This window comes from Hyperoodon ampullatus (assembly GCF_949752795.1).
Source record: "Hyperoodon ampullatus genome assembly, chromosome: 1".
In the NCBI taxonomy this organism is placed as follows: domain Eukaryota; kingdom Metazoa; phylum Chordata; class Mammalia; order Artiodactyla; family Ziphiidae; genus Hyperoodon; species Hyperoodon ampullatus.
The window spans coordinates 42,953,919-43,026,007 of NC_136914.1; the positions used below are offsets into that span (position 1 = coordinate 42,953,919).

Below are 72,089 nucleotides of genomic sequence, written 5' to 3' on the forward strand. Positions count from 1 at the left end.
GAAGGTCCCTTAAATGCAGGTGTCTCCCCCGTAAGATGAAGTTAGATGTGCACAGAGCTGAGGATGTGGCCAGAATAGTCTTCAACTCTCTGTGGCCCTTGGCCGAGAGGAGAATTTGGTCATGAAGTCTTAGCTAAGATAAGCTCCTGACTTTGATTGTGGTACAAAAAAATAATTCTCAGACACTGGTGCTATATGACTCAAAAGAACATGAATACAGCTTATTTATAATCTGCTGCAAACAAATAATGAAAATGATTCTGAGAAAGAAGTTTGTGTTGATGAAGTCTTTTCAGGGGCCCAGTGTTTCAAGCTCAATCCAGGTAGTTGGGTTTGCTGCCTTTGACAGAGAAATGCTGAGTGCTTGCAGAGACAGGAAGGAAGATACAATAGAATCACTGGAAACATCCCAGGTGCACCAGGCATCCATCTGGGCTTGTGGAACCAGATTGAAAGACTTAGCATAGCTTCTGGTGCTGAAAGAGGTCATTTATGTAGTCTGGGCATCTTCCAAATCTACCAAGATACAATGATCAGTTTGATTTCTAGACTGTCAATATTTGAAGGAAGCAACCTCATCAGACAGCCAGTTGTCTAGTGTAGACCTCGGAGAAAGCCCACACCTTGGGATATCATTGTCTTGCTTCCATCTACTTCCAGCAGACTCACTCACAGTTATTTTTTAAGCCCCTAGCTGGAGGCTGAGCACTGGGCCAGGAGCTGGGTATACTGTGAGTAAAACAAAAGGTCTCTGCCCTCTGGAACTTTAATTTAGAGGAGGTGGAGACACAGATATAAACAGATATTGAGGAATGCTGAGTGCCCTAAGGGAGAAAGGGTGCTGAGACAGAATAACAGGAGAGGACCCTGTTAAGTCAGGCTCAAGTGGCCTGGGGCAGACCTGTCAGAGAAGATGGCCCTTAATCAGAAGACTGAAGGTAGGAAAACATTCCAGCTAGAGGGAACAGCACAAAGGCATGAAGATGAGAAAGAGATCACAGTAGATCAGCTGGAGTTTTGGAGAGCTGAAGTGGGAATGGGAAAAGGGAGAGTTGGCTCCAGGTGAGGGTGACAGGGAAGGTTGGGCCAGATGTTGCAGAGCTGCGTGGACAGGGCAAGGAGTTTGGACTTTATTGAATATCCAATGGGAGGTCAGAGAAGGGTGTCCAGTAGGAGAATGCCATGACCTGACTTAGATCTTTCACAGATCTCTGGGCTGCTAGAAAATGTGGGAAATGGCTAGAGGTAGGCATAGAAGGAAGCAGGAAGGGAGACTAGGGAAGACGTCCATGCCCAGGGGAGCAATGATGGTGACTTGGATGACAGGAGTGCCAAAGAAGGTGGGGAGAAGTGCACAGGAGATTCTTTGTTTTGAAGTAGTCTCATCAGGTCTTGCAGATGATTGCATTTGGATGGAAAGAGAAGGAATTGAAGGAGACCCCCAGGTTTCTGGTGGTGGGTGGTGCCATTTAAAGGGATTGAAGAAGAAGAGCAAACTGGGGACGAGCACAGACAGTGGAGCCAGATTGCCTGGGTTCAAATCCTGGCTGTGCCACAGGTAAGTTATGTGACTATCAGCAAGTCTTTTAACTCTCAGTGCCTCAGTCTTCTCCCCTGTAAGATGGGATCATAATAGGATGGGTTCTGAGGGTTAAATGAGCAAATATGTATAAAGTACAAGTAACTACCATACATGGTAGAAGAAATCATTTTGAAAGGAAATAATGAGTTGATACATGAGATATAACCAGTGTTCAAAATAGAAGTCTGGGCTGGGAATACAGCTGTGGGAGTTGTCTGCATATAGAAGGGGAAGTGGCAGAAATAATCCACAGCAGGAGTAGAGGGAAAGAAAAGAGAAAGAGACTTTCCATTTTAGAACCTACTTTATAGATGTCAGCCAAAGGGGAGGAGCCAACAAAGGAGAGGCCCAGGAGGCAGAAGAAGGCAGGGGTCTGGCTGGGTTAACCCTGAGTGACACATGCTTCTAAGGAATCTGGGTTTCTCTTTATTATAATCTGTGTTTCATAGAAACACAACATAAATCGCTTGTTTGTCCCCATCTTCCCTAATTTCTGAGTCATATTCATCTTTCTACTCCAGCTCAACACTGGAATGTTATCACATTCCAGTACTCTGGCTCTGGGACTCCCCTGATGAAATCAGAACAAGAAAAGCTGGCAAGTGTGGGTATTTTCTCCTTTGAGTGAGCACAGGAAGAAATGCAGCCATCTCCCTTGAACCTCTTAGATGCATGCAGACAAAGCCATAATGGCGTTCTTGCTCCTGTCGGGCATCCCTGAGGCTGCCAGTCCACGCTTTCCCCATGCCCTGCTTCTCTTTACTGGCCCCAGGTGGAGAGCGAGCCTGCAGTGGTGATGGGAGTCTTCTGTCTGCAGTGATCACTGCCAGCCTGAGGGAAAAGAAAACGACGCTACCTGATGCTACCCTTTGCCCTGCAGGACCTGAGTGGTTACCAAGCCTTTTCTCTGGCTTCTTCCCTGCTGTATGGTTTCCTGGGGCTGCTGTAACAAAGTACCCCAAACTGGGTGGTTTAAAACAAGAGAAATTTATTGTCTCACTGTTCTGGATGCTAGAAACCTGAAATCAAGGTGTTGGCAGGCCATGTTCCCTCTGAAACCTGTAGGGGGTCCTTGCTCACCCCTTCCAGCTTCTGATTCTCTGGCAATCTTTGGTGCTTCTTTGCTTGAGGCTGCACAACTCCAATCTTTGCTTTTACCTTCCCTTCACAATTTCCCTGTATGTCTCTGTCTTCACATTGCTGTCTACTAAGGACACCAATCATATTGGATTAGGGGCCCATCCTTAGTTAAGACCTCATCTTAACTAATTATATTTGCCAAAACCTTATAACCAAATAGGTCATTTTCTGAAGTACTATGGGTTAGGACTTCAACATTTCTCGAGGGGGAGGGGTGGGCACAATTCAACCCATGCCACCTGCCTCACTTGACCATATTTCATTTCAGGGCCTTTTATAGTAGACTTTCTTTGGTTTTGAAAACCACTTTTTCCTGGAAAATTGAATAAGTTTTATATTTTCCAAGTTTTGATCCTTTTATTTATTTATTTATTTTAGTCTACTCCATTTTTCCTTTTATCCTAAATCCTCATGACCCAGCAGACTGTTTTGACACTGAGCAGAGAGTGATCATTTCTCCCTGGCTCTTAGAGAGTTCCTAAGTCCTGAAGGTTTATATGAGGCTCTGATTTGAAAGCTTAATTTTGGGACATGGCCTTTCCAGGGCTTTAGGAAGTGATGCGGGATTTGGCTTTGCCTCACCTTCAAAATGTACCTGCAGCAGCTGCTATTCTTGCTCTGGAGTGTTTGGCTTTAAATATGTTCCTTGTCAGCAGGATTGGCACCCTGTGTTTTTCTCTTTCATCCATTCTTCTGAATATAAATGTTTGACTTCTTGCAAACGCAGTGCGCTTTCATAAAGAAATAGAGATGACTGACTTTCCCGAGTCAAGGACAGACTGGTGTCTCTCAGGGGTAGTGGCAGACAGCTCCCCAGGCGTGGCTTGGCCACACCAGTGGCTTCAAGGTGTCATGGGCTATGACTGACATCTGAAGGATAGTTCTAGAGGGTCAGGGAAAATTAAATAGGCATGAAGAAGAAAGATGCATCCTAGCCTAGTCATTAGGAGCAAAGACTGACCAATTGCCGCCTGTGAGAACTTGGGCGACAGTCATCATCTGCAAATAGGATTTATTATATCTGCTTTATCAGTTTACTGTGAGGACTGAATGAGCTAATGCAGGAAATGTGCTTAGCAAATAGTGAGTAGCAGCAATTGTTATTAATATAAAGAGCTCCTGTTGTTTCCCCCCTTTATTTGGACATTCCTTGCGGTAAATTTATTTTCCAACTGGTTTCAGGATCATGTTCCCTTTAGGGGCATCTGAAGGTCAAGTTTGAGAAAAGAAAAGCAACTAAATGTGTTTAAGGGATGTGGATGGAAATCTGATCAAGCATGATTAAAAATAAAAAGACTTTGCCAAGTATTGGGCTTCCCTGGTGGCGCAGTGGTTGAGAGTCCGCCTGCTGATGCAGGCGACACGGGTTCGTGCCCCGGTCTGGAAAGATCCCACATGCCGCGGAGCAGCTGGGCCCGTGAGCCATGGCCGCTGGGCCTGCACGTCCGGAGCCTGTGCTCCGCAACGGGAGAGGCCACAGCAGTGAGAGGCCCGCGTACCGCAAAAAAAAGAAAAAAAGACTTTGCCAAGTATTCATATGATGTCCTGCACTAGCGCTGACACTTTATTAGGGTAGTAGGGTTCATAGAAATAAACTAAGTCAAGTATTGATTAGTAATTTAAATGTCAAAGAATTAAGCCTGCAATGGAGCAGGCGATGCAAGCAGTTTGGTTTGGCTGTAAAAATGCCAACATTCCTGAAACAATGAGCTCATCATCAAATTCTTATTCCACGCCCACAAAAGAATCTATGACTTGTTTGCTCGATCTTGTTTTGGTTTTCTGGGCAGCTAAGAACGAAATAGGGCACTGATTCTCAAACATGTTAGTGCATTGGAATCCTCTGGAGGGCTTGTGAAAACCCGCATCCTGAATCTTAGCCCCAGAGTTGTTGATGCAGTAAGACTGTGGTGGGGCCTGAGAATTTGCTCTCTAATAAGTTCCCCGGCAATGCTGATGCTGCTGATCCAGGAACCACACTTTGAGAGCCACTAATATGGAATTTCCTGAGGTCTTATGATGTGGTGGAGACCTCAAGGCATTTTAGTTGCAAGGAAGTGGGTTCAAATTCTGGGGCTGTACTTAGTAGCAGAGTTATGTCAAGCAAATAATCTCTCTGAGATCCAGTTTCTTCCTTTTTTTTTTTTTCTTTGCGGTACGCGGGCCTCTCACTGCTGTGGCCTCTCCCGTTGCGGAGCACAGGCTCCGGACGTGCAGGCCCAGCGGCCATGGCTCACGGGCCCAGCTGCTCCGCAGCATGTGGGATCTTCCCGGACCGGGTCACGAACCCGCATCCCCTGCATCGGCAGGCGGACTCTCAACCACTGTGCCACCAGGGAAGCCCGTCTTCCATTTTTAAATGGAAATAATAAAATCCCCTTCTTTAAGGTCATGGTAAGAGTTGAATAAGATGTCTGTGAAGCACCTTGTTCACTGCCTGACATGTATTACTTTAAAAGATTCCATTAATTTCTTTTACTGTAAGATTTTTTTTCATAAGTCATATATTTATTTCTGAATGTTTTGGGCAATGAAGTCTATCAAATGAATATACTGCTCATTTAAATGACTGAAGCACTTTGAAAGATTTCACTAAGATTCCATTTCAGAAGTCCTGTGCCATTTTTCACACAGGTGTGTGTGTGTATGTGTGTAGTTTTTTTCCTTTTAATCAAACGAGTAGTTCCTCCCCATTAAATTCTTACTAGGTAGTAAGTTGCATGATGGATTGGGAATATCATCCTTCTCTAGTTTTGTGCATTGGAATTTCAGCATATTTTGATGTATAGATAGCAGAGGGCAGTGAAAAGGTCACAGCTAGAATGGAAACCCTGAGTTTTCATAATTCATGGATAATTAGAGTCTGACTACAGTTTTGTCTTTTGTATTCAAAAGCAGCCATGTGAATATCTGCATGGCACAGAAGCACCAGGGAAGCTTCTAAAACATGTGCAGTCTAACACCTCATTTCTAAAGACCATGGTTCCATATGTCTAGGGCAGGGCCTGGTCATATGCATTTTAATCAACAAATCAATCAACTGATCTAAGAAAGAAATGGAAAATTTTATTCGAACCCAACTGAGGATTATGACCCAGGAATAGCCTCTCAGAAAGCTCTGAGAACTGTTCCACCCTCTAGAAGTCAAAGCACAGTTGTATAAGTTTTTTGAGACACAGGGCTGTCCATTAAATGACGTATTATTGACAGTTCACACAATCCAGATCTGCAAGTACAAAGTGGTAGGTCATGATCAAGAAGGAATGTTATCTTTTAAGGAGTTGTCTTGTTGGTGCTGGGAGAATGTTGCTCTTTATGGCTGAGCAGGTATTCCTGCCGATGGGGGAGGTTTGGTCGATGCATAATGCAGATACACAGTGCACAGTAGAGGGGAGAGAGGAGGCCAAAGGGCAGCAAAAAATGTTTATGTTTAAATTCTTCTTGTCTTGCCATAAAATATGAATTTTATTTCACAAAAGAGTCAGCCCAGGTGGTACCAAGACTACGTTTTAAGACAGACTAGGAATGGGCTGCAATGTTCAGAATTGCTTTTAAATTCTACTCCTTAACTAGCTATGTGGACTTGAGCAAATTCTCCAATCTCCTTAAATCTTGGTGTCTTATACGTGACATGGGTCATTCTTACTCATTCATCGGTGCTGTTGTGCAGCTTATAGTTAATGTATAAAAGGTGCCACAGTGCTGGGCACGAAGCACTCAAATGCTCCAATATTGTGATGGTTCTTCTAAAATGCCAGACAGGGAAGGTGGACAGATAAGATAAACACGAAAGTTCATAAATGAATAGAACTGAAATGAAGCCATTTGGCTGTGTGAATCCATAAAATATTTATTAAGCCTTGAAAAAAGAGAATTCTCCAAAAATTATGTTGAATTGACTGATTTCTTACAGGTGGTTTAGATCAGGCACATTTACAATTAGTTTCTAACTTGTTATAATTACTTTTTTAGAATCAAAACTTTATTTTGGGTACTTTAAGATGAAACAATGTTGGATTGTATTGAAATAAATTGTTCAATCCAATCTATTGAATCAACAGACTATCATTTTTTACTGTGCCAGAACATTAATTTTCCATTCACTTTAATGTGACAAGATAATGTCCTTTCATGGAAATATTAAACACTTCAGGGGAGCCTAAATGAAGCCATATTAACACAAGACAACAGAGCCAATATCACTCAGTAATAGGATAGAAACATCAGTTAGAAAGAAAACACTGTCACTGTAGAGACAGACTTTTTTTTTTTTTGCGGTACGCGGGCCTCTCACTGTTGTGGCCTCTCCCGTTGCGGAGCATAGGCTCCGGACGCACAGGCTCAGCGGCCATGGCTCACGGGCCCAGCCGCTCCGCGGCACGTGGGATCTTCCCGGACCGGGGCACGAACCCGTGACCCCTGCATCAGCAGGTGGACTCTCAACCACTGCGCCACCAGGGAAGCCCTAGACAGACTTTTATTCAGAGTTAGGAAGTACCATATAAGTACATGTTTACTTGGATTTTTCTCAATTTCTCTTAAGCAGTTTTAAGATATTTTATTCCTTCTGTAGGATGGTCTTTCTCAGCTTACTGACAAGTTTCTAGTTTATGTGCTTAAAATTAGTATCATGGCATTTTTTACTTCATGCTATTCTTGAAGACCTATGTCAGTGGAGCTTTCAGAAGGGAATTTATCTGCCACAATTGTACATCCATTAAACAAAGCTTAAGAACAGACAGTCCTAGTGGGGTTTTCATTTATGGATCCTTTGGTGTAGGTTTTCAGAAGGACGGTGGTCAACATTAATTAAAACATCTTGAAGTCTATAAACTGCAGTTACTTCTAGGTGAGATACAGTGAAGAGCTTTGAAGTATCACTTGAAAAAAGAAGATGTAGGAAATTTCCACTTTCTCACTGCTTTCATGAAGATATCACTTTAAAGCAAATATTCTTCAGAATCACCATGATTAACACAATTCACTGCTCTAGAGAATGAATGTTTTATATTTTCAATTTGTTACACAAGAGAAGAAAAAGAGAGGTCTTATTATAAATGTGGTAGCTGTCATATTGCCTGCATATCTAGGGTGGGGAGACTCTCTTGAACCACTCCTGAAGTGATAAGAAGGTGTGCAAATTATGGGTTTGTTGTGTGTTTCCAGTAGGCATATGGGAATATGCGTATGTAACATAAATAAAGATGTCACTTTGGACTAGTGGGACTGTCAGATATTTTCTTCTAGGTTGGACACCAAGGGACAATGAGCGATTATCCCGGCTTTAGCGCATCAGTGGATGCTGAAGCGATTCATAAGGCAATCAGAGGAATTGGTGAGTGATGCTTTACAATTCCTTTTTTAATGTTGAAGCACATCAGGAAGTTAAAGCTAAAAATGCATGGATTCAGGTTGCCAAGTTGCCTTACTCAATTAGAGAAATTATAAGGTACTTTAAAAAATTATGAAATAATGCGGCAAAGTATAGGGAACCCAGCTTTATTATGTCTTAATATTTGCCATGTTTACTTAATACTAAACACTACCGTGACCATCACTGCTACCAACAATCATCATCATCATCATCATCATCACCATAAATCATTATAGATACAGTCCCTGATGATTCTGCCTGGATCTCATTCCCACCTCATTCCCTAGAGATAAACAGCATTCTAAATTAGAATTTATTCCCATGAAACTTTTAATTCTGTACTCCATATGTATGTACCTATTGTTGTGCATGGGCTCAAACAGTATACATTGAAATCCTACCGTATGTTTTCTTCTGCAACTTGTTTTTTTGTCCCTTAACATTATGTTTTTGAGATTTATCCATGTTGATATGTTTAGCTCTAGTTCATTAATTTTTAACTGCAGAATAGTTTATTGAATTATTACATCGTAAGATGGGAATAGTGAGGGAACACTTAAATTGCCTACAATTCTTTTTTATTACAATATAAAAATATTGCATTGAATAGTCATGCTTATGTCTTGTTGTGCACATTTGCTAGCACCTCTCTAGAATATAGCGGTTGAAATGTCTGGGTTGAAGGTAATGTTCATCTCCAGATTAACTAGAAATTTTGCCACACTGCTCTCTCAAATAAATATGCAAATTAGTATTCCTGCCAGCAATATATGAGACTTCCTCTTTCTCCGTATTCTTATTAGTACTTGCAGCAGTCATCCTATTCAGTTTTTCCAATTGAGTGGATCTAAAATTGTACCTCATTCTGTATCTCTGTCCTTCCTCCTCTCCATCCCCCATTATTGATACAGTTAAGTATCCTTTCTTGTTTTATTTTCTTCTTTTTCCATGAATTACACCTCCATATCTTTTATCCATTTTTCAGTTGGGTTGTCTTCTTTGTTCTTGGCAAGAAAAAATTTTTACTTTTTAATTTAAAATTTATTTTTTAAAATAATTCTGGATACAAAACTTTTTTTTTTTTTTTTTTTTTTTTTGCGGTATGTGGGCCTCTCACCGTTGTGGCCTCTCCTGTTGCAGAGCACAGGCTCCAGACGCGCAGACTCAGCGGCCATGGCTCACGGTCCCAGCCACTTCACGGCATGTGGGATCTTCCCGGACAGGGGCACGAACCCGTGTCCCCTGCATCGGCAGGTGGACTCTCAACCACTGCACCACCAGGGAAGCCCTGATACAAAAGTTTTTTTTTTAATTACAAGCTATGAAAATACCTTCTCCAAGAATGTAATTTTCTTTTTCTTTTTTTTTTTGTGGTATGCGGGCCTCTCACTGTCGTGGCTTCTCCCGTTGCGGAGCACAGGCTCCGGACGCGCAGGCTCAGCGGCCATGGCTCACGGGTCCAGCCCCTCCGCGGCATGTGGGATCTTCCCGGACCAGGGCACGAACCCTATCCCCTGTATTGGCAGGCGGGCTCTCAACCACTGCGCCACCAGGGAAGCCCTGTAATTTTCTTTTAATATTGGCTACAGTAACTTTTATCGCATAGAAGTTTTAAATTTTAGTGAAATTAAGTTTACCAATATTTTTTGTAATGATTTGTACTTATTGTGTCTTTTCTATGATGAGCTCATAAAGATATCCTCCTATATTTTCTCCCCAAACTTTTACAATCTTATTTTTCACACTGAGATCTTTAATCTGCCTGGAATTAATGTTTGTGAATGGCATTTAAATTTAATTTTTTTTCTCAAGTGGCTATGTAATTGTCCCAGTGCAATCAATTGAAGAGTTCATCCTTGCCACAGTGATTTGTAATGCCACTGCTGTCCTATAAGTTTTGCTATTTTTCTGCTCTCTGTTACATTCCACTGGTCTGTTCGCCTCTCACTGTCTCAATATAACATTGTCCTAATTACTATTATGACTATTACATAATTATTATTATTTTATAATGACACTTAGTGTCTAGTAAGGCAAGAGATTTTCCTGGCTTTGCCCTGTCCTATGAATTTGAGTGTCAGTTTGTAAAGTTCCATGAATTATACTATTAAGGTTCATAATAGTAATTATACTATAACTATCAGTGTAATATTATTGTATTTCTACCTGTTTAGGTTTTTTTATTGCTATTTTTAAATGAAACTTATTTCTTTATCTATCTCTTTGATTGCCTATTTAAACACAGGGTTGAATAGACGTTTCCATGAAGTTAATGTCAATTTGAATGAATTAATGGTCTTTAAATTCTATCGCTTGTCTTTCTTCCTTAACATTATGTTTCTTCACTAATTTACACATTTTGGTTTGCAGGCCCTCTTTGAGAAGGAGGTTTTTGTTTGTAAGCACTACTCCCAACACCAAAACCAGGCGTCATGGCGGCATTTGCCTTAGGGACATGTCAGATCCAGCCTCTGAACCATGAGACATCTTGGTTTACTTTCTGGTCTTGAGCATGTAGCACGTGCAGAAATAAGAGAGGAGAAATTGCCTGGCGTACAACCTACATGTAACTGTGGGTAGTTAGTTATGTCTGGAGTCTAGTGGCAAAGGGTATAGAGATGCAGAGAAGGGGGTAGGAGATTAGAATATGAGGTGGGAGCTAGGTCCTAATTAACTGGTGCACAAGCTAAGGGGCTTAAACTTCATCCCGAAGGTTACAGAGAATCATTAGAATTTCAACCAAGGGACTGACATGATCTGATGCATTAAAAAAATTTACTTAGAAAAAAGTTTTACTTAGGCAGTAATATACAGTACAAATTATAAGGGGGTCAAGTTAGGAGGCTATTGAAGTTTCTAGGTAAAATATGATGAGTGCACAGTGGCAGAGAAGAGGACAAATCCAAGAGTTGCAGGTGATTGTTACAATGTAGAGAGTAAGGAAAAGAAAGGAGTATAGGATGACCCCCGGGATCTTTGGTTGTATGACTGCATCTATAGTGGTGTCCTTGGTGAGGGAACATAGGATGAAAGACAAGTTAGAGAAGAAATAGAATGAATCCAACCTGGAGCAGCTGAGTTTGAGATACTTGTAGTTGGAGGTGTCTAGTCGTGCACCAACTCAGATACCTTTATAGGTCCAAGTTGATAATCAGACTCACAGGGCACAATGAGGGTTAATCTAACTCTGTTTACTTAACTATGCAGAAGAATACAAGACCAAAGACCCAGTGGGGCAACTTCTGTCACTAGGAGTCCCAGCAGCTAATCAAGTACACCGTTTCTTTTGCCCCGTCATTCATGTAGAGTGTGTACCACTGGCATGGGTGTATGGAGCCAAGGTGTGTGTGGGCCACCTCAACACAGGGAAGTTGAGCCTTGAATTCCAATGGATCTTTTATACCATTCTAGTCATGCAGGCCCAAGACAGAAGCCAACTCACAGCCCCCAACCCAGGGGCAGTCCTCTACCACAAAGGAGCAGACACAACTCCTCACATTATCTTAACACTATAATTACCAAAAAAATAGTGACCTGGAGGTTATTTTCAGGCAGGCCAACATCAGCCCTTTACTTGTACTTACAACAGGTGGTTAAGTATATGGGTCTGAAATGCCTGAAAGAGGTATGGACCACTGATAGAAATAAATGTTTTGGATTAAGAGATTTGGGTTCAGATTCTTGCTGTGCCACTTAAAAGCTGCCTGACTTTGGCAAGTGAGGTAAGTTTTCTAAATGTTAGTGTCTTTATCTTTAGAACAGCTTAATCATACCTACTGCCCAGGGCCCTGTGAATATTAACTATGACAATGAATAAAAGTGCCTAGTGTGTGGTAGGTTCTTGATAAATGTCAGTTCCTTTTTTTCTAGAGAAAAAAAATGACTTTTATATCAAATATGGAGATAGAAAGATATAAAGTGATAAGACAGTAACTGAACCTCAGAAGGATGAAGAAACCTACTTCAAAAGCAGTATGTTCTTTGTGCTACTTCCTCTGTCTGACATACGGATAGGAATATTTGGGCAATGATGGGTTTCTTCCCCCTAAACTATCCAAATAAAGTCAATTTTCTTTTCCAAAAGCCAGGCAATCAAAGAAATAAAGATGCCAACCTGGTAAGACCTGGAAATTAAAAATTAAAATGCCTTCCTCTCTGCATTTGTTTCAGACCATTAGTCATTTTTCTTTTGTTCACAACAGATATTAAGCATATTTGAGTTGATGGTGAATACAATTATTTTCGTTTCATTTAGGAACCGATGAGAAAACGCTCATTAGCATTCTGACTGAGAGGTCGAATGCACAGCGGCAGCTGATTGCTAAGGAATATCAAGCAGCATATGGAAAGGTAAGATTTCATTAACATAACAGGCAGTAAAGGGCTAATCACTAATGGATCAAGGCTGCTCCCATATGATTATGCCCACGGATCTTTTGTTTCAGGCCAAGTGTAACAGAAAGTACCCTATGTATCCAGTCAACAGCCTGGAATAGGAGTCCTGGTCTTTTCCCTTAACTGTCTGAGTGGCCTTGGACATGTTATTTGCTCTTTCTGGGCCTCAGTTATCTTCACCTGTTGAATAAGGAGAGTTGCCTCGGATCAGTGGCTATAAACCGGGAAGGATTTTGCTTCCCAGGGGACATTTGACAATGTCTCCAGACATTTTGATTGTCACAACTGGTGGGAGAGTTGGGGATGTTTCTGGTATCTCGTGGGCAGAGGTCAGGGATGCTGCTAAACATCCTACAGTGCACAACACAGTCCCCCACAATAAAGAATTATCTGATCAATTATCTGATAAATCCTGTCTTAGATGATCTTTAATTTCTCTTCCAACTTTAATATGTTTAGGTAATTATAGACTTATTTTTTTAAATTTGTTCAGCAGATGAATATTTCTTCAGTACCAGAAACTATACAAGAACTATTCAAGAACATTTTGTGTGTTTTTTCCAAGCAGTTTATTTGTTCAATAATAAATTACTGTGTGTCAGGAGTGGGGTACTACTCTATGTCAGGAGATATTCTAGACATTGGAGATTCACTGGAATAAAAAGCAGAGCCTCGGGCTTCCCTGGTGGCGCAGTGGTTGGGAGTCCACCTGCCGATGCAGGGGATATGGGTTCATGCCCCGGTCCGGGAAGATCCCACATGCTGGGCCCGTGAGCCATGGCCGCTGAGCCTGCGCGTCCGGAGCCTGTGCTCCGCAACAGGAGAGGCCACAACAGTGAGAGGCCCGCGTACTGCAAAAAAAAAAAAAAAAAGCAGAGTCTCCTCTCTTTAATGGACCTAACATTCTATTAGAAAAATAATAAATATACAAATAAAACAAATTCAGATATTGGTAGGTGCTATGAAAGTATTAAAATGGATGATATGAAAAAAAAAGGTGATATGCTAGAGAATGACTGGTGAATGGCTCCTTTAGATCATGTGGTGAAGAAACGTCAGTGACAGGTTGTTACCTTACTCTCAATGAAGACTAGACAATACTCAGGCTTCTGCTCTGCTTGATCTGGGGAAGAGCATTTCAGACAGAATGTCCAGCAAATGCAAAAGCCCTGAGGCAAAAACAAGCTGGGAGTACTTAAGAAACAGGAAGAGTTCTAATATGGCAGGAGTATAGACAGTAAAGGGTGACAGAGGGAAGAGATGAGGTTGAAGAGAGGCTTAGAACATACTGGACCTTGGGGTCTTGGTGCAGAGTTTAGATTTTACTCTAAGAACAATAGGGAACAATTGGAGGTTTGTAAGAAAGGAAATACTATAACCTAATTTATATTTTTTGAAGATTATTTTAGCTTCTGTGGCTAATGAACTGTGTAGGGGAAAGGGTGGAAACACAAACCAGTCAGGTATTGGGTCCAGAATTGAGAGTGTGTAGTGACCATCCAAGGCAGCTGAGGCATCACCTGACAGTGTTCTCTGAGCCCCTGGGCTCCATTAAGACACCCTTCTCTGGGTTCCCTTTATTAGATACTTAACATATTATATTGAAACTTAACTTTGACTATTTCTGTTTTTCTCATTAGGGAGTGATTTCCTAGGGGTAAGGATTGTGTAACTCACCAATTAAGTGCCTAACACAGAGCAGGTGCCCCGTAAACTTTTGTCAACTTAACTGAATTGCCAAGCTTCTGGGCAAGGCAGCATACTCATGTACAGGGATTGTGAGTGATCCATTGGCCTTTCAGGATTTCCAAAATATGGAGGAAGGATGGAGCTGAAGGGTGACACCCATGTCTCACAGTGGGACGGAATGAGAGCATGTGAAGTAAGATTCAGTTGGAAAGTCTTGGGTTGAGGACAGATAGGGGTGGAATTTAGCATTTGGAGAGGAAACACCCCATGATGACTACAGTGGCTCCATCCCATTTGTTTTGGCAGGAGCATGCCCCTGCTGGGCCCCCAAGTGTCATGGAAGATGTTGGTCTGTACCCACATTGTCATAGCAGTCTGGGAGGCTTCCAGCCTCTGTTTCAGAGCTGAAAATAATCAAGAGCAGGAAATATAATTATTCAATAACACTCCTTTGGATATCAAAAACAGAAACCATGTTACCTGCCTTCAAGCAGGGGAGATGGACCGTACTTATGTAATGTAAAAACACTCCTGAAGGAGAGCATCAATAAGTAAGGTCCCCCTATTACTACATTTCGGGTTTCCCCTATTGTTGCCAGAAAACTGCTTTTGATGCTTCCTAGTTCCATGCTCTTACCAGAGGCAAATGACCAAGCACTGTCTTCCCTCCCCTTTTCCCTTCAAAACTCTTTGGCAGTTACTGAGAAGCAAGGCAGGATTAGAGCACCTCCCAGTGAAGCTGGGTGTGAATTACGGGGCTTCTCCTCCCCTTCCTCTTCCCTCACCCCAACCCAAGCATTGAGAGCATCAGGGGCCTGGGAAATGCATTTTAATACACAGTTCCTATCTGGCCCTCAGAGAACCTTCTTCACTGGCTTCCCTTCAGAAAACTATCTATAAAACAGAATATTTTGGAAGTGATCATAAAATGCAGACTAATATCCATAGAAATATTTTCACCATTTCTGTTTATCTCCTGTGGATGGGCATGTTTTTGTCTGAATTCATACATTCGTGTTTGTCTTTCACTAGGTGACTTTGGAGGAAGAGAAAGGAGAAGTATTTCATACTTTTCTCTTTGGGTTTTTAATTTTAGAAACTGAAGGATGACTTGAAGGGTGATCTCTCTGGCCACCTGAAGTGTCTCATGGTGGCCCTCGTGACCCCACCGGCAGTGTTTGATGCGAAACAGCTGAAGAAATCCATGAAGGTACGAGACCTGCACAAGCTGTTTCTGCCCAGCACTTGATTATCAGAAAGAGTGACTTTCTTCTGGTGCACACTTGAGATATGGGTGTAAATGTGATGGATTTGGAGATTCTGTGCTCTCCAATTAGTAGAATAACCCTGAAATGGGAAGCAGTCGTGGGACCTTAAGCCCACATGTTCCAGGCCTGAAAGGATATGGTCAGAGCCTAATTTTGTTTGTTTTTTTGACCTGAGGTGTCACATTCTTAATTTTGTTGTTATTGAGTCAACGGCACCATCATTAACCCCATTGTTTAGGTCAAAAACCTAGAACTATCCTTGATCCCTTGCCTTCTCTCATGCGTGAAAGCTCCCAAATCTATCAACAAGCCCATTAGCTCCACTCCAGAATCCATCAAAAATGTGTGCATGTCCCTCCTTCCAGATCCATTGCTTTCATTCCCGTTCAACCATTATCATCTCTTGACTGGACCATATCAGTATCCCCGGAACTGGTCCCTTTGCCTCTATTTTTGCCCTCCTCAAATCCATTCACCACAGAATAGCCAAAATTATTTGTATAAATTTACTTTTAGAATCAGATTATACTATTTACCTGCATAAATCTCCAGTGGTTTTGACTACTGAACATCCAAACTCCTTATCATGACCTTCATCACCCAACAGAGTCTGGCTCCTGTCTATCTCTACGGCTTTTTAAAATTCTGTCTGTATCAGTCAGAATTCCCCAGAAAAGCAGAACCAATAGGCAGGAGGTATAGAGTAAGAGACTGATTGCAAGGAATTGGTTACATGATTATCCAGCTTGCTAGGCAAATCTGAAATCTGTAGGGCAGGCTGGAACTCTTAGCACAAGCTGGAGCTCCTGCCCACAGGTAGAATTTCTGCTTTTTCAGAGAAGCCTCAGCTCTGCTCTTAATTAAGGCTTTTTGACTGAATTAGGCTCACATAGAATATCTAAGGTACTCACCCTTACTTAAAGTCAATTGATAATGGACTTTAGCTACAAAATACCTTCAGAGCAACACTGGATTACTGTTTGATTGAATAACTGAGGACTGTAGCCTGGCCAGATTGACACATAAAACTGATCATCACACCCTCACCTCCGCTGCCGGCCACCCCAATTCAGTGCTGTAGCTGTACTGGCCTTCTTGCTGCTCCTTGGACATTCTCAGCTTATTCCTATCTTGAGGTCTTTATATGTGACATTCTTTCCCTCAGGAATGATTTTCTTCCAGATATTTTCTATTAATTCACTCAGTTTAATTTTTTAAATCGCTATCTATTACTATCTAAAATTATCTTGTTAATTTTTTGGTATTTTACATGTTGGTATTTTACGTATTTGGTGTTTTGTTGATTTACGTTTTTTTTTTTTTTCCATCCAATTGAAAGGCAAACCTCCATCATATCAGGGAACCTCATCACTCGAGGAACCTCCTCTCTTCCTAGAGGAAAGCCTGCAATGAGATAGGTGCTCAACATATTTGTTGACAGGAAGGAGGGAAAGGAAGGAGTCCAGGTCTGAAGCAAGGCTCTGCCTTCCCATCAGAGACAGGAGTTATTTTCTTTTCTGTGGAAGAGGTGTGGGCACCCAAGAAGTAGACGACAAGATGGAATTAAATGTACAAGAGATTTATTGGGGGAAATCCTCGTGAAGGATAAAGAAGAGACAGAGCAGGGTAGGTGGGGTGAAACTTCTGACTGCAATACAGGTCTGACACCTGTGAAAGGAGAGAGGGACAGAGGAGGTTCAGATAGGAAGAGCCTCAGTCTGTAGTGCTGCTGTAAGAAAGCCACGGCAAGCTGATTGGGAGCCCCTGAGCAAAGTGTGCCCTTTGGAGGGTCCTACATGGGGCAGGAATGGCCCAGCTCCAGTTCCCCTTCCATGCGCAGTCATGGCTGAGAGCAGCCTGGAGAGAGCATGACCTTAGTGTGAACTGTGTGACAGATCCAAAGGTGTGGCAGTTGGAGGCTGCCAACTAACTACATTCTTGGCAGTATATTCTCTTGACATGAAATCTCAGCAGTGCATTTCTATGGCTGCCACATGGGGGAGAGTTTAGCAGGTGAAATGGTAAGAATTAGATTCGCCAGCAAGGATTAGAAATGTTTCCCTCTTATGTAAAAGAATTCCAAAGGAAGCAACCCAGAGCTGGGTATCATGGAACCATCGTTATCAGACCTTCAGTTTTGAGGTTCTGCCATCTTCAGCCTGTAGATTCCGCTTCTTGGCTAGATGGCAGCTCAACATCCAGCCATTATATCTTTATTGCAGTCAACTGAAAAGAGTAAGAGACAAAGACGTGTTCATCCTTTCTCTTTAAGGACTCTCTGAAATTGTACGTAATGCTTCACATATATTCCATCGATCAGAATTTAGTTATATGGATAAACCTATCTCTAAGGGAAGCTGAGAAATATGCTATTTATTTGGTTAGCTTTGTGCTAAGTTAAAAAATGGGGGTTCTATGACTAATCAAGGAAGATAAAAGAGATACTGGATCTTCTCAGTTTTGCCCTAAACCTAAAACTGCTCTAAAATAAATCAGGAGCTTGGGATTAACATACACACATTACAATATATAAGATAGATAACCAGCAAGGACCCACTGTATAACACAGGGAACTGTACTCAATAATCTGTGATAACCTATATGAGAAAAGAATCTGATAAAGAATGAATATATGTTTATGTATAACTGAATCACTTTGCTGTACACCTGAAACTAACACAACATTGTAAATCAGCTATACTCCAATAAAATTTTAAAAAAGAAGAACCAAATAACCCAAAAAAAGTTTATTTAAAAATAAGTAACTAACAGGCTTCCCTGGTGGCGCAGTAGTTGAGAGTCCGCCTGCCGATGCAGGAGACATGGGTTCGTGCCCCAGTCCGGGATGATCCCACATGCCGCGGAGCGGCTGGGCCCGTGAGCCATGGCCGCTGAGCCTGCGCGTCCGGAGCCTGTGCTCCGCAATGGGAGAGGCCGCAACAGTGAGAAGCCCGCGTACCGCAAAAAAAAAAAAAAAAAAAAAAAAAGTAACTAACAAAATAAATAAATAAGTAATTTGAAAAGGAGAGCTATTGGGGGGAGCTAGGAATCTGTCGCAGAGGGACAGAATTCAGCCTCTTTTCTTATGCTACGTTGGCCTTATTTGGTCAAATCCTAATGTAAGTGGCTTCTGTTGAAGTCTCAGTGTGATTCAGTGACCTCAGTATAAACCAAGACTCAGGAAACACTAGTCCCCAAACCAGCTAGGCTCATGACATACATTACTGAGGCTTTAAAAATCTCCCTGAATGAAGAGGAGGACCCATGCTGACCAACCAGGTGCACTGGTACAAGTATGGTCTCATTCAAAAGAATTGCGAATTGCAGAGCCCTTTCTAAATACAATGACATATTTGAATGCTCACTTTTGGTACTGAATGACATAGGCTTTCCCTTTATACTATTTCTTCCTGGAATTATTCAAAGGAGTTTTACACTAGAGTAGGACATTTTCTTTAGAAGCTTAATATCGGTTAACTTCAGATGATTCATGTTATTTTCATACTAAAATATATGGAAAATTAGAAAACCACTTTAGAGCAATAGAGGACCTTATGTTGATTGACTAAAAACTGTTCTTTTCACCTGTAGAAAACAAGATGTTAAGACCACAATGCATGAAACTAGGTTTTTTTTAAAGTGTTCTAAAAATAGATTTCCTTTTTCTTCTTAGGGCACGGGAACAAATGAAGATGCACTGATTGAAATCTTAACCACCAGGACAAGCAGGCAGATGAAGGAGATTGGCCAAGCCTACTATACAGGTGATCTTATTTTCTGCTTACCTTTACCCCTGTTCACACCTATAGGAGCCAGAAACCCACCAATCTTTCTTCACAAGTGGTTTTGAGGGAAGCAAGACTGTAAAAAGGAAGACACATTCTAAAATGGGCTAAGGACTGTGGATTTTTGAAGAAAATTTTAGTATGATCTGAGCTGGGAACTGCTACATAACAATGGCATTAATGCTTTGCATTTATAACATTACAGCTATAGTGGATTTCACTCTCAGCCATCACTGCTTAATTGAATCAACCATTTTCATCAATGTAAGACACTCAAATCATTGCATATTCATATTATGTGTTAAAAACCGCTCATGATTTTTGGTGTGGGAAATTAGATGAACCATTTAGAGGATGTGTTGAGCATGTGGCTTCAGTATAATTAGCTAAAGCCCTAATAGTCTGTTAGCTGTGTAAAAAAGTAGAAAGCCCCTGCAATGCAATTCTGACACTAACAACCCACGGTTAGGGTGACTTCACAGGTTAAGGGCACAGTCCCCACAAAACTACTCTGACTTCAAACACCAGCCACAAGCTCAGGTGTTCCCAGGCCACATGCGTTTCTGACCAAATGGCAACAGATTCTTACTATCCCCTCAGGTTCAATAACTCACTAGAATGGCTCACAGAACTCAAGAAAGCTCTATACTTACAATTATGGTTTTCTATAAAGAATGTAAATCAAGACTGGTGGAGTGAAGAGATGCATAGGGAAAAGTCTGGGGGGGGTCCTGAATGCAGAGCTTCCATGTCTTCAGGGTGCATCCCCCTCCCAGCCCAGCCATGTCTAACTGCCAACCAGGGAAGCTCACTTGATCTGTGGTGTCCAGGGTTTTTAGTGGGGTTTTATTACACAGGCATGATTGACTCCATCCCTGGCCATGTGACTGAACTCCATCTTTAGTCCCCTTCTCCCGCTAGATGTCAGGCTGAGATCATGTGGCTCAAAGCCTTAACCCTTTAGTCGCATTGGTTGGTCTTTCTGGTATGACCAAGCTCCATCCGGAGTCATCTTGTTAGCATAAACTCAGGTGTGGTTCAGGGGACCCTTCATGAATAACAATGAAATTCTTATTTTTGGGGAAATCGTAAGTATTTAGAACTTACCTCCCAGGAGCCAGGGACAAAGACCAGCCCAATTCTTATTAAACAACCGCTCCCTGTCACCACCTCCAAGTACCTTAAGGGAGCCATGGTTTCTATGTTTTTGTATCAGGGTGGTCATCTGTGTATTAGGAAACTTCTGCGGTAGGAAAGGTACAAAAAACAGATATACCGGCCCCCAGATGGGTGTTAAAGAGGTTACTTTGAGAAATTTCCATTAGAAGGTAAATAGCTCAATGATAGGTAAGTGTCTGTTTTATTGTTGGTATGCTAATGAGGTCTAGTCAGAAAAACAGAAATGCACTAGGTATTTTAACAGAGCGAATTTAATGTAGAGAATTGCTTAAGTACCTTTTTGGAGGACTGAAAAAGCAAAACGGAAACACAGCTCAGAGGTATAATCCCAAGGTATAATCCTGGGACGACAAAGGAAGAGACTGGGACTTTCAGAAACTAGAAGCTCAGAGGAGGGCACCACTTTCTGGTGTTGGTACTTCAGAGACTCAGAGGAGAGGCCCTAGGAATTGGAGTTCAGATCTCTGTGAAGGGAAAGGGCCTCCATCTAGCTGGAGCTAGTACCTCCATGGGCATGTAAACAGGTGACTTGTTCTAGGAGCCTGGAGCCAACTGCTGCTGTCAGGGTGAAAGCCTGTCACTGGGTTGACACTGATGTGAATCACAAGCCAATAATAGCATGTCCTTCCTTCCTCCTCCTGCCTTCCATCTCATCTCCCTCTACTCCCCCCCATTGGTGGAAACTGACAGGGAGGTGGAGGATGGGGGATAAAAGAGAAATGTTATTTGCAGAGTCCCGACCCCAGCTCCACAAAGCAAGGTACAGAAGGGCAAATTTGGGGTAGATGAGATAATTGCTTAATAATGGGCACAAATGGGTACATTGTAGGTGTTTAACATATTTGGTTCCCTCAGTTCAACAAGATGTACATGTAAAAAAATCATCAGATCCAGGGGCTCTACCCCCAGATGCTATGTTACTTCCTTGTGTTTCTTAGAAGAGTTACCACTCCATGAGTTGACTGGCCCCAAGATTCTCCCTGGAGTTCAGCATTTATGTACGAACAACCCTAGGATGTAAGCTCTATGAAGGGGGCGATTTTTGTCTGTTTTGCTCACTGCTGTATCTCCAGTGCCCAGAACAGTGGAGGATAAATTCAAATATTCATTGAATGAATATCCTTAAGATTGAGATCTGGGATCTTAAAAGCCAAGTGAATGTCTTAGCATTTAGGACTGTTGTTTTGCAAATCTGACAAGTGGTCATTGTCAAAGTTACCAGATGCTCTGATATTTGTGTGAGTTAAGTTCTCTAAGGCTACAAGGAATTGAACTGCATCTAGGTCCCCTTGGTAAGTAGGGATTCATGATACACAAGAAGTAAAAGAAAGAAATAGTCTCAATCAGGTGTAGCCAAGCTGTACAGAGATTCAGGACACAGCTAGGGACCCAGCTGTCTAGTCACTCCCTCAGCATCAGACATCCATTGCTCCCTGTACACATCTTCATCCTAGTAACTCTTTGCCCTCCCTCTCTGCCTCTACTGTTCTTGACGCCACCAAGAAACTTCTCTTCCCTTACCACATGACACTTGTCTACTCAAGGTTTCTATTTGCCCATGGTTTCTGGCTGTTATTCTTGACTTGTGTCTTGTGCCTTATTTCTGGGGGTCTTTCCACTTCTTTGTTACTCTTTTTAAAAAATTCTGTACATCTCACTCCCTAAGAGAAGATTCAGTGGGCTCAGAAAGGCACTACCTAGTAGAGAGCCTTCTTTTGGGCAAAGTTCTCCCACCAGGTCACCTTGTAGACAGCTGGTCACTTATAGTCAGATGCCAGCCCTGATGCAGTCAACTGTAGCAACAGTGATGGCATCATGTAATGTGCAGTGGTGACCCATGCATTAGAAATCCATCAGGGGACCTATCAACTTGGCCCTCATGAAAGGACCAGGCATACTGAGTGGCTCACACACTACAATGATACAATAGCACCTAAATTAATAGAGAACTAAATTCTGAACTCTTTCCAGTATTCTAAAGTTAATGGTGCACGAGAGAACATTGAATCAGGATCAAGAACTCTAAGTTCAGCTTCTGCACTATTCAAACATTGTATCTGTTTTTCTGTACCCTATTGTCTCTCAAAATGCATAAGGTAGTTTTCAACTTGCATCAAAATAATTTTCATATTTTTAGTCTAGTTTCCTGCAAAATACCTGGGGTAGAGGAGAGGCGTGGGAGGCTGTGTGAGACTCATGTAGATAATTCTAAAATTATAAAATACTTCCCCAAATTCTAACAATTGAGAGCTTCATTTTTTTGGCTTGATATTTTTAAACCAAAAAAATTTTTTCATAGGGCTTCTCTGGTGGCGCAGTGGTTGAGAGTCCGCCTGCCGATGCAGGGGACACGGTTTCATGCCCCGGTCCTGGAAGATCCCACATGCCGCGGAGTGGCTGGGCCCGTGAGCCATGGCTGCTGAGCCTGCGCATCCGGAGCCTGTGCTCCGCAACGGGAGAGGCCACAGCAGTGAGAGGCCCGCGTACTGGAAAAAAAAAAAAAAAAAAAAAAAAAAAAATTTTTCATAGAGTGAAGGAAGGAGAGATGTAACAATAACATGACTCTTAGGGAAAGTGATGCCTACTAAATGTTATTATTACTTAGATAAATAATCTCTTTATAGTGGATTTTGTTTACTTCAATTGCTCTGGAAAATTATAGATTTCAGAAAAAGAGACTTATTAAAATCACACTGGAAGAATTTCTCTCTCAACACAGTTCTTTTTATTAGATAATCTCACATCACTTTCTATAGTTGTCTTTTACTGATTTGAAAGGACAAGCATTCATATGACTAATTTTATAGCGGTCTTGAGGATGATGCAGGTGGAGTTCAAATAGCCACCTGGTGTCAGCTGCATCCAGGTATACAGTGGCTCGAAGAGAATCACTGCTCCATGGGTGGAATAGAACAGAGATTTAAAATTCAGTGGACACTGCACATCACAGGCTATGCAAAAGGAGCTACAACTATTCAGTACTAAAATATGCGAACACACAGTTGGCATTTGTTATGGGGAAACAGTATGTTTTCGGGAAGCTTTCTTACTTTTGAGAGCTATCAAATAATACATTCTAACTGTATGCGTTAAGATTAGGGTTAGAGTCAATAAAACAGAAAAATAACGGTGGTTTAAATAAGATAAACATTTATTTATCTCATATGTAGAAGCAGTCTGGAGATAGGCAATTCTAGGACTGGCATGACAGTGCCTCAAAACTTTCAGGAACCCAGGCCCCTTCCTGCTTATTTTTATGCCATTGCTCAGATATAGTCCTGCATAGACCAAGATGGCTGCCCAAGCTCCAGGGATCAATCTACACACCAGGCAGTAGGATGGAGTAAGGGACTAAGATTGGCTTGAGCCATCATTAAGGAGATTTCCCAGCAATGTCACGTAGGTCTGCCTACGTTTCATTGCCAAGAGGAGAGCTGAGAATGTGGTCTTTAAGCTGTGTACATTATATCTTGCTTAAGGCCAGGGCTCTATTCCTATGGAAGGCAGACATAATAGAAATTGGAAGGCAAACTAACAGCTTGCCCATCCTAGCTTTCTCACTATACCTCCTTAGTGCCTTTGTCAGATAAAATGAACCATGATTTGATCCAGAATGGCAGTTGTTTCTATTCTTGTGCATCTATCACACCCCACACTGCAGTAATAGTTACAAGAAGAATGTATCCATATCAGAAGAGCACTAAAAGATTTTTTTAAGAAAGAAGAAACAACATTTATTTTATCAGGTACTCATTCCTTGCCAATGTTGACATTTTAAGCTTTTCTGTGTTTTATAATAATATTTTTTAGTTCATCAAGGCTTAATTTCATTCTTATCTGGTTTCAGTGTATAAGAAGAGTCTTGGAGATGAAATTAGTTCTGAAACATCTGGTGACTTCCGGAAAGCTCTGTTGACTTTGGCAGATGTAAGTTTTTATTTTTCACTTTTTAAGTCCCCAATAAGCTGCATGGTCAATAATAGTTTTTAGGGTGTTTGAAAATAACCAAAGTGAGACGATGAGATTGCAGTTTTCCTTATGAAATGATTTGTTCATCTACATTTGCATTGCCACCACGCAGTATAATGTTTAACCACCCTCATAAAGGTGTAACATAGTGATGTAACCAAAAAATCTTGTTTTGTTTACTTGTTTTGTTTTCAGTATATGGATTAAATGTATTTTGATCAGGGTTCCTAATACATTAGAAAATGTTCTGCACCTTCATCTGGAAGGGAAATAATTGTTCATTTCCATTTTGTCTCCATTTTTAAGAACATGTTGATTTTCTTCTGGACTTGAAAGAATATATATTTCTTTTGGTAGCACTTAAATTCAGTAGGAAGCGTGATACAGATGAATTATCTTCAGAGATGGGTATATCAGTCTCAGGATGAAAAAAATGTGGCTTTCTGGAACTTCATCCTTGCCCCCTTTGGAAGAGCTGCTAAACCATTCATCACCACGTGACCAAATGAGACCACACCTTGCCATCTCTTCTTAGGAGGCTCTTGGTTTTATAAAAAAAGGTGGTGAGGTCAAGGATGAGATAGAGTCATAGGTGTGTGTAAGAGAGGAAATGATTTAAGCCCTATCTCAACAGCCTCTTTCAGCTGATTTACACAGCCCTTAATGTGTGAGAAAATCCCAGCAGCCATCCCAGCCTGAGGGTTGAAGCAGCACTTGGCAAAGTGAGGCATTATGCCACTAAGAAACAGTTTATCCTAATTATGGTTTCAGTTGTTTCCAATGGTGACAACCTTATGACATTTGAACCTACAAACCCAAACTGATGAGGTATCGCTGCAAACATACGATCCCACAGGTCTGTGTTCATAGGTGCAGATCTGCTTGTGTGCACATGAGCACACACGCCCACAGAAGGCAGTGGAGAGCAAGGCTCCTGGGCAGGGTTTCAGAGTAACACCTGGAGTCTGGTGCTCCTCTGCTGCCTGCTAGCTTGATATGCTGAGACGAGTTACCTTAAGTCAAGCCTCAAAGCCTTCATTTCACATCTGTACAATTAAAATAATAACAGTACCAGCCTCAGAGCGTGTTGTGAAGATTAAGAGAGAAAGAGTGTGAAATACTTAGAGAAAGTTATCAATACGTCAATACGTGGTGGTGCTGGCTTATTGTAATTAATACCAGTGATAATCAGCGTTTTTATTATTGGAGCAGAGTGAATGATGAAAGGAGAACAAGAAGGCGGCAAACTAGGAATGACTAGTTAGAGCAGAGTAGCAGCAGCACTGAAAGAAACCGAGAAAAGAAATCATGCGAAAATCAGGCAGGCTGGGGCTTCCCTGGTGGTGCAGGGATTAAGAATCTGCCTGCTGGTGCAGGGGACATGGGTTCGAACCCTGGTTCGGGAGGATCCTGCATGCCGCAGAGCAACTAAGCCCATGTGCCGCAACTACTGAGCCTGCGCTCTAGAGCCCATGAGCCACAACTACTGAAGCCCGTATGCCACAGCTACTGAAGCCTGCATGCCTGGAGCCCGTGCTCCAGAACAAGAGAAGCCACCACAATAAGAAGCCTGCGCACTGCAAGGAAGAGTAGCCCCTGCTCGCCGCACCTAAAGAAAGCCCGCACGCAGCAATGAACACCCAACGCAGCCAAAAATAAATAAATTAAATAAATAAATTAAAAAAGAAAAAAAAAGAGTAATTTAAAAAAAAATCAGGCAGACATACAAAGACCTAATGGTTGCAAATAGGAACAAATGCATTTTTAAAGTTTTTATTTATTACTTATTTATTTATATTGAAGTATAGTTGCTCTACAATATTATATGTTACAGGTGTACAGTATAGTGATTCACACTGTTTAAAGGTTATACTCTATTTCCAGTTATCATAAAATATTGGCTATATTCCCTGTGTTGTACAGTATATCCGTAGAGTGTGTTTTATCCCTGATAGTTTGTACCTCTGACTCCCCTACTCCTATAATGCCCCTGCCCCCTTCCCTCTCCCTGCTGGTAACCACTAGTTTGGAACAAGTGCATTTTTAAAGTATTATAGCCAAATGTTTCACCTATAATTTGCAAAATAATTTAAGCAATCTTCTTTTCCTTCTCTGTCTCCCATCTTGCTAGAATGTGCTGAATTATTTGTGTACAAGCACACACACTTAGCCACAGAGCCTTCAACAGTAGAGTTAGTGGGGAATCTTTGAGGTTTTGGTTTATTTTAATAGACTTTATTCTTTAGAGCAGTTTTAGATTTGCAGAAAAATGCAGCAGGAACTACAGAGAGCTCCCCTATGCCCCTCCCCCCCATCACAGTGAGCCCTGTTGTTAACATCTGCACTAGTGTGATACATTGGTTATAGCTGATGAATGAATTAGATGATGAATTAATGATAAAAGAATTAGATGATGAATTAGATGATGAATGAATGAACTGACACATTATTATTTTTTTCTTTTTTTTTTTTTTTGCGGTACGCGGGCCTCTCACTGTCGTGGCCTCTCCCGTTGCGGAGCACAGGCTCCAGATGCGCAGGCTCAGTGGCCATGGCTCACAGGCCCAGCCACTCCGCAGCATGTGAGATCTTCCTGGACCGGGGCACGAACCCGTGTCCCCTGCATCGGCAGGCGGACTCTCAACCACTGCGCCACCAGGGAAGCCCGACACATTATTATTAACTAAAGTCCATAGTTTACATTAGGATTCAGTCTTCGTGTTATACATTCTATTGGTTTTGACAAATGGGTAATGTCTTGTGTCCACCATTACAGTATCATACAGAATGGTTTTACTGCCCTAAAAATCATCTGTGCTCCAGCTCTTTATCCCTCTCTTTCTCCCTCTGAATGCCTGGTAGCCAGCGATCTCTTTATCTCTATAGTTTTGCCTTTTCCAGACTGTCCTATAGTTGGAATCATACAGTATGCAGGCTTTTCAGACTGCCTCTCTTCATGGCTTGATAACTCATTTCCTTTTTATCACCGAGTACTATTGCACTGTATGGATATGCCACAGTTTATTCACCTGTTGAAAGGCAGCTTGGTTGCTTCCAAGTTTGGGCAATTATGAACAAAAGCTTCTGTAAACATTCATGTGAAAGTTTTTCTGTGGACATTAGATTTCACCTTATTTGGGTAAGCGTCAAGGAGCACAGTTGCTGGGTCGTATGGTAAAAGTATGTTTAGTTTTGTAAGAAACTGCCAAACTGTCTTCCAAAGAGGCTGTCCCATTTTGCATTTCCAACAGCAAGGAATGAGATTTCCCATTTTTCCACATCCCTGCCAGCATTTGGTGTTGTCACTGTTTAGAATTTTATCCATTCTAATTGGTGTGTAGGGGTATTGTTTTAATTTTCAGTTCTCTAATGGCCTATGATGTTGAGTATCTTTTCATGTGCTTTCTTGCCATCTGTGTATCTGATGTCTATTCAGATATTTTGCCCATTTTTAATTGGGTTGTTTGTTATCTTATTGTTGGGGTTTAAGAGTTCTTTATATGTTTTAGAGACAAGTCCTGTATCAGATATGTGTTTTCAGATATGTGTTTTCATATATTTTTCTCCCAGTGTGTGACTTGTCTTTTGATTCCATTAAGACATTTGAGTTTTCAGGGGAGGAAAGTGCGGCTCAGAAAACTGTGATTTGCTACAGGTTTCATGGCTAGTCGGTGCCAGAACGAGAGCCCCAAGTGCCTGATTCTTTTGTGCTGCGTGGTTGCCACTGAAGAAGCAGCTCTAAGATGCCCTGCTGGTTGGAATGCCGAGTGATGGAATTTTTATTTTTAAAAGGATTGCCCTCACTTTTATCTTCCCTGTCTAGGGCAGAAGAGATGAGGGTCTGAAAGTGGATGAGCAGCTGGCCAAAGAGGATGCCCAGGTTGGTAACAGAGCAAAGAAAACATCTCCTTTAACGATTCTGCCTCCTGACTGTGTTCTCACTTCCACGGCACCAGCTGGGGTCATGCTCTCTCCTGTCCTATCTGGAGGAGAAGCCTGACACCTGGGGATCCCCTAACCCCACCTTTCTGCCTTCCCCAGTGGTGGTTATTATTCCCCTGGCTCCTGCCACACAGCTGTCAGATTTCCAGTCCACTAAAAGTGAGAGACACGGATTATCGATGATCTCAATGACCTGTAAAATAAACTTGCCCCTCTTCTCATTCCACCTCCTCAGAAAGAGACAGAATTGGGTCTGTAATAACATTTAAGTCTTCTCCCTTGTCCAACAGATTCTCTATAATGCTGGTGAGAACAAATGGGGCACGGATGAAGATGCGTTCACTGAGATCCTGTGTTTAAGGAGCTTTCCTCAACTGAAACTGAGTATGGACTCGCATTACAACCCTTTTTTGCACTGTATTGTTTTTGCAAATATTTCAAGGTTTAACATACATAGTTCTGGAAAACAAAGTGAAAAATCGTGATGGCTTTCCCATTTTTATGTACAAACATTTCAGGAAACAACCTGGGGGGTGGGAGTGGGAGGGATGGCAGGGAGAAGAGAGGAGCAGCTCTCTGGGGTGAGAGCAGAGAGGAGTGTTCCTGTGGGATGGAGGAGCCTGACTACACTGCTTCCAGCCCATCTCTTGTCTAGTTAGCCACTTTCCAGGAAAACTAGGCATTGCGGGTGAGTCTTTGTTAATGCATTAATGCAGATTAACATTCAGCTTTTTCTGATATGAAGGTAAATGGGTGGGGGGGAACTCTTTTTATCAGACCAACTATTACATGGAACAGCTAAGCACCCACCCCTTCACTCATGCATCTCTCTGAGTCATTCTGGAAGCAACGGCACCCAGAAGCCCAGATCTCCACTTATTAGGGACATCTGACTGTGGCTTCCCAGTGCTGGTCTAGAGAACAACCACAGTGATGACTACGCTTATGCCGAGTTCATGGGAAAATGAGGAAACTTGGGCGTTAAAATTTCATCCTTTTTATAAAATAATGGCAATAGTATATTATAGTTGCTTTATGGATGTCTTTATTTGAAAAATAAAAACCAAACAATCCTAGATCTCTCCACAAATTTTTTTTTGAAATTCACTTGGAAAAAATATACTTGGCTTACAAAGTATGCCTACATGCTCGGTGACGTATGTACAGGTTTTGCTTTTGGGCAAATGTTGATCAAGTACTTTGAATGCCTTCTAGTAAGTATGAAGTAGGCTATGCTGCCTTAGGGAATGATTTACTCAGCACAAAGAAATCTTCATAATTAAGATTTCTTTAGCAGATTTAAAACATATTTGACTCATGACCACATTGTTTCCCAGGGGCTGCTATAATTTAAAAGTAGCTCACCTTACTAGATAAATTATTTACCTTTTAACCTTTCAGGCTATTTTAAATGCTTACAGCCTGGGAATGGGGAGGGAAGAGAGGAGAGAGAGAGAGAGATTGATCATTGAAGAAAATGGCCTATGAAGTTCAGGTTTTATTGTAGATGACATTTTTAAAAAGTAATAAAAAAACAAAAACTTCTGTGCTGAGTTTTTGATGGTTTAAAGGAGTTTTTGAGCTTGCCACTTAATAACTTGATTTGCTGCATGTCAAATCAAAAACCACAATATATTCAAGTGTGGTCAACTGGGATACTTTAAATGTTTTTGTGATGCTGTTTTTTTTTTTAGCATTTGATGAATACAGAAATATCAGCCAGAAGGACATTGAGGACAGCATAAAAGGAGAATTGTCTGGGCATTTTGAAGACTTACTGCTAGCCATAGGTAAGCCCTTGAGTGCTTATAAACTGAGTTACTTTGCACTTGTTTTAAATAAATCTCAAGACTAGCTCTTTTCACCTCAGAATCCTGACCGATTTCATCCTTATGCTCCTCACAGACCTCAGCACAGTCCACGGTACACACAATATGCTCAACAAATATTGTTAAATGGAGGCCGGAAGAAGTTATCTTTTTAGGTCTTCCTTTGCCGTTTAACTCTGTATTTGTCTTGTTACCACATTTGGATCATCAACTCCTTGAGAGATAAAAATATTACATTCTTACTGGCATTTTTATGGAGCCTGTTGAAAACACAGACCTAAGCCCATGTGGTAATTCGTCATATTTGGTTATTTTTGGCAGTGGCCTCCCAAAGTTAAACTCAGGTCGGAACTACAGATCTCCTCCCTCTTGGTGATGCGAACAGGGAATATCAAAAAGAAAAGAAGTCCCAGACTGAATCCGTTCCTGGAGAGACACATGGCTTAACAAGCAGACAAAAACACAGTTATATAAGCTGATCTGTCTTCTCAACCAGGTCTCTGCAGTCTGTGCTTTTAGGAACCCAAAGAACACCTTGCAAGAACGATTGCATTCAGAGAAAGGAGACACTCTTGGAAGACAGGATCCAGGGACCATTCTAGTCAGAGTCAGGCAATTAAATCTAAGTGCTCGTACACACACAGGATTGTTCGGAATCCTAAATAGCAATCCTAAATTGTTATGAACAATCCTAAGTTGTTCAGAATCCTAAATATCCAATTTTGGGTGGCTGTTGGGCTTGCTCCAGGCTGCTTCTCCATTAATGCCAGGGTAGGAGTACCTGTACTCCACACAGCTTGTCATTTCGCCACTGAAAAATCATATCTAACATCCATCATGACAATTAATAGCTTCTACGGTGAGTTAAAGATAGCTGATGTCTAAGGGTAACCTCCTCCGGGGTGAGCCTCTGATTCATCTTTCACATCTTCATTACCATCTCTGGAGGGTGAACTCCCCATTAGGGTGCCTCAAATTGTATTTTTAAATAAACACTCATCAGGCACTTACTATACGCTCAGCATTGTGCTAACCTCTTTACAAATACCAACCCATTTAAGCCTCATAACAATCCCATGATTAGGGGCTATTATTACCCCCATGGCAAACCTGAGGCACCAGAAGGTTAAGTTCCTTCCCCGAGTAACCCAGGGAAAGTGTGGTAGAGCCGGAATTCTAACCTAGGCACTTGGGCTTCACGGTCTGTGATGTCAACCAACCCCTCCAAAGTGCTGCAGCGTAAATAGAGACTGAAACCTGCATATATCACACAGTCCCTGCTCAACTATTGATATTTTAAATTGCAGAAAATATCCCAGGGAGCAAGCACTCACAAAAGTCTGGGCATTTCCTCCACATATGTTATTTCGTTTAACTTCTGAGCCTCTCTTCAGTGCCAAGAATAGGACTGTTGATCCAAATGCCGCTTAAAATATATGACTCTGATTGATTTGTTAAAAGATAGGCCAAGAAGGAAAAAAAGCTTCTTCTTCAATTAAAAAATATGCATCAGGGACTTCCCTGGCAGTCTAGTGGTTAAGACTGTGCACTTCTACTGCAGGGGGAACAGGTTCAATCCCTGTTGGGGGAACTAAAATCCCACAGGCATACAGCGTGGCATGGCCAAGAAAAAAAAAAGGAATTAGAAATTAGCCTCCATAATTAGCTCTGAGAATATTCCAGTGGCAATGATATAACCAGTTAATTTTTTTCCCATTTCTTTTTTTTAATATTTATTTGTTTTTTATTTTTTAATTTTTTTGGCTGCATCAGGTCTTAGTTGCGGCACGTGGGATCTTTCGATGTGGTGCGCATGCTCTTCACTGCGGCGTGCGGGCTTCTCTCTAGTTGTGCTGCGTGGGTTTTCTTTGTCTAGTTGTGGCACACGGGCTCCAGAGTGCATGGGCTCAGTAGTTGTGGCACGTGGGCTTAGTTGCCCCATGGCATGTGGGATCTTAGTTCCCTGACCAGGGATTGAACCCATGTCCCATACATTGGAAGGCGGATTCTTTACCACTGGACCGCCAGGGAAGTCCCTCCATTTCATATTTTAATCTTTACATCAGTTTCACTGCTTTTTACCTTGCCTGCTGTAATATTTGAAAAACTTTATTGAGATGTACAAATTCTCACTTCATTGAGCTAAGAAGCATTTTTGGAAATAGACATTGAATTATACACTAAATTAGGGCTATAATATATATTATTTTATCAAGTAAAAGAAAGACCTTATAATTTAAAGTTCAAGATATGTCACACTTTCATTTTCTATTTCAGTCTACCATTGGAATACAACAGTTTTTTTTTTAATCTTTATTGAGATATAACTTAAGTACCATAAAATTCACCCAAAGTGTGCAATTCAGTGCTTTTTAATGTCTTAACAGAGTTGTGCAACTGTCACCACTATCTAAGTTTAGGATATTTCCATCAGCCCCAAAAGAAACCCTGTGCCCCTTAACAGTCACTCCCCACTCCTCCCTAGCCCCCAGCCCCTGGCAACTACCAATTTACTTTCTGTGTTGATAGATCTGCCTGTCCTGGCTATTTCATATACAAGGAATCTAATACAGTATGTCAACGCATAGCTTTTGACGTGAAAAACCATCTGAGTTCTAACATCTTAGAAATGCATGGTAGGAAGATTGCTAGCCGTCAAATCTGGACTTAGATAAGGAGAGGCTTTATTCAAAGAGACTATTTCAATAGGGAGAATAGTTGAGTCTCAGAAATGTACAAGAGTCTGAAAATCAAACAGAAAAAGCTTTTCTTTTATGGGGAGGAGATAAACAGACCTTAGCAGAAACTTTCAAAGGGAAGTTGGACAAGCAAGGGGGCATAATCGTTGGGGGTTGACAGGAAATGTGTCTCGCTGTGTCAACTGATTCTTAGGACCAGCTGAAAAGGGGACAGACACGTTCTGCATTTCAGCACCTGCTCAGGCTGGGGGCCAAGCTAGGGTTCAGGGGCCTGTATGGGGGAGGGGAGAGGCCTGAGTAAATTTTGGTAAAGAACACAGAGGGTAAGAAGCGGGCAACTGTGAACACTGGGTCATCATAACGAACTTCAGTGGACTCCCTGATTTTTAGGAATTTCCCTGAGTTTCCCTGCTGGGGTTGGGTCTTAAAGCAAGCTTCCTTATACTGCATATGCCACCATCTCCCCAAATATTCATGAGGAACAAATCGTGTGTTTAAGAACATAAAGCGGAGAACAAGGTAAAGGGTTATGAAAAGAAAGGATTCTCTGCATTTAGTCTGGGGTGAGGGAGATGATTGAAAAGCTTAATAGCTTAAAAGTGGGCATAAAACTTTCAATCAAATGATTAAGGCTTGCTGAATATAACTTTGAGAAAAAAATAGGTAATATCAATTTTCATCCTTGATTTCTTCTCAGACAGCTTCAAATCTATAACTGTTTTCATGTTTCTCCCAGATTCCATGTTTCTAATATATTTCTCTTTCTGTTTCCCTTAAATCACTTACACAAAAGGCCTTTTAGCTTTCCTTAAGAGAGTCTGAAAGGCATCATGAGAAAGTCACTATTCTTGTTCTGTTCTCCAAAATTCATTATAAAATTCCTTCACTTTTGGTCAGATTCCTACCTAGAGATCAGATTTAAGATGATAAAAATAATTGTGTTGCAATAAATAGATTTATTCCCTACAGACTTTTCTAGTCCTGGCTGTTTTCACTTTACTTAAAGGATAATTAATTTGCTTATGCTTTTGTCTATTATCTTTTTCTTATTCTGCTTTACTTGTTATTTCAAAATAAAGAATTGAAAGATTGTAGTATTTTTTTGATGACTGAATTTAGATTATAGGTGCTGGTTCTAATGTAATTAATCAACCTATAAATTCTAATCCAGTCATTTAAGAGAAAATCTTTCCATTGGAAAACTGGTTTTAAACTGAGCTGCAGTGCCCCTGCTTACCTAATGAGCTATTTGGAGCAACACCTCTGCAGTCTTTAGACCCAAGCTATTCATCAGTAGTCAAAGATGCTAGAAACGGAGCAATGGTACACCCTAGGGAGTTATCAATGTAAGCGTAGGTGTTGGTGTGTCTGAGATCTGGAAATGAGTCAGCGGCTGTGAGAGTTTCTTTGGCAGGTAATTTTATTTTCCCTGTGGCTAAGGATAATTACTGTGCTAAAGTTCCATGCAAATATGACATTATAAGGCTTTGAAATTCAGGTTAAGCATTCATTCACTCTTTCATTCTAAAGAAAAGCCAGGAATGGGGAGGAGAGTGGTATGGTTACTTGAAAAAAATTTTTTTAAACGTATTACTGTAGAGTAACTCAATTTCTACTAAATGAAACTGAACATTACTTTGCTTCTTTATAACAGTCTGTTGTGCAAGGAACACGCCTGCCTTTTTAGCTAAAAGACTGCACCAAGCTTTGAAGGTTGGTCTGGAAATTTCATGTATATTCTTAACTTCCCTCAAGGAGAATGTAAAAATATTGCTTAACGTTGATGGAATTTCGTATTTCTTTTCCACCTTGTTGAGTTCTCTTCTGTAGCTAATGTGTCTAGTAATTTGTCTCATTGGTTGCTAATGAGTATCCTAATCATTACAGACGTAGGTACGCTGGAGTGTTGAGTAAATCATTTCCCCCACTTCACGGTAATGTGGGCAGTCAAGTTGTTTTAGGATGACAGACCTCCAGCATGAGCCAGTAGCCTCTCAAGCTGCCTTACTTAAACCAAACTGCGTCAGCAGCCTCTCATGATACAGCAACCCTGTGTTTTCTCGTCTGCTGCCACTGCTAGATGGGGAGCTCCAGGAATCTGTTCAGGAGGTTTTCTTGCTCTTTATGTCTTTAGACCCTCAGACTAAGCCTGGCACATAGAAGGTGCTTACTTCAGTTTCTTCCTGGACATGTCCTGTGGAAGTCCATGTGCTCCTACAAAGCTGTGTCCAAAGTAAACACATCATTTTCCTCACCTCACTTCCCACCCCAATCTTGCTCCCCATCCTGCATTCAGTCATCTCAGTGGATAACCCCAACAGGAACTAGCCTTGCCCAACTCGCTGAAGTTATACCTTTCCTCCCCAGCCTTGTTCCCTACGCATCAGCCACATCAGCCTTCTTTCTGTTTCTTGACTGTGCTGAGCCTCTTCCCACAGCAGCATCTTTGCATGTGTCGTCCTCTCTCCTCCAGGTCTGCCTATGGCGGTCTCCTTCTCATCTCTGAGGTCTCAGCTCAGATGTCACCTCCTGAGAGAGGTCTTCCCTCACTACACCAGTCAGCTGGCTTCCTTTCATTCACACTCCATCCCATCATTCTTATTACCATGTACTTGAGCAACTTGTTCACTGTCTTTACTGTCCATCTCCATCTATTAGAACGTAAACTGCTTGAGAACAGAGATATCATCTGTGTTGTTCACTACCTTCTGCACAGCACATGGTACAATGTCTGGCACATAGGAGGTGCTCAATAAGCATTTGTTGAATGAATGAATAAATGAAGAGTGTCACTATTCACCTAACTCTTCAGCGAGAAATGTTACACTTCCCTCTCCTTCATTCTCCTCCAATGATATATCATTACGTTTTGTCAATCAGCCTTTATGAGCATCTCTTCAATCTATCCATTTTCTCCATCCCTACTGCCATTATTCTAGGTCAGGCCATCATCATCATCATCTCTCTGTCTCTGTCGCTGTCTCTCTGTCTCTCCCCTTCTCTCTCTGGTTATGTAATCATCTCTGGATGGGTCCCAAAGCTTCTAGTCTTATTCTGTTATCTTCATCCCACTCTTGCCCTGCAGTCCATTCTTCATACTGTTGCTGTCAAAGGAATTTTCTGAAACCACAAATCTGATCTGATCTCAACACTCTCATGTTTAACAGATTGCAGTAGTTCTTCACACTTGGGATAAAGTCGAATTTCATTTCACGGTTTACAAAGTCTGGCCTTTCTAGACATATTTCTTGCCGTTCCTTCTTATTATTTATGTTCTTGCCCTAAACCATCACACATGCTGTTTCCTGTACAGGAACACTTTTTTTCCTCTCTGTAAGAACTCCATTCCTTCTTCCCCTGGCTGATTATTTAGGCCCCAGCTTAAATACCACTTTCTCAAACAGACCTTTCCTAATCTTTGACCTATCTTAGGCCTCCCGAGCATATGCTCCCATAGTACCCAGTAGTTCCCGTATGTCGGGTTTTATTGTAATGGCCCATCTTCTCGCCTGTATCCTTTACAAAATTGAAAGTTTAACTGGGGCATCTCATCTCTGTTTTCAGCATTTGACAATGCGATGGCACAGACAAAATGCTCAATAAATATTTCTTGAATAAATGAATGATGATGTTTGATGAAAAATGAGTGAAGGAGAGTCACTGTGGTTGAATATTTTGCGTACCATTATCTATGTCCTGTAAATATAGTTCTGTATGTTGTTTTGTGAGCAATGAGATTGGTATTGTGGACACTTGCATTTCTCAACAGGGCGCTGGGACTGATGAGTTTACTCTGAACCGAATAATGGTTTCCAGATCAGAAATTGACCTTTTGGACATTCGAGCAGAGTTTAAGAAGCAGTATGGCTATTCCCTACATTCAGCAATTGAAGTAAGTCTCTTCTTAAAATTAGCAAAACATATCATGCCTCTCTCTACCCATCCTTTTTCCCTTATAATTCTCAAAACATGGAGATATGTGACTTAGGTTTCTCTCTCTTGTCAGTGTGTAAATGTGTTTCCTGAGTTTAAAAGAGTAATAACAAAATATCCCTTAAAGACAGTGATTATTTTTCAGCTCTAAAATCCCAGGCACATAAAAGACACTCAACATTTTTTTCAGGTTTAGTGGCCACTAATTTTTCTTCTTTTGTGAATTGCATATGCAAGTTGCTTAATCTGTTTTTTATATTGCGGTATTTTAATTTATTTCAGTTTTTCTTTCTGACAGTAGAAGAAAAGTACATATTTTAAATTTCTTCTTTGTTTGACTCAAAAGATAAAATCGTTCTGCACCTTGGAGTTCTTTATTTCAGGATATAGGAAGCTTTCTCATTCTTTTTAACAGCTGCATATCATTCCATTATTTGTATATTTGTACCTACCACATCAACAGATGTTTCAAGTTTCTTGCTATTATAAACAATGCTGCAATACGCATATACAATTTCATAAGGTACAAGTGTATCTGAGGGATAAGTTCTCATGAGTTGGTAGGATTGCTGAGACAGATGTAAATATATCCATAATTTTGGTAAATATTACCAATTGACTTCCCCTGCACCTCAGTTAGTCAACTAGATTCATTCACCAAAATCGTTGTTGTTTTTTGTTTTTTTTTTAAATTAGAGCTGTTGTTTTTGCACTAAACCTTTGCAGGAAAAGACGCATGCCTAAGTTGAAACAGAAAACTTATTCAAAAAGGCAGCTGTCAGGCTGTGCCTAGGGCTTAGCGCAGATTTCATCAACTGCTCATACTCAACGAAATTTGAATCCATCTGACACATTACAATAGTTTCAATCAACAGAGAAAGATACAGTAACGTTAACCAAATTGTTTTTACCAAGGCAGAAAAGGAGAGGCATATGTTTTATAAAGATTGCCAGTAACAGGGTTGCAACGAAAAAAGCCTTCAGTTCACCCTTGGCAAACTAGGAAATTCAGTTAACTGGTAGCTCTCCCTGTCCCCCTCCATGGTCTGGGTAATTGAGGCTTACTGTATTAGGAAACATTTAAGCAACGTGTATCTTGACAGAAAAGAAAAATCCATTGCTGCAGAGTTCAGTGTGTAATTTAAAATTATCTAAGGTTTCTTCACTTTTGTCACCTAACTTACATTATCAGGTAATCTCATTACATTTTCAAGACTGATGAATAGGATGTTTTCAATGGTTAAAATTCTGTAATTCAGGAGCTAGAGTTCCATTTTGTATATCATCCCAGCCTTGGGTTCCTCTTCCTTCCGCCTTTAATTTAGACATTTCTCTGCTCATTAACACCTTTCTCAAATGATGACTGGAGGGGAGGAGAAGAGGAAGAGAGTGGGTGAGAACAAATCTGTATTTCTTATTACTTAATAATAGGATCTTAATTTAAAAATTGGATGAAATTACAGTTTTGGGTAGATTTCCTTTATCAACAAGTTGAGTACCTATTTAATAAATAGCATAATTCCAGGGTCTTTAAAGGAAAATATAATAGCTACCCTCAATTAATTCATAATCTATGTGGAGACTGAGGTGGGCATAAATAAAACAATTACAAGATAATAGTATGAGTTACCACAGTATTCTGCCTAATAATATTTCATATTGATAGTACATACTAAAATGTGATATTATAAATGCAAAGAATTTTTTTTTTAAAGAGAGAATAAAGTGGCTGACATAAAGAAATAATATGAAACAACATGCAGTTAAATACTAGATTATGGGGTACAGAGGACAGTAGTATAGGATCTGAGAGTAAAAGACGTTTGGGATTAGATAGGGAATATTTCTTGGGAAATGGGTCTTGAGCTTGCCTTTCAGGTGAATAAGCATGTGTTAAGTGCCTCCTATGAGCCAGGTGCTATGCCGGTCAATAGAGTCTCAAAGGGGAATGCTCTAGAAACATATATATGATGAGAAGTAGGAGGATAAGAATTAATGAGGCACTTGATTGATTAGGAGTCTACCTTGGGAATATGGAAAAATAAAATCTGAGTGGCAATATGCATTCAGTTGAAAGGAAGACTTGAGATCACAGAATTAGTATTTCATTCATTCCATTTAAAATATTTAGTGAATGTATATTATGTGCCAGGTTCAGGATTACAATTGTAAGTAAAGAAAAAAGTTTTCTGTCCTTATGGAATTAGAAATAAATGTAAAATTACAACCATGTTCAATGTAAAGGAGATTGTGCTATAAGATCACATAACAGGAGGATTTGACCTATAGGAAGGTTATGATTCAGATCTAAAAATGACTAGACTTAACAAGGCGAAGGCTGTGGGGGTCAGAGGTCAGCAGAGCCTTCTAACAAAAGGAATTGCAAGTGGAAAGACCTCGTGGTGGAGGAAACATTAATGAAAATTGAGGCTGGTGGGACCAGATCATTCAGGACTTTTTCTGACAATGTCTAAGGATTTTGTCTTGCTTAAGAGCGACGGGAGGCCAGTGAAGTGTTTAAATTTTAAGCACATAGTGTCATGACCAGAAGTATATTTAGAAAAGATCCCTGTGTCTGTGGAGAATGAATTGGACATAAGATAGAAGGTATGTGGGGTGATGAGTTACTATATTAGGCATATTAGAGTAGCTCTGACTGTAACACAAAATAGTGATGCAAAGCTACTGGTAATACAAAAGGAGGAAAGAGCAAAGACTCAAAAGATATCTAGGAGTTAAAACTTAAGGGACTTGGTATGACATCTTGGTGTGAGGAGGAAGGAAGGGAAGGAGTCGAGGATGACTCCCAGGTTTCTAACTCCCAGACTCATGACAAACATGGCATCTTGTACTGTAAGCCTCAATCTCACCTGGTATCTTTTCTGAACCAAGATCCTTTTTTGGCTAGCCTAGGAGAGAGGAACTGGGAAACATACTCTGTGGGGATGTAGTTCATTTCACTTTCTTAAGTCAGGAAGTATAGTTTGGTGTTAAGGAGCCAGGTTAACTGGGTTCGAATCCTCCCTCTGCATTTATTCACTATATAGTTTGGGGCAAATTTCCCAACCTCTGTTTTTCTCGTTTTACTTATCTGTTAGGTGGAGCTACTATGGTATCTACTGTACAGAGTTATTATAAGGGTTAAAGTAGTTAACCCTTAGAAGAGCAAGTGTTTGATAAATACTAATATAAATACTATTAAAACTATAATTTTCTAAAGTTTTATGAGAAAAATAAGATTATGTAATATAAGGTAATTGATGCACTCATTTTTTTTTTTTTTTTGCGGTACGCGGGCCTCTCACTGTTGTGGCCTCTCCCGTTGTGGAGCTCAGGCTCCAGAGGCGCAGGCTCAGCGGCCATGGCTCACGGGCCCAGCCGCTCTGCGGCATGTGGGATCTTCCCGGACCCAGGCACGAACCCGCGTCCCCTGCATCGGCAGGCAGACTCTCAACCACTGCGCCACCAGGGAAACCCGAAGCACTCATTTTTTTTAAACCCAAATTGAAATTTAATTGCAGTATATCAGGAAGAATTTAAACATCATATATTATAAAGAAGATGCTAGGCTGGGACAGGATTACACTCAGGTGTGAATGGATGATGGAATTACAGGCGCATTTCACTAAATGGTACAGGTCATGAGCCTTACACGCCAGCGAATCCCCTAGTGCTGTGCGATTTGATTCATTCATGGTCCCCTCATTATTTACGCCATGTCTGTCCTTCTCTCCATCGGTCCTGTTCCTTGCAGTCAGATACTTCTGGAGACTATGCAGTCACACTCGTAAAGATCTGTGGAGGAGATGACTGAGTCAAGAATGTCATTTCTAAAGGCTGCCTGCTCCCATGACGGACTTTTCCCACAGCTCTAATTACTTCTTTCTCGCAGTGTTTACAAGTACAAGCAAGGGTCAAGAGCACCCTGTTTCCCTAACAGAAATTTTCATTGTTCCATAATAATAACAACAAAAAAGTGATTATTATCGTAGAACATCTCATCATAATGTAGCCATTTATAAATGAAATTTTTAAATGATATTAAGGATCTGCTAATACTATCCAAATTATATTTCTGCTTTGGAAGTGAGACCCTTTGTACAGTTCTAAAACATTAAATGCAAAACAGTGTAATACAAGTTCTTGCCTCTGTAAAAGGTAATCTGTTTGTTGTTATCATCAACTAGCATTGTTTGGTACCTGGCACCAACGACTAATGATATTTTAAAACATGTTTTGGTTATAAAGCTGTTGCTGCTTCCATTTGTCTATCGTCCTATTAATCACATTCATCCTTAAGAAAGGAATAAAAACTGTATGTAATGTATGTAATCCTGGCTGTATGTATGTAATCCTGGCTTCCCCTTTCTCGTCTGATCAAGCTAGAGCAGTGGCAATGCATAATAATTTATTTCAGAAAACATCTGCTGAACTACTGATCTAACCATTGCCCATCTGAAGGGCAAGCATGAATTGTGGTTGTTTCATGCTAAATCCTACTTTCCCAGAAGGGGTGTTTAGAATCAAGTTTCTAAGATATGCTTTTCCTCTAAAATAAGTTGGCAAAACTACACATTTCAACAAATCTTTCACGTTACCTTTGAAAGGGACCTAGGATGAAATACCTAGACCAAAAGGAGATATATAAGGTAAAAAATTCTAGTTGGAGTTATTAGTCTGAACTAAAATAGAAATGATAGTTGTATGAGAAACAGAAATAGTGATGTCCAGAACTTTTAATCAGTGGATTCCACTGGTCAACATTTCTGAGACCTTTCAGAAAGATGGAGAAGTTATTTCTCATTCTGAGATTTCCAAAATGCTTATGGGAACAAAGCACAGGGATTTAGAATCCGCATACCAGGTTTTGACATCCTGCCCTACCATTTACCACTCTGTGATGCTGGGAATTATGAAACCCTGCTAAACCAAAGTTTTCTCATCTTAACAGCACTTACCTCTCTCTTAGGTTTGTTTTTTTTAAAAAAAGATTAAGTAAAATGATGCCTATGAAGCACTTAGCCCTGTGCCTGGACATGGCAAGTGTTCAATTACCATGTTATCATTTACTATATTACCAAGCAACACCAAAATGATCATGACAGCATTGCAACCATTCTTCAATAGACTTCAGTTCGCCTACCATGTGACACACCCTGTGCTAAGTAAGTGTTGGGTACACCAGAGGAACGAAGACTCGTTTCCTTTGCCCAAAGAGCTTAAAATCTGTTTAGGGAGAGAGACCAATGTGGTGGAGGCTTAGAGTACAAGGGGAGGTGACCGGTGATAGGCAGGGGCTAGATTATGAAGGTCTCACAGACCATGCTAAAGAGTTTATAAGCAAGGGAGAGTCATGGAAGGAGCATTCAAGGAGGATTTCAATCAGGGAAAGGATGTGCTCAAATTTTTTATCAAGGAAGAGGGATGTTTGGGAGAAGAACGCTAAAGGCAGGGAGCCCACTTGGCAAATTAATTATCTAATTAATACTAGAAGCATCAGCCTGAGCTAAGATAATGGCAAGGGAGAAAAAGGGAGGGGGGAATATACACACTCAAGACGTATTTAGGAGGTAAAATTGACAGAACACAATAATCAAAAGGGTCAGGTGTCAAGTATACCCTCACGATTTTGGCTTAAGTGATTTGGTAAGTAAGTGTCTCACCAAGCAATAAACCATTGCTAATACTCATTGAGTGCTTACTGTATATCAGGCACTATGTTAAACAGTGTAGTATATGATAAATCATTAATCCTCAAGGAACTTTCCAATGTAGGCATTAACTCACAGATACAGGAATGGAAGCTTAGAGAAATTAAGTAACTTGCCCATTGGAAGAGCCAAGATTTAAACCCAAGCAGCCCAACTCACAGTGTCCAGGCTATTAACCACTATTTTGCCTTGGAATTTATCCCACTCCAAAGCCACTGTTCTTTTCAACCCTAGAACTTAGTTATTGGAATGCAGGGATTTTTGTCTGTTGCATTCACTGCTATATCCCTAGTGTTTAGAAAGTGCTTGGCACGTAAAAGGCACTCATCTATAGCATTGCATGTCATGTATTTTATTTATTCTGACTGCTACATATCACTCCATTGTGTAAGTCATATATTCATAAGTATAATTTCTAGGAGGCCACAAAATTGCCCTGGGGGAAGTAGGGGAAGCATCATTTTATGGGTTTTTCCCTTTAACGGGTTCTGATCCCCAATTTCCCATGTCGGGCAGCGGTTGGGGTGGAGATGAGGATGGGGAGTGGGTCCCACACCAAGAAGCAATGCTCTGATACCAGCTGGATGTCCTACAATTCAACTCAATTCTGACACTGTCTACCTGGTGCTAGCAAACCCCATAGGTTAAGGGCTCAGTCCTATAAGACTACCCCCCTCTTCAGGTGCCAGTCAAGGTTGTCACCTGTGCTTCTGACTGACTGGCTAAAGATTGGAGTTTCCATCAACCTCCACCTTGGGTGTGACCAGTTTGTTAGAGTGGTTCACAGAACTCAGGGGAACCTTTACTTATGTTTAGAAGTTTATAATAAAAGAATATGGTAAAGGATACAGATTAACGTCTAGATGGAAGGGATGCGTAGGGCAAGGTGGGTGGGAAGAGGCATGGAGCTTCCATGCCCCATCTAGGCCCACCCCCCCATCCCCCTGCCCAGTACCTCCAGGTGTTCACCAACCCGGAAGCTCTCCGAACCCCAGACTATTGGAGTTTCATAGAAGCTTCATCACGTAGGCTTGAACGATCATTAACTCCAGTTTCAGCCCTTTTCCCTTCTCAAGAAAACGAGGGGCAGGGCTGAAAATTCCAAGCTTCTAATCATGGCTTTGTCTTTCCAATGACCAGCCCTCATCCAGGAGCCACGCAGAGTCGCCTCATTAGCAAAGACCAAATATTAGGGCAAAAGATACTCCTAATGCTCGTACCACTTAGGAAATTACATGGGTTTTAAGAGCCCTGTGCCATGAATGAGGGGCAGAGACCAATATATATGTTTTGTATTATCTCACCAGGGATTCACTGTGTACTTTGTCATAAAAAAGGATAGCTACTAAACCATTGTGAAAGTCAATGTAAATGTTATACATCTCTAACTTCCTAGCCCAGTTCCCTAGTCAGAGTAGGTACATGACAAATCTTAATGACAATTATTTGTAAAGTGGGGTCGTAGATCTTTCCTGCCGTTTGCACCAGGTTGATGTAAGAAGCACAGAAAATAATGCTTGGAGCTACTGTGAAAAGTACTGAATGCTATTCAAATGTGATGTAGAATTGTAGAATTGATAGTAAAATTATCATTTTTTGTTGTATATATGAATCAAGGACTTACTATGTGCTGAGTACTACGCTAGATATTTTAGATCTCATTTATTCTCAGAGCATGGTTATATGTGTCAGTGTTATCGCCATTTACAGATGAGGAAAATGAGGCTCAGAAAGGTTAGGATACTAGCCCAAGGTAACACAGTGGGAAAACCAAGGTGTAGGATCTAGGTCAGATGGTGTTTGTGCATGAGTGAGTGTGAAGAAACATAAGAACATGAAGGGAGTGGTGATCACTGGACAGAACCCTGCAAAGAGGAAGGAACTTTGAGATAATGAAAGACTCCAAGGAAAGCGCTCCTCCAGCTCTACTGTCCTCCTTGCCTCCTATGCATTGGGCCAGCTGGTAGCTGCTAAAAGTATGTTTCTGATGATTCTGATGGAAGGTGGCTATCTAAGGATGGAAGGTTATTACTGACCCTTCCAAAGAACTGCAATATTTATTTAAATGTTTAAATACTACATGAGAATGAGAGGGGCTGTATAGAGCACAGGACAGTGCGTGGTTTAGTGCACGGGCCCTGAGGTCATGCTGCCCAGATCTGTGACTGTAGGCAAATTACTTGACCTTGCTAAGTCACCTCTTCCTCACCCTTAAAATGGGGACAGTGGTAGTTCCTACCTCATAAAGTTATTTTGATCATTACACAAGAAAACATTTAAAAGGTGGTTAACACAGAGTTCGACCGGTAGCGGGAGCGGAGGGCGGACCCCAGAGAGCCCCGAGCAGCCTCACCGCTGCCGCCGGCCTAGTTACCGTCCCAGCCCGGGAGGAGCCGCAGCTGCCGCAGGGAGCCCCAGTCACGGTCGCCGCAGCCACGAGCAGCGAGGCCGAGACCCGGCAGCCGCCCGCCGCCCCCCGCTCTCAGAGCTGCGGACCCCAAGCCCCGCACGACGGGCAGCGGCGGCGCAGGGCGCGGCGGCCCGGGCGGTCTCACAGCGGCGGCGCCTGCCGGCGGGGACGAGAAGACCATCGCATCGAAGGTTTGGGGAACAGCAAAATGGTTCAGTGCGAGAAAGGGGTGTGGTTTCATCAACAGGAATGACCCCAAGGAAGATGTATTTGTTCACCGGACTGCCATAAAGAAGAAGAACCCCAGGAGGTACCGTCGCGGTGTAGGAGACGGGGAGACCGTGGAGTTCGATGAAGGAGAAGAGGGTGCGGAGCAGCAAACGATGCAGGCCCTGGGGCGGTGCCAGCGCAAGGCGGTGAACGTGCCGCAGACCGCGACCCCTAGAGCCGCTCTCCACGTCGCAGGGGTCCTCCACGCAACCTCCAGCAGAATTACCAGAAGAGTGAGAGTGGGGAAAAGGGGGAGGGATCCGAGAATGCCCCGGAAGGCCAGGCCCGACAGCGCCGGCCCTACCGCAGGCGCCCACCTTACTGCATGCGGAGACCCTATGGGCGTCGAGCACAGCGTTCCAACCCTCCCGTGCAGAGAGAGGTGATGGAGGGTGCGGACAACCAGGGTGCAGGAGAACAAGGTAGACCAGTGACACAGAATATGTATCGGGGTTATAGACCACCGTTCCGCAGGGGCCCTCCTCGCCAAAGACAGCGCAGAGAGGACGGCAGTGAAGAAGATAAGGAAAATCTAGGAGATGAGACCCAAGGTCAGCCGCCCCCTCAACGTCGGTACCGCCGCAACTTCAATTACCGACGCAGACGCCCAGAAAACCCTAAACCACACGGTGGCAAAGAGACAAAAGCAGCATATCTACCAGCTGAGAATGCTTCCGCTCCCGAGGCTGAGCAGGGCGGGGCTGAGTAAATGCTGGCTTACCATCTCTACCATCATCCGGTTTAGTCATCCAACAAGAAGAAATGAATATGAAATTCCAGCAGTAAGAAATGAACAAAAGATTGGAGCTAAAGACTAAAGTGCTTGCTTTTTGCCTGTTGACCGAATAACTAGAACTATCTGCGTTATCTATGCAGCATGGGGTTTTTATTATTTTTACCTAAAGACGTCTCTTTTTAGTAATGAGAAACTAAAATGTAATGACAAACGTGGTTTTTTTTTAAAAAAGCCTGGTTTTTCTCAATACACCTTTAAAGGTTTTTAAATTGTTTCATATCTGGTCAAGTTGAGATTTTTAAGAATCTCATTTTTAATTTGTTATAAAAGTTTACAGCTTGATTTTTTCAAAATAGTCAGCAAACTGAAAGCACCCGTTAATAAAGGTCTTCAATTAAAAAAAAAAGAAAAGAAAAAGATGGTTAGCATAGTGCCTAGCGTATAAGCCCTCAAAAAATGTTAGCCCAGATCATATTATTATTACAGTGTATTATTCAAGGGCCATGTTTTTTATTGCCTCCAATTTCCACAAGGTGGCAGGTCGAGTTCAAAGTGGACCCCATGGCTCTGTGTCCCAAAGGCAAAACCTATTTTAATTGTTTCAGAATAACTGGGACAATTATGAATTGTTCAGAAACATCTTCATTGTCTATAGAATGTTTGTCACGGTCCAGGAATCTTACTGTTGCTGAAAAACCTTTCTTAATGGAACATATGGATCATTTAATTTAATCCTCTGTTTCTCACGATTCCCGGTACCATCTGCATTTACATGAAATGTATATTAACTCTTCCAGGGATCACCTGGCTGAGTACATTCAAGTCATCTCGTTATGCACTAAGTTTAGTCCCTGGAAGACTGTGAAGAGGAGACAATGAGCAAGATGGAAGGAGTCCTGATCTGTGTGACTGGTGAACTGCAGAAGGCAGGAGATCTGTACACCTCATCTTAGAGTGACAGGGTGTTTGTTCATGAGAAGCTATAACAGGGCATATTGAGGGAAATGTTTAAGTAGTATAATTCAGACTTTTCTTCTATGTATCCTCTTTTTCCATTTCCCTAATTTCACGTCATATTGCTAACCTACAATTTTACTTTGTCTTTAACGCGTTGGTTTTGGGGTCAGATCAAACTGGGTCCAAATCCTGACTCCACTACCCATGATGGCAGTGTTTATAGCAGCACATATTTGACAAATACTTCTTAACACCACCATTCTTTTTTTAATTAATTTTTTAATTGAGGTAACATTGACTTATGTAAGTTTCATGTGTACAGTGTTATATTTCTACTTCTGTATACCCTACAACATCAATTCTTTACCTGATAATAACAAAAACTACCTGAAAGAGTTGTGAGGATTAAACGAAATAAAGCACATGAAGGATTTAATTCAATCAGAAATAGTTACTAGTAATTACACTGGCATAGCCTTGCCCAGCAAGTGGCAGATAGAAGGTGTTCAATGAGCATTTGTAGAGTAAATAAACGATACTTATTTTAGTACTTCACAGTGATAGTAACTCTAAGACTGGCCTTGGATATCTTCAAGGAAAACGCTCACTGAAATCAGTGTGATCTTGTCAAATGTGTTCTCTGATTATGGGAGTCCAGCGATATATAAAGCTCCCCAGGCTTGTTTCCTGCCCACCACTCATAATTGTGTGACATGTGAGCGTTCAAGTTACTTAACCTTTCTGTGCTTTGACTTCCTTATCTGTAAAGCCAGGATGGCAATAGCATTTATTACCTCAGATTCAGATAGGTGTGAGGCTTCAGCAAGTCAGTTTCAGTAAAGCACATAGCACAGAGCTTGCCATACCTTAAGTGCTCAATAAATGTTAGCTGTTATCCTCTGGCTCGGTTTGGAAGGCCTACCATGCTTCTATTTGATTCACTTGGGGGATTTTTGGATGTTGGAAAGTCAACGCTTCTAGTTTGCAATTAGGCAAGAAGATAAAGCAGACCTCTTGGCAATTTCCTGCATATGAAACCTTGTGTTTTATGAACCACGGAAAGTACCCCAAATTTCTTCTCAACCCACCCCAGCAAACTGACAAATTCGGATCTTTCCCACCCACTCTCTGTACATCTCCCGTGGGACTATGAACATAAAGGAAGTATTCGTTGCTTTGTGCATAAGCTGTTTTCCTAGTGGTATATTTCTTCTAGTTTCGACAAACTCAAGCTTTCTGCCAGTTTTATCTACCAGAGGGTCAGCCCTGCTCCGAGACCAGAGTTTGCCTGTTTCTGTGGATTTTGCAAAGTCAAAAGTGGGAGAGAGGCAACTTTCCAGTGAGGAGAGTTACAGAGTAGGAGTAGCACCGAACGGCTGCTGCAGTAAACAGTAAAAAGAAATCCCCAGTCCGCAAACCCAGGACACCAAAACAGCCCATTCAGCTGCATGAGTTTTAAAACACAAATACAATTATGCATGAGGGAGAACGGGCCATCAAAACCTGCTGGAGTCCTCTTCTGGCACAAGCTTTGTGGAACTGGATGTGGCAATAAATAATGGCCAGGGTGACTTGCAGAGCTCTGGGCTTGCCCTGAAGTAACTGATACAGTATCAACCACCAGACAAAAGAGAACTTTGACAAAGGATACTGAGATGAAATCAGCTCCCACATACACGAGCATGCCACAGAGGGGTAGAAGGTGGGGAGAACAAAGGTCCGGGTGGGAAGTGAGCAAGAAGGAGCCAAAGTCACACCTCCCCTTAGAGAACTGCAGCCAGAGCATAAGTAGCCTATACCAGTGCTCCTGGCCACATCTGTCACGCGAAGTTTAGAGGTTTTCAAAGCGGAAAATTTAAACTTTTCATTTTGCTTTGTGTTAGAGAGTCAAGTCTACAGAGACAAATTCACATCATGTATTGCACATTCTGTTTAAACAGGTGTTGACTGATCTCTTCATACAAAATGTCTTCTTTGGTTGCTGTCAGTCAAACCAAGTCTGTGAGTCCTTTATTCCTTCAAGTATTTATTGCATGGTAACCATGGCCTAGGAACTGTGCTAGGTGCTGCGGTTATAGGATGAATAAAGCTTCTCTTTTTTCTGACTTCGAAGACTTGATATTCTGGGGAATGAGAAAGAGAAAGTAAAGACAGACACCCAGCTAATTAATAAATACAGTGTGGTGGTGGTGGTGATGATGGTGACAGTGGTGATGGTGGTGATGGTGGTGGTGGTGGTGGTGGTGGTGATGGTGGTGGTGGTGGTGGTGGTGGTGATGGTGGTGGTGGTGATGGTGGTGATGGTGGTGATGATGGTGGTGGTGATAGTGGTGATAGTGGTGATGGTGGCAGTGGTGGTGGTGGTGGTGATGGTGGTGATGGAGGTGGTGATGGTGGTGGTGATGGTGATGATGCTGGTGGTGGTGATGGTGGTGGTGGTGATGGTGGTGATGGTGGTGATGATGATGGTGGTGATAGTGGTGATAGTGGTGATGGTGGCAGTGGTGGTGGTGGTAGTGATAGTGGTGATGGTGGTGATGATGATGGTGGTGATAGTGGTGATAGTGGTGATGGTGGCAGTGGTGGTGGTGGTAGTGATAGTGGTGATGGTGGTGGTAGTGATGGTGGTGATGGTGGTGGTGTTGGTGATGGTGGTGGTGGCAGTAGTGATAGTGTTAGTGTTGGGAGGGATGATGGTGGTGGTGACAGTGGTGCTGGTGTTGGTGGTAGTGTTGGGGGTTGATGGTGGTGGTGGTGGATGGGTGTGGGGAACAGGCAGACCTGGCTGCCCCACCTTGAAGATGTTTGACCTCAGACGAGATTCTCACACTGTTGCTCCTGACTTCCAGAGTTGACAAAATATTTAAAGAAACTGCTGATTATTAGATGCTCAATTAAAAACTGTTAGAGTCCTATACGGCAGTGATTAAGAGTCTAAAGCCAGTCTAGTTCAGGTTCAAATTCTAGCTCTAAACATACTAGTCATGGACAAATTATTTAAACTCTTGGTGCCTCCGTTTCCTTATCTGTGAAATTTGATAGTAATAATTAAACCAACCACCTCAGTTTAAACAGATTAAATAGATCAATGCATGTAAGCACTTAGAACAACCCAATGAATAGTATGCGCTATGTGAGTGCTAACTATTTATCATGAACTACAGTAAAATGTGAAATGCTCTGTAACGATGCTATTAAAAATGCTGTGAACTACTATGCATCATAACATCTTATGGAAAAACCCAAATGAACTTTTTGGCCTACCCAATAGATATAGATATAGATAGGCAGATAGACAGGCACACGTATAAAAGAGATTCTTGATATTTTGCTACATAGGAAAAAAAAGAACATGCTAACAACACAGAGAGAAACAGAAAACCAGAGAGACTGGAAGAACATACATGACAGTGGTAACTGTTCATCTCTGGGTGGTCTGATTACAGGTAACTCATTTTTTTCCCCAAGTTTTGTGTTTTATAAAATTTTAACAGTTATTGGTTTACTAATTTTAAAACATTTAAAAACGTTTAAGGAAAGAAGGAAGGAAGTTTGGTGATTAAAAGGTGCGTAGAGCTCCAATGAAGGATTGATAGGATCTGTCAGGGAAGGAATCACCGGGAATGGAAACTCTGAACCAGGTATTAAAGAAATTAACTAGTAGGGGCTTTGAAGACATATAGACTGGTACAGAGATGAGGACAAGCTCCCAAGAACTGCCCGATTATGTATTATTTGATTACATGGGAAAGTCATGCAGCAAATAGTGCATGGGATAAGTGGACCATCAACCCTCAGTGAAGAGCCTTCTCTGGGCCTGAATATCAAGAGCCTTCGTGTTCACTTGTTGTCCTGTGGTATCTGATGGAAAGTTTGGTTCCTCTCTCTCTCACTCTCACTCTTTTTTTCTCTCTCCAATTTCAGGAATCTTATTATGGAATCCTGTCTGTTGAAGATAACTAGAGACCAGTTTAAGTCTTTGTGATGGAACCCACAGAATAGATATTAATTATAGTACCTACTTTCCAGATACTGACAGGTAATCTGAGAGACATGTAGAACTCCCTATCATGGCTGAGAACCAGTGTAAGATCCATCTTGTGGATGTCCACTCAAAGCTGAGTCTTTCCCAGGAAGTGGGTGATACAGAGTGACATTCAGCTGGGAATGGTCCTACTTTTCCAGCTCTTCCTGTGCCTCTGGACTCTAAGGCGGTACCAGCCTGTGCCACAGGCAGGGCCCACCAGCTCAGGGCACCTGGCAGTTATTTCAGTTCTTCTGGGTACCAGCCTGCACCTTGGCCTTCTGTCACTGGAGGGCTAAATACGACAGCAATGACTGGAGAATGTCTTCAACTTATTCCTATATGTTTCTGGAGAGAAGAACTGGAGAAAAGACAGAGAAAAAGCAGCTTCCTTCTTCTCTCTACCTCCTGTCTCTTCTTAAGCCCTCTGCTTTAATTTCTGGCTGACTTGAGCAATGTTGACAAGACAAAGAGAAGTCTTTCCACTGTTTAGTCTACTTTTAATTATTTCAATATGGAGACCTTCCCTGGCCACTAGGCAACAACTGTCCATTCTTGATTTTCTCCTTGTTCTTACTTCTGGGTGCTGGGGATGTAGTCTGGTTGGACCAGGTACAGCCAGAAACTTCTTGGGAGGTCCAAGCTTTCCCAGAATTTGTAATCTACCCAGAGAAAGTCCCTGTGGGGAAACTCCACAGATCTTTCTCTGGCTACACCTCTGGGGACACTGCAGTTGTCCTACTTCTCCTGGGCTGCTCTTGGCTTCCTCAGTGTGATGGTTCTGTCTTCTTTCTTCAGGAAAAAGTCTCCGTGACCTCCCCTTCCTAGGTATAAAGGAAAGACTCTAGGCTTTGGAGCCACACTCTGAGTTCAAATGCCACCTACTTGCTGTGTAACTTTGGGCAAATTACTTCGTGAGGCTGATCCACCATTTCCTTTTGTTTATAAAATGGGAGTAGTGAAATAAGTCAGACAGAGGAAGACAAATACTGTATGATCTCACTTAAACGTGGAATCAAAACAGAAAAAAAAAAAAACGGAACTCAGATACAGAGAACCGATTGGTGGTTGTCAGAGGTGGGGTTTGGGAGGCAGGTGAAATGGGTAAAAGTGGTCAAAAGGTACAAACTTGCAGTTATAGGATAAATAACTCATGGGGATGTAATGGAGAACATGGTGCCTGTAGTTTATAACACTGTACTATATATTTGAAAGTTGCCAAGAGAGTAAACCTTGAACTTCTCATCACAAGAAAAAAAAAATCTAACTATGTATGGTGATAGATGTCAACTAGCCTTACTCTGGTGATCATTTCACCATACATTCATGTATATACCAAATCATTATGTTGTACACCTAAAACTAATACAACATTAATGGCAATTATATCTCAATTTGGAAAAAAGATGGGAATAATTTATGTAACTCATAGTGCCAAGAGGCCCAAGGGGGAATAATGGAAGATATGAAGAGTTAAATGAGGTAACAGAAGTTACCTAACAAAAAGCACCTAACACAACATCAGAAATGCAGTAATAATTGGACATTATTTACACCTTTCCCCAGTTTCCCATTCTCCTTTGCTATACCTAGTACATGCATATGATCCTTTTTGTTTCAAGTATTTTCCTATTAACAATTATAGGGCAACTGACACAGGACTTCATATTCTGTTTAACAACCATGGGGAAGTTTGGCAGCTTAACAAAACATCCTTGACTCCCTTGCAGACAGGAGAATTCAGCTTCCCTTGGACTTTGGCTTTAAGACCTCACATTCTTTTCTCAGAAAACAGACCTGAAGACCCGGTAGGTGTTAACTGTGCTCTGATCCTTTCAGGTGTCTTCCTTTCAATAATAATAATAAACACCAGTTTCTTAACACTGAATATGAGCAATCTGTAGGTGTTATCTCCTTTAACCTTAACTCCATGATGCAGGTGACATCATCCCCATTTATAGGTAGGAAGCTGAGACTCAGAAAGGCTAAGTGCCACCCTACATCACATAACTAGATCATTCTGAAACCACAAGACAACCAAGATACCTATGGCTCCAGAATCCATGCTCCTGGCACTCTCACCAAGGTGCCTTGAGGCAACAGTAGCAGCAGTTGCAAAGCTCTTTACTTGAGAGGCCTTTTTCCAAGGGGAGAAGGGTCTGGAAACTTGGAGCTCTCATGACCCCCCCTGGCTTCTCGCCCCAAGCAATTTCACAATACATCACCAGCATCTAACATTCATAAGTAATGAAGCCAAAATTAGTCCCTCGGAAGTTTACAGATCAATAACCTAAAGTCATCTAGTACAGGACAAAAGCCACCGTGATAAAGAAAGCAGTGACTGTATCTTTAAATCTGGGGTGATTGGTCAGGAGGCTCTCAGACCCCAAGTGATCGGTTGACTGCATGGCTTCTGCTCACTGAGAACTGTGCTATCAAGACTGGGGAACTCCACAATGGTCAAGGCAGGGCACAGGTGAAAGGGCAGAGTTGGAACCCTGAACAAACTTTTCCCCATGACTTACAGAACTTCCCTAGTTCTGCATTTTCCATACTTTCTGAGGGGGAAGTAGGCTCCTTTTTAGTCTTCTTTTCCCCATGCCTCGCAGAGCAGCAGTACTGGAACCACTCAGCCACGCGAACTGGGCAGCATCTAAAGGTCACGTCGCTGGCGGGTGCAGTTTGAGTAGAAGTGATCGCAGATGTGCAGGCCAACATCCAGAGGGTCAGCAGGGCCAGGGCCTGAGCCATGGGGGCATCCACGTTTTCTGGAGTGGAAGGGGAATACGAGTCAAGACAGGATTGAAGAACAGGAAGATCGCGTGGAGCTCTGGAAGAGAAGCAGCAGAGTCGCCCTTTGTCCCGGTGTCCTCTTTAACAAGGCATTGGTGAAGGAATAGCGCATACTGATGGCCTACTGTGTACTCAGCACTATGCTGCATGCTTTATAGAGGCCCTTAGGCACAGTAATGTTAGAAAGACCTCGTTTGTCCTAACTCTGCTACCAACTAGCTTGGAGAAATTGGGAAAAATCATTCAAGCTCTCTGAGTGTTTATGTCATCTTTAAAATTGAACTAATAATATCTATATTTATCACTGAGCCCATCAACATTAATTGAAGACCTACTGTGTGCTAAGCATTATAAAAGCTGGATATACATGTAGGTAAATTAAAATAAACCAGTATCTTATAAGTAAGTTCTAGGAATGTAATGTACAGCATGATTATAGTTGAAAATACTGTACTGCTTATTTGAAAGTTGCTAGAGAGTAGCTCTTAAAAGTTCTCATCACAAGAAAAAAATTGTAACTATGTGTGATGGACATTATTAAACTTATTGTGGGAATCGTTTTGCAATACATCAAATCATTATATTGTATACCTTAAACTTGTATATCACATTATATGTCAATTATCTCAAAATCTCAATCTATCTCAATAAAGCTGGAAAAAAATTTTAATAAAATAAAATGAATCAGTGAGTATTTTTGTGGAATTTGCAATCTATGTATACAGGCAAGTGTGGTAAATTACATAAAATGCTTGGGATTTGGCAGTTATTATTTCATTTAATCTTCACAGCCATCCTATGAAGAGTATGCTCTTTTCACATCAACATTATCTGCTATTGTTAAATTTTGAAACTAAACATAGACAGATCCAGACTGAGAAAAAAAAATACTGAGTACTAGATTCATCTTAATTGCAAAAATTAAATGGCCATCATTAGTTGATGGTTCCATATAAAGCCAGTTTGAGAATGTGGTATAGTTGATATTTAAAAATAGACCATGTCTTTCATTGATTCATGCCTTCTGTCACTGAATATTTGTGGTCCATCATTGTATTCTTAGCATCTAACCCAGTACTTGGTACATTTTAGGTGATTGATACATAATTGTTGAATACAATTGAGCACTTATTACATTACATTACATTATTACCAGGCATTAATTCTGAAAATTGCATTGTATCTGATCTTTGTTCTTAGAAATTGTGTTAGGGCCTGTGGATGGAAACATAAAATTCTGGCCCAGTAAGCTTTAGAAAGCTATGTCAATAGAAATGAAAGTAGGGAAGAGTGGTGGAGACCAGTCTTAAATGAGGAGAATCCCCCATGACTCCAAAATAACCCCTCTATCGCTACTCTGAACCTATCTCTTCTTGCTCCAAGATATTTCTCATAATGATGAGTGTTCCCCAAGATTCTGCCCCTAGATTTCTGCTGTACTAGAAATTGTATGGATTTTAGAGTCTCTAAATCAAAGTCCCAGAACTTACAAGCTGGGTAATTTTTGTGAAGTTACTTATTCTTAACCTCTTAGTTTCTTCTTACGTAAAACTGGGGCAAGGCCAAATTCTCTGGTCAAGAAGATGAAATAAAATGCTGTATCTGAGAGTAGCTGGCAAAATGAATGAAAGGATGGGAAAGTAGACACAGGTATAAGTCCATGTTACAGTAAAGCCAGGGGGAGAGGAAGTGTAGAATGTCATTGGTGCCCCTGCTAAATCCCCTTGACTCTCAGCATTCCATACATGCTGACTCCTCTCACTGCAAGTGCCTTCAGCCTTTATCTCTCTCCAGGAGCTTGCCTTGACCCACATCTAGGGCAGAACGGCAGCACCAGTGGGGATAGCACCCCTGCGACAGTCCTCAACTGATGACAGATGGCAGGCAGTGGATAAATACTGAATGCCCTCCCCTCTGAGATGGGACAGCTCTGAGGTATGGTCTACACTACCTTCCAGAGATACCTCCACCCCCAAGGGGGCATGAACCCCAGTTGCACACAGTATTAACCTGCTCATAACACACCTGTATTGGCTCCCTTCTCGTTTTTATGTCACATCTGCTCTCACCTTCCAGTGCGTCCTGGGATTCCTGGATCCTTGTGTTGGGGTCTCTTTCTGGGGGAAATTATCCTAAAATAGTCAGATTATGTTAAATATGAGGTATAACTGTGCGTGTAACTTTGTGAGGTTACAGGGTAGAGGAGTTAAGGGAAGAAAACGGAGGCTTTGGGTTAGAAAGAATCTAGAATGGTAACTTCTCTGGGTCAGCGTGCCAAGGAGTTACCAAGAGACTTAAAGAGAAATGGAGAGGTGGGGTCAGTGTGCAGCTAAAGTTAGCTAGCACTGGGTAGGAAGTGAGCATATCCACAAATAAGAGGATGGGGTAATTCATCTTCAAGTAAACAGCAACTTCCAGCTTCCCTTGGTATTTTTCCTCCCCTCTGATCTCATCTTTACCACTCTTCCCTTTGCTCACTGTGCTCCAGCAGCATATGCTCCTAAAACATGTCAAACACGCTCACCTCAGGGCCTTTGCCCTTGCTATTCCTAAGTAGGAAATAGCCTGACTTACTCTCTCACCTCCTTTAGGTCTCTCTTCAAATGCCATCTTCTCTGTGACACTTTATGTAAAAGGGCAACCTCAAGCACTCCCTGTCTCCCCCTCTGCTCTAGTTTCCTACTTAGCACTTATTACTTTCTGACACTCCCTATTTTTTTTTTGAAGTATAGTTAATTTACAATGTGCTAGTTTCAGGTGTATAGCACAGTGATTCAGATATATATATATATATATATATATACACACACACATATATATATATTCTTTTTCATATTATTTTCCATTATGCTTTACTACAAAATATTGAATGTAGTTCCCTGTGCTAGACAGTAGGACCTTATTGTTTATCCATTTTATATATAGTAGTGTGTATCTGCTAATCCCAAACTTCTAATTTATCCCTCCCCTACCCTCTTTCCCCTTTGGTAAACTGGTGCAGCCATAATGAAAAACAGTATGGAAGCTCCTTAAAAAACTAAAAGTAGAGTTGCCATATGATCCAGCAATCCCACTCCTGGGCATATATCCAGAGAAAACTCTAATTCAAAAGATACATGCACCCCAATGTTCATAGCAGCACCAGTTACAATAACCAAGACATGGAAGCAACCTAAATATCCATCGACAAAGGAATGAATAAAGAAGATGTGGTATATATACACAATGGAATACTACTCAGCCATAAAAAAAGAATTAAATAATGCCATTTGTAGCAACCTGGATGGACTGAGATATTATATTAAGTGAAGTAAGTAAGGCAAAGACAAATACCATATGATATCACTTATATGTGGAATCTAAAATATGATACAAATGGACTTATTTACAAAACAGAAACAGACTCTCAGACATAGTAAACAAACTGACACATTCCATTTTACATTTTTTTTTTTTTTTTGCGTTATGCGGGCCTCTCACTGTTGTGGCCTCTCCTGTTGCGGAGCACAGGCTCCGGACGCGCAGGCTCAGCGGCTATGGCTCATGGGCCCAGCCGCTCCGCGGCATGTGGGACCTTCCCGGACCGGGGCACGAACCCGTGTCCCCTGCATCAGCAGGCGGACTCTCAACCACTGCGCCACCAGGGAAGCCCCTATTTTACCTATTTGATTAGGATGTATTTTCACCTCTAGAAAATAAGTTCTATGAAAACAGGGACTTTTTTCAGTGCTGTATCCTTAGCACCTGGCTAAGTGCTAGTAGCAGTGCCTGGCTAATTAAGTGCTCAAAAGAATTTGTGAAGGAGTGAATGAATGAATGAGAAGTGTTCACACTCAGGTTCTTCTTTTCTCCCAGCTAATTTATTTTTGCTAACCTGATCATCTTTGAAGTTCTTTGAGATATCTATCATCTATTTATCTATCTACCTATCATCTATCTATCTATCTATGTATCTATCTATCATCTATCTAGTGTTTAGATCCATGCACAGAACTGAAACCGAGAAGAATTACATCAGCAAGTCCTCTGCTTCAGTAATCCAAATTTATAGCTCAATGCTTCCTTGGTAGTTAATACCTCATTTTATATGTGATGAGACACCCAAAGAAAAGTAACCTGCTGAGGGTTGCACAGGAACAGAGTTTAGGTCCCCTAATTCTGAGCTCAGAGTATTTTCTGCTCTAAACCATTGTGACTTGTATTTTTTAAGTATTATTTTCATGTGTATCCTAGGAATATTTGCGGGAAAAAATGACTAACAAGGGCAATCCTCCCTTTTATTTTTGTCGAGCCTAGAAAATGACATGGCTCTATGTCCTTGGCCATACGTGGTTTAAGTAGTAGTATCATGAGTTATGCAATTCACATGTGAGAAAGCTTCATTTATGCCTGTTCTTTAGAACTTTACCCCTTTTAGAAGGTACAATCTGTTGAAAAGAACCAGCACAACCTCACAACTTATTATGCAAATTCTTAAAAATACTGGTTACAGAAAAAGTTTTACCCAACCATTATCATTCACTATGTTCCTATTATCTGTTGAAAATATGACATCCAATTAGGTAATGTTAGGCTTATAGAAGGTTGAAACGTTCATCATTTTGGCAAATGAAAAATGATTGCTAAATTCACTAACCAGGGTACAGACTAAATTCATCTTGTCCTGGGAGTTATCAAACACTGAATTTTTAAGAGAATGTCTAAAAGCATCTTGTGCTGAAACCATTGTTGCCAACTAAATGGTTCTGTGTACTAGATTCATCTGACCTTAAAATAATTCCTATAACATTCCCCCCGTTCTTGTTCCTGTGAGGCTGGCAATCAGAAAAGTGAGTCATTGTTTAGGCTTAACTTTTGGACAGACATCTTTTTTGCAAATGGATGGTACCCAGAAATTCTATTCTAAGATTGGAAAGACTTGTAGCAAGTTTTTCCGGGGACAGATTTGCAATGACATTTGATAGAAAAAAGAAGGGTGTGGGTCTAGATAGCTAGAGGGAATTTCAGCTGTGCTAAGGCCATCTAAAGCATCAAAATTCACTGGGGAAAATTCTGGAAGGCCTGCCAGCTGGCGAGGTTAGAGTCTAGCAATAGGGATTAAGTTGGTCCTAGAGGTGAGAGGACGTGGCCTCTTATCACTAACCTGAAGGAGAATGGCACCACATAAAGGTTTTTTCAGACCCAAGGAGTATGCAACCAAATCCTAGTAAAATGACTTCTCAGTTTTGTTTTGTTATTTGAAGCCAGTCCCTTGTTGTCTGCAATGCAATTCTCCAGAAAATAACCCTAACTCCACTCTTTTTCTTTCAAGAAAATGTATGGAATGCAATTGAGTGACAGTACATTAATATAGGATACTTTAGTTAAGATCTTTCTGGATGATAAAGACAGAAAATCCTCCTCAAACTGATTTACCCAAGAGAAGGAATTTATTGAATTGTGTAACCAAAAATCCAGAGGTACTGCGGACTTCAGGCACAGCTGGATTCAGGGTTCAAAATGTATCATAAGAATATGGTTTTTCTTCATTTCAACTGATTGATTTCAGTCTCAGTTTCCACATGGGAGCAAATGACTGCAGGAGTTCCAGCTTCATATTGTCTCAGGTTCACGCCCATTGAGAGAGGATGTCTGCCCCTCTTCCAAAGCCTCTCTTGCATTTTAATGGCTGTTATGGGCCACGTGTCTCCCTTAATTAAATCTACAGCCTAGAGAAGGCTAGGCTCTCATTGGCCAGAGTACCTCTGGGTTGGGGATGTGGGGATAACACTCCCAGAACCATGGGAACTGAGAACGGTTGCAGGGAGGAGTAAGTCCCTGACTGAAAATCAGGGAGTGTTATAAAAAATGCTAAAACCTCAAATAATCTGAAATGTCCACAAGATATGGAAAAAATCTAAAGTTTTTTCATATTCAAATTTACTACATTAATACTGTGTGACTTTTGACACATCCCACAGCTGAAGGAGACAGCAGTGTGTGTTGGCTGGAAGACTGACAGAATGAGCAACATTGGGTTGATAGAAAGAATATAGAACTCGGCTCCAGGATGGCTGATTAATAATCTTGAATCTTGTTTTGACCACAGACTTTTCCATGTGATCCTAATTCATCTTACCTTTCTGATTCCCCAGCTTTTTTTTTTTTTTTCATCTGTTAAACAGATGAAAGAAACATCTGCCTGCATTACTTAGCTCACTGGGTTACTGTGTGGCTGAAATCAGATAAAATCACTACGCAAGGTGAGGCACATCGTTTTATTAGTTTGTCATGAGGGATATGTCCATACAAATAAATATTACATCTTTTGTTTCAATAAAGGATGATGAGGCTAACCCACCCAGCGATTTTTACTTCTAAAGGTTATGCAGTTCTTGAATTCCTGACTGAAAAATTGGGGCAAGTTCCTTTTGTTGTTTCCAACAACTGAGTCCAAAGTTTAACTAGATACTCATTTACTGACCTCTTACTAAGAAAGAACCTTTGAAGAGTTAGCATAAGATCTGAGATGAAGGCAATCCATTGACACATTTTCTTTCATTCTTATTCATTCATTCCTTCCACAGACTTTTTTTTTTTTTTTTCTGTACACGGGCCTCTCACTGTTGTGGCCTCTCCTGTTGCGCAGCACAGGCTCCGGACGCGCAGGCTCAGAGGCCATGGCTCACGGACCTAACCACTCCGCGGCAAGTGGGATCTTCCTGGACCGGGGCACGAACCCGTGTCCCCTGCATCGGCAGGTGGACTCTCAACCACTGCGCCACCAGGGAAGTCCCCACAGACGTTTTTGAGTACCTATTATATGATAAATAGTATAGACATGTTCAGAGTCAAGAGGACATTAAGATACTAAACTAATAATTATGCCAGGGAATATATAATCAAAAACTGACAAGAGCTATAAGACTCTCTAATGGGAACTTGTATTTTGATTGAAGGAAGCCTCTCTAGTGAAGTGACATTTAAACTGAAACCCAAATGACAATATACTTCATTGTTAGAAAATTGTGGTGATGGTGGAGGTGGTAAGAATCAGGAGTGTTCCCGGAAGAGGGAAAGGCTGGTGCAAATGAGCCATATTGTGTGTCTTCTATTTTTGTCCACCCAGCATCCCTATCCCTCTTCTTTTTTTTTTTCTTTGGGTAACTTAAACCTTCTCTCCTGTGAGGAACCCATTTCTGCCATAGTTTTTAGGCAGATACCTGACTGAGACTAACCACAGCACTCTTTCCCCCACTTATGGGCACTTATGTCAAGCTAGCCAGCCAAGGTGTCCCCTGGATCTTTTCTTTTAGAATATCAGGATAAACAGAATCATTTTGCTGTAGTTATTAAGCTAAGAATGAATAACTGTGTAATAGTTAGCCAACTGTATGGTTAGAGGGGGCACAGTTCACACAAGACCATCCTCACTTCTGACACCAAATGCACATTTGGTAGTTCCCACAACTACCTTCAGTTCTGAGATTTAACTAGAAAGACTCACAGAGCTCACTGAAAGCTGAGGTACTCATGGTTACAGTTTATTACAGGAAAAGGATACAGATTAAAATCAGCCAAAGGCAAAGACTCATAGGCCAGGAGGGTATCAGACCTGGAGCTCTGAGTTGTTCTCTCCCTGTGGAGTCAGGATAGCATTACTCTCTTGACATCTATGTGTGACAATATGCACAGAGTGTTGCCAATCAGGAAATTCATTTGACCATCAGTGTCCAGAATTTTCATGGAGGCTTAATCACCTAAGCATTATTGATTGCCCAGGTGGGTGGTCTCAGTTTCCAGTTTCTCCAGAGATCAACTGATACCACATGACTCCAAGTCACGTTAACACACATTGTTGATATGGATTAAAGCCCTTGCCTTAACACATATTGCTACCATCTGGCTGGCCTATGGCCCCCAGGCAAATAGAGACACTCTTATCAAGCATGACATTCCAAGGGCCTAAAGATTATTTCCCAGAAGCCAAAGGCCAGACCTCTCTTTGGGTAAGATTAATTCTTCATTACGTAAACCCGACATCTTTGACAGTGGATATCTTGCTTCCGTTAAGACAGTTCATGTCAAATCAAAAGAATCAAATCAAAGATAAGCAGAGCTAAAAGATGAAGCAACAGAGCAATACGATCATAATTTGGGGCTTCCCTGGTGGTGCAGTGGTTGAGAGTCTGCCTGCTAATGCAGGGGACACGGGTTCGAGCCCCGGTCTGGGACGATCCCACGTGCCGCGGAGTGGCTGGGCCCGTGAGCCACAACTGCTGAGCCTGCGCATCTGGAGCCTGTGCTCCGCAACAAGAGGGGCCGCAGTAGTGAGAGGCCCACACACCGCGATGAAGAGTGGCCCCCGCTTGCCACAACTAGAGAAAGCCCTCGCACAGAAATGAAGACCCAACACAGCCAAAAATAAATAAATAAATAAATAATAAATAAATAAATAAAAAGCCAAGCATTTGAAGCCCTTTAAGAAAAAAAAAAAGATCATAATTTGAGTTCCTGGAATTAGCCATGTCTGAAGTCAGCCACATATTAGGCTCCTTGTTTACATGAGCTACTATATTCCCTTTTTTGCTTAAGTTTGTTTGAGTTGGTTTTTGTCCTTACAATTAGAGAGGTTCTGAGGTGGGAAATAACTTGTTGATTTCAAAGATTTAAAAGAAAAGCTGGAATATAATGAGCAAAGGGGAGTGAGTGCTAGATAACACTAAAGACATAGGCAAGGCAAGATGATATAAGAGTTTATATGCTGTATTAAGGATTAGGAAATTTATCCTAAGACAGTGGAAACCTTCTAAAGGATTTTAAGAGGGAAGTGACATTATCTGATTTACATTTTTAATCTTAAATGTGGAGAAAGGAAAGGGTCATGGAGGAAAATGGAGATGAAGAAGAGTTCTAAATTTGAGAAAAATTAAGAGATAAAATTGGCAGGACATGGTGATTGATTGGCTATGAATGGTGAGAAAGAAGAATGTGTCCCAAATGACCCTCAGATTTCTGGCATTAGCCACTAGGTGAATGGAAGTACCATTTATTGAGATGAGTTGGAGATGAGTTTTGGATGTGATAAGTTCAAAATGCCTGTTTGTCATTCACATAAGAGATTGTTTCAAGAAACTGAGAGAAGAAAATATGTCATGAAGGAGAGAGTTGCTGACTGTGTTAAACCCTGGGAGTTACGGTGAGGACCAAAGAGTGTCTGCTGGATTTGGAAATATGGCATTTATTGAGGGTTTCAGCAAGAGCAGTTTTACTGGAGTGGTGGCAGAGAAGAATCCGGCTAAAAGTGAAAGGGAAGCAGGCAGTTAAGACTGCACAGAGAACTTTCCTAATAAGATTGTCTAAGAAAGGAAGTCAAGATAAAACTGGGCAGGAATGTGGAATCAGAGGAAGGTTATTTTTTGGTTTGGTTTTGTTTTAAGATGGAAGATGCTTGGTCATATTGAATGCACATAGATTCTAATAGAGAGAAATGTGAAAGATGCAGAGGAAAGAAAAATAATGTGCTAATTAGGGTAATGATACCTGCTATAACAGAAGGACTCAGCAATATATAGTAGGTCAAACACAATAGAAATTTTTTTCTCACTCACATAAAGTTCTTAACAGAGAAGTTCTTAATGGCAAGTGGGTCTCTCCAACCGATGAGTCAGAGACCCAGGCTCCAACCATCTTGTAGATTGCTTATGTCTAGTATATGAGTTTCAACTTTGCTGTGTCCCTCTGCATCAAGTGAGCAAAAGGGAGAAGAAGTAGTCCTGCTTTTTAAGCTACTTGGTCAAGAAGTGACCCATGTCACTCATCATCACATTTATTGACAAGAACTAGTCACCTCCGTTGCCTCACCTGAAGGCAACGGAGGTTGAGGAATATAGTCTCCAGCTGGCCAGCCACTTTCTAGCAACAACTATATATATCAGAAGACAGAAGCCTGAATTTAGGAGGAGAATTATTTCTGCTACAGATAATAACCAGTTGAACACATTCTTTGAGAATGGGATCCAGAATACATGTGGAAGAATTTGATTTTGATAAGCAGAGGGACAAATCCTCCATTGTAAGGAAGGAGGAAAAGAAAATGGGAGCTTGTGTTTTTATTACCAAGCACTTACAGTGAGTACCAATTAGAGGAAGAGAATAAGGTAATAGGAGTTGAAACCTGGCTGTGCCCAAATTTGGAGCCCTACCTCTCATCCAGAATCTGTCTAAGGAATCAGTAATGGCTGGTCACCTACCTTAGCAAGAGTTTTTACAAACAGGACAGAATCAATAGGATAGAATCAATAGAATCAATACAGCCAGGATCAGTCATGCCTGCAGAAAGTTAAGATTAATTCCTTAGGGGGCTACTCCGTACTATTTCTGTCCTCTGTTACGGTAACCTGAAAGAAAAACTTGTAGAGAGTGAGTTTTGTCTCAAAATGAAATCATCTTAAAGCAGAGCCAAGGGCTTTGCCCTCCACTGAATAGCCTAAAAGAACAAATTGAAACCTTGTTAAAAGTAACCTAAGGGGAGAAGGCCAAAAGATGGACAATAACTTGCTCTCCACCTTGTAGAACCCAAGGGAAAGCTGATCAGGAGTGGGGGCAGGCTAGTCAGTTTTGATACCACAGCTGGAGGTGAAGCCAGCAGCACAAATTCAAAAAGCCTTGCTCTACTAAATAAGCTTCACATCTTGGCTCCCAGACAAGAAAGAGAACTTGTGACCAAAAGGGACACTCCAAAAAGAATTTCAATGAAGCACAATTTGAGCAAAAACAATAAGTTACCCAGATTACTTGGATCGTGGACAGAGGGCCTGGCATGTGGAGCGAATGTCATCAGCTGAGAACACAGCCTTGATTGGTAGCTATGGCGCCTGCTGCCCACGTGGTCCCCTTGGGCTGGCTTCCTGGTGAATGCTATTTGGATAGTGCCAATCCACTCCCCTCTGTTTGCTGTTTTTTCCTCCCTCCAAATGGTTCCCACAGAAATCTTTCCCAGCCTAGGCACTGTGATAAATATGTTTTACTAAAATGTCATCATGGTTTCATAAAAAATTTTCTTTCAGGGTGCAGAGCAATGCTGATGGTATGAATATAAAATGGCTCAACCCTCTAGAGAATTGTTTGGCAGTTTCTTATAATGATAAATGCACATCTATTCCATGACCCAACAAGTCCATTCCTAGGTATTTACCATAGGGCAGTGAAAACATATGTTCACACAAAGACTTTCATAAAAATGTTCATAGCAGCCTTCATCATAATAGCCAAAAGCTAGAAGAACCCTAAATGTCTACTAACAAGAGAATGGATAAACTATTGTGGTGTATCTATACAATGGAATACTACTTAGCAAGAAAAAGAAATAGATTATTGATAAATGCAATGACATGGATGAATCTCAAAAATACTGTTGATTGAAAAAGCCAGACACACACACACACTAGCATACTATATGATTCTGGGGTGATAAAAATGTTTTATATCTCATTTTGAGTAGTGGTTGCATGGGTATAAAGTTGTCAAAACCCATCTAACTAAATATCCGAGATCAATGCTGCTTATTGAAAATAAATTGTGCCTCATAAAAAGAAATAAACTTCCTTTATAAAATGCTGTTAACATAACATACCTTCTGCATATTCTCAGACTTCAGGTGCTTGAAAATAAGCTTCCTGTCCCATTTCATACCTTACAATGGCTTATGAGGTAAGTCTCAGAAGAATTCGAAGGCAAACACCAACAGAGGTACATGACAAACTGTAGCTAAACCAAGGCAGAAACTGGGTAAGTGCTGGGGCCCAGCCAAGTGGCACTGCGGTTAAAAACTCCTGGCTGTTTTTGCCAACAACAGACCCCCTCTTCTAGTATGCCCTGGAAGGAGGTTAGTGCTAATTCCAGCTGCACTGGCTCTTGAGGTTTACACAGAGAGAATTTAGCAGGAGTTGACCCTATAGTCTTTTGTGTAGCCATCCTTAACCGATCCCAATAGAGAACACTCCCTTCCCTAAATTCCTGTTGTATTCTCAGCTGTACCATACAACACAGCATCTATTTTATATTTAATACATTACTTATTAGTCAGGCAATACAGTAGAATGTTTAAAAGCATGGTCTTTGTAATCAGAGACCTGAATTCAAATTCTATCCCTGTCACTTATTATCTGCCTAAATTTGGAGAATGCACTCAAACTCCCTAAACTTCAATAACCATTTGCACTAGACAGGGGGTTTTCCAAGAGGGAAGGATTGAAGAGGGATGTATCATACTTGCCAAACTTACCAATCAGTTTCACCCTCCTGGGTGGAGGAAGTGCTGGGCAAGGCAGACCAGGGCTGTTGTGCTAACAGAAAGGAAACATAGGGAGTTGGGACAAAGCATTCTCCTCCTAGCAATTTGTATGAGAGTTCACCATTTTCAAAGCTCTTTCACCAATATTACCTACTGTGAAGGAGGTACTATTACCCACTCTTTATAAATTTGGAAAATGAGGTTCAAAATCATGGTCTGTACCAACATAAAGCTGACAATAAGCAGCTATACCTGCAAGTAGACAAAGAGTTTTCAAGATGTTTTTATTAATGTCTAATTTGGGAAAATATTTTAAATTTTTATTGACAAATTAAGTACATAAGTATATACTTTGTATATATGTCATAAGTATATACTTTGTAAAATGTTTACAAATTGAACATACTCATGGAGTCATGACCCAGATTAAGAAATTGAACACCCTCAGCTCCTCCAAAGGCCAGTCCCTCTCCCCAGCCTGTGCCCCTCTCAGATCAATAGCCCACCCTCAGGAATAACCATATCTTAACTTCTGCTACTGACTGAATGTTTGTGTCCCCCTCCAAATTCATAGGTTGAAATCCAGACACCAACGTGATGGTCTTTGGAAGTGGGGCCTTTGGAGGTGATTGGGACTAATGCCCTTATAAAGCAGACCCCAGAGAGCTCCCTTGCCCCTTCTGCCATGTGAGGACACAGCAAGAAGACAGCCATCTGTGAAGCAGGAAGGGGGCTCTCACCAGACACTGAATCTGCTGGTGCCTTAATCTTGGACTTCCCAGCCTCCAGAACTGTGAGAAATAAATGTTTGCTGCTTATAAGCCAGCCAGTCTACAGTATTGTGTTATAGCTGCTGGAATGGACCAAGACACTTCTAGCACCAAAATTAGTGTTGCCTGTTTCTGAACTGTATACAAATGGAATCCTGTGGAATCACACACTAGGCACTCCTTTGTGTCCATTGTTTTAGCTCAGTTTTATGAGATTCATCCATGTTGTGGAAAGTCCCTCATCTTGCTGCTGTACAGTCTTCCACTGTGAGGACACACCAAAGTGTGTCCATCCATTCTCAGTGGATGGGCAGTTGGGTCATTCCCAGTTGGGGGATTTTATGATTAGTGCTGCTATTAGCAAGAATGTCTTTTGGTGACCAAATGATGTGCATTTCTGTTAGGTAGACACCTAGGGGTAGAGTTGCTGAGTCCTATGTCATGTGTATGTTCAGTTTGAGTGTGTACCGTCAGTTTTCCAAAGGATTTATACCAATTTGCACGCCTACCAGCAGCAATTCCTTGTGTTCCAGTACTTGTTACTACCAGTCTCTTTCATCTTAGCCATTCTGGTGGAGCTGGGACACATTTTGTCTTCGTTTTGATTTCGGTACCACTTGTTGGCACTTTTTTTTTTTGACTGTGGTTTGGATTACTTCGTTTCCTTTCACACAATGGCTGAGATACTTTTGTTCCAGTTTCTTTGTTTTCCTCCCAATCACTCATCCTATAGGAAATTCTGGTGAGTTCTTTCTTGTCTCTTCGGCTTATCTGTTGTTTTCTTTCCCTGATCATTGCTTTCCATCACTCTTACACATACGTCACTGCCACTCCTCAGAGCAAGTCCTCCAGAGACTCCTGCCACATCCATCAGAACTCTCAGCCACGTGGAGTCTCAGGGTCCCTAGGTTCAAATTGTCTCCCCTCTCTAGTCTCATTCACACTCATCCTAGGACTAGTTCTAGTCCCACTTTTTCACCAGGCCAGGCCCTAAAAACGCCCAGCTACCAAGAATTTAGGACTTGAGCATCCACAGATTTTGGTAATCCACGTGGGCCCTGGAACCAATCCCCCATGTGTAGAGCAGGATGACTGTAGTTAACATTTATTGAGAGTTTACCATGTGCCAGAGACTTCACAATACTCCTACACCCTCCACAAAAATCCTACACTTTACAGGTGAGGAAGCCGAGGTGCAAATTTCTCCAGCTCAAATCATTAGTAACTGACAGAGCAAGGATGCACACTCAAGAACTCCAACCCCAGAGCACGTGCTCTTAGGACTTTGGTCAATTCGGCCAAACTCCACGGCACCTATTGTCTGTTCCACTCATCTGGCAGTTATATATATATATATATATATATATATATATATATATATATATATATTTTTTTTTTTTTTTTTTTTTTTTTTTTTTTTTTTGCGGTACGCGGGCCTCTCACCGCTGTGGCCTCTCCCATTGCGGAGCACAGGCTCCGGACGCACAGGCTCAGCGGCCATGGCTCACGGGCCCAGCCACTCCATGGCATGTGGGATCTTCCCGGACCGGGGTATGAACCCGTGTCCCCTGCATCGGCAGGCGGACTCCCAACCACAGCGCCACCAGGGAAGCACTGGCAGTTATATTTTGATCTTTATATCGTTGGTCATGCTTTTATTTCCATCACCATGATTTTGAATTTTTCGGATCTCCTGTCTGATTTTGTAGGGCATCAGTTTTCTGACACTGCATTTCCGGTATCAGTTAGTCATGTCCGGACTCTGTCATCAGGACCTGGCAAACCTGGCTTCCCCTACCCCACCTTTTGTCCCGAGGGTACAGTGGAGCCCTACAAATCAGACTACTTGGCGTACCTGCAGTATTATCCTTCCTACCCACAATCCAGCCAGGCTGGTCTCCTTTTGGGCCAGTCAGATGCCCCAGCCTCTAAGATGACCTGTTAAAAAGCCATGTTACTTGTTGATGCAACACATTTCCCGGTCAGAAATTTCATCTGTTAACTCAGACCCCAGCCCACTCCTCTCTGAGTCCTCTCCTGACTTCACTTGCAGCCATGAATTTACCTATCCTTCCTATGACAGTCTTCATCATAAATAATACTGTCTATAATTTACTGAGTGTTTACTTCTTGCCAGGAACTGACATATATCCTCTATCTTAATCCTCCCAACAATACGTATAGTTAAATATAATCACTATTTTACAGATGAAACAAACAAGGGTCACCAATCAGAGCACAGCCAGGATCCAAAGGTGCATCTGTCTTTCTTCCGACCTGGGGTCTTTCTCCCCTCAGCTTTTCTTTTGCCAAGAGGAGCCCCGACTGTTCTCTGCTGAGGGCTGGACTGCTACCACCGCGGGTGACCTGCTTTCTCTTCTGATGGTGCTCAAGCAAGCCCTTACCAGTTTCCTCATGTCGTTATCTGCACCAGAGACCTATACGATCAGACCTGCCCACCAGTCTCTTCCTGAATCTTTACTCTCAACACCTGTCAATCCAGTGCAGCCCAGTTAAAAGACCACTCTTCCCTGTCTCCAGGGACACGCAGCATCCTGTCCCCTTCAAGTTTGAGTGAGAAGACACTTTGTGTTTCGCTTGATTGAAACACTTGGTCCTACCAGGATGTATTTGTGTTTTAAAAGAAGAATGTAACTATCCAAGTAAATCTCTAATGCAAGTATTGATACATTCTCTTAACAGGAAGAATTTCAGAACAGTGGGGTGGCAGCAGTAAATCCCTGATTTACAAAGAAGGAAGCTGAGTCTCAGAAAATCTTTGGCTTGGCTGAGAATAAGTCGCAAAATTGTGAAAGTGAAGCTCTACCTTCTAATCGCTGACTTTAAACCTTGCCCTCTTTCTGCCCCCTGCCTGGTGCCCACCTTCATCAGCCACCACGCTATGCTAAATCTCTCCTTCCTCTGTTTTCATGCTTGTAGGAGACTCATTTCCTCAGAGTGCCCTGGAGAGGGGGCTGCGACAGAGCTCCTCTCCTCCCGTCCAAAGCTGGGCTCCATTCAGGCTCACAGTCCTCTCGGTGAGTAAAAAGTGTTGCTAAGGCTCCTCACTCCATTGCAACATTCTGTGTCATTATTATTTTATGAGATAAAATGTTCAGCTCTTGCTCACCAGTGTCTCCCAATTTTCCACCTAGGAGATGCTCCCTAGGATATACTTCTAGGTTCCATAAAGCGTCTTCATTCATATATTCGTTCAGTGTCAGGGCATAAAGAATGCTAGGTCCTGGGGAGAGAAAGAAGAGCCCCTCCACAGAACTAGGGGTTTGATTTTATGAAATGATTTGCTTCAAATTCACTGGATTCTCCTTGAATTCCAAACTTACTGTCTCTCCAACCCTAGGCTTAAGGTGAGCCTGAATACTTGTGATTCTTAGACAGTTGGTTGTTTGTAATAAAAAAAAAATCGTGCTACGTCGTGAGCTAGCTCCACCTGATGCTCCACCCCAGATTCACGCACTGGCTTTGCCTCCTAACCACGGTAGCCCTGGCAGCAGCCTGCCCTGTCCAAGGGCACAGAGCCAAGTCACGGCTGCCACCTTTGGCTCCCTGACACCATCCGACAGAGCGTTCTTTCGCTTCCACACTCCATGCTTCCTGCCCCTGGGCTCCTCTGTTGTCACGGTGCCCACACTTAGCACACTGCCTTGTGTGGGGAGGGCCACAGACTTGTGCCCACTCACCACTTCAGCTGCTGTCCTAAGACCCAGCCTCCTGACGTACAGACAGAGGGGCCAGGTGCATGGTCCAAAAGTGCACCTTATCCATCTCTGCATCCTAGCACCTAGAACAGTCTCTACTGCATGGTAGGAGCTCAGCAAATATTTGCTGAGTGAAGGAATGGAAGACCAGAATACTGAAGTGACTTGCCTAAGATACCTAGTTTAGGAGAGAACTAGACAAGAATCCTGGCTCCCTAGGTGCAATATCATGCTCTTTCATCTCTATCAAGATAGGTTTACATTCGCCTCCTACAACAAAAGAAAAATAAGATGAATAAGAGCAAGGGAAGGAGGAGAGAATATAGAAGAAAAAACACAATAAATAAAATCTGGAGTTGAACTTATAGGTGGCAAAATAGCCAGACTAGAGCTGACATTTTCCTGGGTCAGAGGTGGTCCGCTCCAAGGCAGATACATTGTATTTATGGATAAATGGTACTATTGCCCAAATTCTCACATCTGGAACAGGCCTGGAAAAGCACTTGACTCCAGGCATAGTGAAAGTAGCTCAGAGTGCATATTTATAAGATTGAAATGTGGCCGTTTACCACTTATCCTATCTCTAATTATCAAGGGTTTTTTAAATCTCATTTAAAAGATAAATATGATATTTTCCTAATCATCCCAGCAAACTAAGTGTCCCCTAAGAATTTGTTATTGTTTTGGTTGCTGTTACTTTAAGTATCTTAAGGGAAGCAAGCATATTCATTAATATTTATTTTTATTTAATTATTATGGATCAATTAATACTCTGAAACCACAGCAGAAATTCCAGTAAGAAATTTTTTTTTTCAGATTGTTACTTAGATGTGTGAGTAAGGAAGAAAAAGTATCTTAAGAGGTAATTTCTTTGCATTAGCTATATCGTTAAGACTAAAGACCTGAAGCAGAGAAATGGAGTAATGAAAAATGATGACAATGCAAATTTAGGCATGCTATCATAGAGTCCAATAAAATGGGTTTTGGAAATTATCATTAATTCTTTTACTTAATGTGAAAAAAATTTATACAGAAAGCTATAAAGAGATCAGTATTTCTTGTAATCCTATCATTTGAAAATAACTACAGTTAATGTTTTAGTACATAATTATTCAAATTTGGCAAAATAGGGGCAATCCTAAGACATCTCAGATTATCAAAAAATATAAAGAAAGAGGTAATAAGGGACCTGGGAAGGATGGCTGGGGAGTAGAAGTGGGAGAGAAATTTTTCATTGTATAAATACTATTATGTAGCTTTTAGAGTTTGTCCTGTTTTAAAGTATCTCCTATCAAAAATAAATCAAATTTAAAACCAAGATTTAAAAAATATTTTAATAGGAACAGAGAAGTTTCAGACTCACAGTAGAACAGGGTTTTTTTCCACAGTCATTTCAATAATAAATGTGTTTTCATAACCATAAGTGTATCTAGTTATTGCCAGCTTAAAAAAAAACAAAAAAAGTGAATCAAAAAGTACAAAAGCAAACACAGACTCTTCCTTCCTTGACCTTTACTCCCTGTACTCAGTACCCTCGGATTCCCTATCACTGCTGCTGTGCAGTTCTGCTCGCAGCCCAGTCTATAACAGCCAGGTTAAGCAGCGGCTTTTTTTCTTTTTATTTACTTCTATTCCAATGAT

The 72,089-nt window shown here is 41.5% G+C and overlaps 1 protein-coding gene and 1 pseudogene across 2 annotated transcripts; both read left to right on the plus strand.

The window, feature by feature from the left end:
- Window positions 1-2,271: 2,271 nt before the first annotated feature.
- On the plus strand, window positions 2,272-41,055 carry ANXA3 (annexin A3; the record flags this gene model as incomplete). The annotated part of the gene is given in 13 exon segments (XM_079710519.1): window positions 2,272-2,354; window positions 7,927-7,966; window positions 7,970-8,057; window positions 12,352-12,446; window positions 15,277-15,390; window positions 19,122-19,212; window positions 24,260-24,339; window positions 28,205-28,261; window positions 28,614-28,707; window positions 30,018-30,113; window positions 34,506-34,564; window positions 36,621-36,743; window positions 40,539-41,055. Coding segments are annotated over 13 exon segments (1,080 nt in total). The 3' UTR covers window positions 40,599-41,055.
- A 2,303-nt stretch (window positions 41,056-43,358) lies between these two features.
- On the plus strand, window positions 43,359-45,884 carry LOC307057356 (Y-box-binding protein 1-like; annotated as a pseudogene). Its single transcript has 2 exons — window positions 43,359-43,381; window positions 44,792-45,884. The product of its transcript is annotated as a Y-box-binding protein 1-like (transcript).
- The last annotated feature ends 26,205 nt before the right edge of the window (window positions 45,885-72,089 follow it).